General features: G+C 38.1%; 3 protein-coding genes and 1 long non-coding RNA gene across 5 annotated transcripts; 1 reads left to right on the forward strand and 3 right to left on the reverse strand.

The window, feature by feature from the left end:
* The first annotated feature begins 7,507 nt into the window (after positions 1 to 7,507).
* Positions 7,508 to 14,228, forward strand: LOC127092843 (uncharacterized). The gene is made up of 12 exons (XM_051031734.1): positions 7,508 to 7,737; positions 8,973 to 9,291; positions 9,384 to 9,458; positions 9,543 to 9,601; positions 9,735 to 9,870; positions 10,315 to 10,411; positions 10,527 to 10,593; positions 12,231 to 12,329; positions 12,576 to 12,665; positions 12,886 to 13,040; positions 13,394 to 13,495; positions 13,727 to 14,228. The coding sequence occupies exons 2-12, from the start codon at positions 9,039 to 9,041 to the stop codon at positions 13,872 to 13,874; spliced, it is 1,281 nt and encodes a 426-aa protein (XP_050887691.1). The 5' UTR covers positions 7,508 to 7,737; positions 8,973 to 9,038; the 3' UTR covers positions 13,875 to 14,228.
* A 5,132-nt stretch (positions 14,229 to 19,360) lies between these two features.
* LOC127092953 (uncharacterized) lies at positions 19,361 to 21,503 on the reverse strand. Of its 2 annotated transcripts, none has more exons than XM_051031848.1 (4): positions 21,202 to 21,503; positions 20,963 to 21,101; positions 20,604 to 20,718; positions 19,361 to 19,750 (listed from the first exon to the last, which is right to left on the reverse strand). In XM_051031848.1, the coding sequence occupies exons 1-4, from the start codon at positions 21,381 to 21,383 to the stop codon at positions 19,689 to 19,691; spliced, it is 498 nt and encodes a 165-aa protein (XP_050887805.1). In that variant the 5' UTR covers positions 21,384 to 21,503; the 3' UTR covers positions 19,361 to 19,688. The 2 variants fall into 2 exon arrangements, with proteins under 2 accessions (XP_050887805.1, XP_050887804.1); XM_051031847.1 differs by having other exon boundaries at positions 20,963 to 21,104; positions 21,202 to 21,499.
* An 11,106-nt stretch (positions 21,504 to 32,609) lies between these two features.
* LOC127094042 (uncharacterized) lies at positions 32,610 to 33,344 on the reverse strand. Its single transcript, XM_051032913.1, has 3 exons — positions 33,249 to 33,344; positions 32,814 to 33,139; positions 32,610 to 32,664 (listed from the first exon to the last, which is right to left on the reverse strand). Exons 1-3 carry the CDS (start codon positions 33,342 to 33,344, stop codon positions 32,610 to 32,612), a joined length of 477 nt encoding a protein of 158 aa, XP_050888870.1.
* Positions 33,345 to 34,942: 1,598 nt separating this feature from the next.
* On the reverse strand, positions 34,943 to 36,011 carry LOC127097076 (uncharacterized). The gene is made up of 3 exons (XR_007792910.1): positions 35,877 to 36,011; positions 35,737 to 35,788; positions 34,943 to 35,645 (listed from the first exon to the last, which is right to left on the reverse strand). It is a non-coding gene; the product is annotated as an uncharacterized LOC127097076 (long non-coding RNA).
* Positions 36,012 to 72,089: the final 36,078 nt, after the last annotated feature.

Raw genomic sequence — 72,089 nt, forward strand, 5'->3', positions numbered from 1 at the left:
TAGAGGCACGATAGTAGTTTCAATGGTTCAAGCGCCCACATTGGAAGGAGGTGGAGGAGGAGTCAAAGCCTTTTCTTTGCCTTCAATGTTAAATGCATGGTCTCTTTGGGGAGACTGACAAAAAAAAGTTTTGGGGGGGCAGAATAAGCAAGGGGTTACGTCATAATGAGAAATGGAAATGAAAGTCAAGTTTCGAACCAAAGCATTGTCATCAGAAGATTCGGGGCCGGTATTGTCTGAAGCCCTCATGCACGGTGTCTGCCCAGAAGTAGAGGAATCAATTACCTTCCTTCCTTACACCAGTACTCTCAGGTTAGAAGGGTCTGGGATAAGAGGAATTTACACCGAAAGGTTAAAAACCCTACCTTTGCAACTCGTGAAATGATGGCCCCGGGAGAGCCGCTAGGTAAGGTTTTTGGATCTTTGGGAACAACTGAAAAGAAAAGTAGCATGTGTTAGCTGAAAGAAAAAAAAGAGGGAAACGTTTGAGTATTCTCGATGAACGTACCTTTGTGACTTAGGAATGAGAATGCATCAACTAAACATTATACCTTTATGGTTTGGTCAGGCACAAGGGACCAATGTTGGGCCCACCAGGCTTCAAACTTCTAAGTACATTGATAAGAAAGAGTGTATTCGAAGGCATGCAGGGAAACTTCCTTCTTTTTGTAAAATGCATGACTACTTTTGAGCCACCTATCAATAGAAGTATCGAGCATACAGAAGAAGGTTTTTGCACTGGAAATGAGACACTTAAGGAGCAGTTGGCTCAACCCAAACTGCCTAGCCACCAAGTTAGGTTGGTAAGGAGCGGCCTTCAAGCCAACTGTTGCAATGGTCAGCTTCGTCCGTAAAAGGGTGGGATTGAAACACGCAAACATAAATTTCTCGATCCCACCTTGCTCTCGTCGAGATTGGTTAGGGTAAGGTTTCCTGAACCAGTCAGGATCGCATTAACGATTGGAAAAAGGGGCCATTGACTCGTGAAGTTTTTGCACCGATAAAACATCCGGAAGTAGCCTTCGAGGATTTCGAAAGAGGCAGCCTTCCCGTCATCTGGGGTAAGCTTAGCTAGGCGAAGACCTTCGATCCTACTCTAGAATGAAGAAGAACTATGTGCTTCAAGGAAGATTCAAAAGTGGCATTTAGCCACAGCTGCAGAAGTCACATAGGTTCACTGATCTGTAGACTGTCAGGATTTTTTGGCCTCAGCATATCAGCAACAACCAAGGCCAGAGACTTGTAAAGTCCCATGAGAATTAGTTGGCTCATGCATATCCTCATACCTTCATAAAGCTAGGTTGTAAGGGGAACGCATTTTTTGGCTACCTGAATGGATCGAGTGCATAATACATATATACATAACCAATAGGTAAGAAATGTGATGTGTTCATGTGTAGAAACATCGTGGGTGACCTGTCGATGACCCTCTATGGAGGAGTTATAGGCTGGCTTGGAAAAGGAGAAGGGGGATCAGTTCTGGTAACCATTTCGGGATCGAAGTCCATTCCCGTTGGACGAAGGCCCGCTATAGAAGATATGTCAAGGGAAATGGGAGTTATCATCCCACATGGCAGTTGAAAAGTGTTTGTGGAAGTATCCCATAAACATATGGAAGCAATTAGCATATGGGGATTGTAAGGGAGACTTACCCTGGATAGCTGGATCAAGTCATAAATCCCCAAATCTTTCCAATAGTGTGAATTCCTTTGTTCAACTATATCCAGACACTTAATATAGTCAACATCCTCAGGTGGAGGAGAAGAACGAAAGACACGGTTCTTGAAGAAGTTGAATTTCAGAGGTTCATCAAGAAACACCAATGGTTCATACCTATGATATATAGGAAACTAATCTTGTAAAAGTTGGGGTTTCTTAATGCACATTGGCAAGGGGCCCATGAATGCATGCATTTTACCAGCAAGCACGTAGAGGATGAAAGTAGAGCGATACCAGATTTTTCTATGTTCCGTATCCAAATGAGTCTCTGGCACATAAGCACGGTCATCCACAATAGTAGGAAGCTCAATCTCAGTTGCAAATCCTTCATGGCATTGTACAGGGAACGCCATTGAAGAATACGATTTTTCCTCTTTTTGTTAAGCAAGAACGTAAGAAAGATGAAAGACTAGGGTTTGTAGTAAGCTGCAGAAATGAAAAGGTAGAAACTGTTTTGACAAAGATGTCTAAATAGCGGATGGAGAAACTGTTCAATTTTGTTTGAAAAAAAACCGGCCACGTGGAAATTGATTCGACAAGTGTCAGAAGAAGCCATGGGGAAAGCAAAATGGAAGATGGAGCAATATCGTTTCACTGAGTCTTCCAGGGAATAAAAAGTAATTATAGTGATCATGCACACACAACAATGACGTGTACATTGACAGAAAGTTAGTCATAATGACTGGTAACGAGCATGATTGAAGTGACGTGGCACAAAATGTGACCAATGATGAAGTAGTTACAAATAATGTGGCTTTTTCTCCCTTCAGATATAGGTCGACAATGATATTTTTTGGGGGGAATCTGTTACACTGATACTTTAAGCTATTAGAAAGTCAACAAATAATGTAAATGAAAAAACATTTATTGAACAAACATTAATGAAGTGTCTTTAAGGTAAGCATTAATGAGAAGTCGTCGACAAACCAACAAAGGAGGCTCGACCGAGCCATCAACAAAGCGAGATATGGTTTGGAAGACTCTCAGGGGAAAAACCCATAAAATTCCAGATTCCTGGCAAATATGTCCAGAATCTCGAGAGGGATAATTGACAGGAGCCCTTATTGCCCCAAAGGGACTGGTCGATCAAACACCATGGTATAAAATACTTGGTAAGTTTATAAGTCTCGAAGCTTTGATGGGCATCTTCGACAGCATGTTGAGGCGATTATTATCGATGGGACGTGAAGATGTGGAAGAAGTGGAAAAGCAGTTACCACTCAACGTGGGTTACAAGAAGATAGCATATTGGAAGACACGTAAGGCACTAGTGAGAACCTGAAGAACTGGACGTGGAGCAAACGCAACGAGCCCCTAGTGGTTATAATCGTCGTCGATGATTATCTTGTAAATATAATAAATAACAGACTCGTACACTGGACCAAGGATCGTAAATTTTATACATACTCTCCATACTATTGGAGTACCCGAGTCATACAGCGAAACTGTTGAGCGAGAAACATGTGTGCGTCTGCGTCCACCATTTTTTAATCTTTTTTATCTCCTTAAACGAAACATGTATTTTTTTCTTTGCTTTATTTAATATTATTTATTATATTTTCACTTTATCATTTATTACAACTTGAGTTAATTTAAATTCTTTTTATCACACTACATTCAGTGCTTCACAAGCACGTGCATTCGCGCAAGTTATTTGCACAAATAATTTAAGAAATTTTTTGAGTTAATCTCTTAGATTTTTAAAATTGTAATTGTTTAAAAAAACACCGGGAAACAATTACAAAATTTAATGTATTTATGAATGTGAGAATTATGTATTCTAATATACATACGAAGATTATAGTTTTTAAATTAATTGCTTAATAAGATCAAATTAACTTACACTTAAGGCGTTATCTTTCTTAAGTAAGATATTAACAAAAAATTTAACACTTGAAGTACCTAAAATATCATAAAGGAAACTACCTTTTCCAAGCTGGTATAATTAAAATTTTAATAAGAATGTGACATATTTTATAAATAGCATTCACCCATAAATATTGAGATAAGTTAACTTCACTTATCATTGTTCTTACCGTCTCGTCTAAAATTCTATGTTTCATTTCCATAACACCATTTTATGTTTGGAGTTCTAGAAACTAAAATGTTGTGAATTATTCCACTTTTAATGCACAAATTATTAAAGAGGTGATTTTTAAATTTACCTTTATGGTTACTTTTTTATTGAGACAATTTTAAAATCCTTTTAATTTTAGACAATATTAACGATTTTTACAAAAACTGAAAATATTTCATCTTTACTGGGTAAGAAGAATGATCAAGTGTGTCTAGAATAATTAGAATAATTATTTATTATTATAAAACCGTTATAATTGTCTCTTAAACTTTTTATTTTAAAAGTATCAAATAAGTATAAATGGAGAAGTTTCAAAAATCTCGTAGTAGTTATAAAGTTTTTAGATTCAAAGCAAGATTTTTATTTGTTTTTTCTTTTGACATGTATCACAAAACCATTCTTTAGATAACTTAGCTTTGAAAGCTTTGGTATTAGATCTTTGGCATTAACCTTATTTATTAAATCATTAAGCGTTTATGTCAATATCATGAGTTCTCACTTAAGGTGGCAAGACACGTAGTCCTTGATGAAACATTATCTAGATCTATGATATAACATTCGACACACATATACCTTTAAACATTTATTTCTTTTTTAACACATCATCACCAATGACTTCCAATCATTGTCGATCACCAACAACCATTTTCAAAGCATTGGTCATACCATCACCTACCACCATCGACCATCACATTAGTCATTGCCGATCACCATTCCATCCACCACACAGTGACCATTAATGACTATGACTCTAAACACCATTTCAACAATCTGCAACAATCAATCTGACCATTGACAACCACCATTCCCAACACAACTGACCACCACACCAGCCATAAGGGACCACCACTTTATTCATGTATGATCACCGATCTAACCACCATCGACTATGACAATGACTACCAGTCCAATCACTACTAATTACCATTACAACCACATATAATCATCAATCTGACCACCACTAACTACCATTATAACCACTACTCCAACCACTGTCCAACAACAATGTGGCCACCATAGACCATCACTCTAGCCAATATTGACCACCATGTTCATTGTTGTTTATTATCACTCAATCCACCTTCGATCACCAATAAACCTCAACTCCAACCACCATTTCAATTATTATTGATCGCTACTTCATCTACCTTTGATCGGCAATCTAACCACTATGTAACTATCAATATGACTACCACAAACCACCATTTTGACTATTGTCAATCATTACATTTACATTTGATCATCAATCTAACAACCATTGAATATTACTTTAACCACCACTCTTGCCACCAACAAAGACCTTTCAGACCACCGTTAGTCATCATCTCATCCTCATCATCCGACCACTATCAACTAACACTTCAAAAACTATTGCGACTACCATCAACCATCATTGTTGGGACTATTTGGGAGGTCAACACGAGGGAGTATTTTTTATTTTGGGGGATTTTTCTTTTTGAGTAACACACCTTTGTGAGAGACACATCACATACTCACACAAAACCTTAAGATGATAGGTGTGTGGGTTCTCCCACTTATAAATGATCAGATCTTCACATTTCTAACTAACGTGTGACTTCCTCACATTACTCTCACTTGTTATTCTCAACACTTTCTCCTCCCCTCAAGTGTGAATCTATCCACAATGCTCTCCCTCAAATGGAAAACACTCATATCCAGTAGGAAATTTTGATACAAGTGATTCAGTCCTTTCACTCGAACCAAAGGCTCATGATACCACTGTTGAGGTTATTCAGGGGGTTAACAAATGGAAACGTTTTTCATTTGGGGATTTTTCTTTTGAGCAACACACATTTGAGAGAGAAACACCACAAACTCACAAAAACCTTAAGGTGATAGGTATATGGATTCTATCACTTATAAATATTTAAGTCTTCACATTTCTAACCAATGTAAGACTTTCCACATTAGTCACATTTGTTATTCTCAACATAAACTACCACACCAAAAATTATCTCCCCAAAACCACCGCTTCCAATCTCTTTTAATAAATTAAATAATTATTATCCAAATCACTATAAATAAATACATTTCTTATTTGTAATATTTATTTTTATTTTTATCTTTAAAATTGATTTTGGATAGTTTTGGTTTTAAAACTTTTCAAAACACAAAGTTGATATTAATTTTAATTTAAAAAAAGTTCAAAACATATAAAAAAAAATCACTCCCTGCAGACCTGAGAAAACTAAAACTAATAGTTTTATAATAGAAATAACGACTTCCAAAATTTTCAAAATAATTAAATACTTTTTCTTAAACCATTTCAATATTGATTTGCTTAGCTTGTCTTAACAACATTTCTTACATTTTCATTTATTTTATTATCTTACTTTATTAAATATAAACAAAAATAAAGAAACGTGCAGCTATTGAGAACAGATTATGATGAGCTATTGGTTTTATAACTTCAAAAAAACCAATATTCCATTTGAAGTTTCTGCAGACATAATCATATTTTGTCCCAACATGTATTATTGGTGAATTATTAATTAGTAGTAGTATTTATTTATTTATTTATTTATTTATTTATAACATATTTGGAGGGGAAAAAAAAGAATGAGACCTGGACGGCAAGCAATCTAACTATCCATGGTCTGTAGTAGACAATATATTTTTTTTTGTGGGTGAAATAATATTTATATATTTAGAGAGTATATGTTTTAAAGAAAATATTACTTTAGAGATTAAATTAATAATTTGTTTATTTATTAGTATTTAAAGAAAATAATACTTTTATGAGTGGCTTTTTATAAATTTATTTATTTTTAAAAAAATTTGTCTTAGCAAATCCATTTTATAAATATTAAATAATTATTCTTATTTTAAAAAAAAAAACCATGCTCAAATTAACCAAACCATGAACCATCCACAAATTAATTGTTTTTCTAGAATAAACTTTCATGTTTTATTATAAAGATATTCCTTGTTTACTCTAATTTTTTTTTTATGAAGACTAAATCACAAATTTTAAAGCTAAATAATTTTACTTCTAATATCATACTTATTTCCATGCTATTTTTAATTTTATTTCAAGTATAAAAGATATCAATTTTATAAATAAATAAAAACAATTTCTTTACTTTATTTTCAATTTTATTTAAAAAAAGTTTTGGTAGCAATCCATTGTAATTATATATTTAGACTTTTATATTAGACTTTTAGTAATTAATAATATAACTTTTGATTCTTTAACAAAATAATGTATATTCTTTTGAAATTAAATTATTTTAATAAGTTTTATATTTTAGCTATAGAATTAATTTAAATTTTAAATTGAAGTTTGCATTACTTTCTAACATACAAATTTAGAAAAAAATCAAAAGATGATTTGAGGATACAAAGTTAGGTTTTGAAATGAAAACCATGTGATCACAAATAAAATATTGAATTAATGGTAAGAGTTTATTTATGATTTTAAAAGCAAAAGTTTATTCTAAAATAATTATAAAGATACATACAAAATATTATTTGTATCTCATTTAATTAATAATTTTCCTCTTTTTCGTCTTCAAATAAAAAAAAAGATAATACAATTTCTTAGCATCTAGATGAATATAAAAAGATACATATAAAATATAAATATCTTAGACAAAAAATATATAGATACAGTACATAAATAAAGACAAAAAAAATAACTAATGTTCCACAATATAAATTAAAATAATAATAATTAAAAAAAAACATTGTTGTTAAATAAGACTCTATGTCCCTGTCTCTGTTCTTCTTCTTTGAAGAAATTGGTTAGAAACATTCTTTTCATTTTACTCTTTCACTTCTACCATCTTCACCTTCAAATTTCAAAACCACTCTTCTTTATATCCACATCTCAACTTGTTAACTATTTTTAGGGTTCCTTTGATTCTCAATTGGATTAAAATTGGCTACTCAATTGTTGCTGAAAACTCTATCTATTCAGGGTAAGACTCATTATCATATGAATTCTGAATTGGTTTCTGAATTGGATTATTGGGATGAGTTTTATTCTTTGAAATTGTTATGAATTCATTAGTAGAAAATTGAAATTGTTTTTCATCTAATTGAATAAATGTTTTTTTTCTGTGTTAGGTACTGCTTTTGATTTTTTTTTTTTTACCTTATTTGAAAATTAGCTTAACCTAGTTCATCTTATGGAGAAAAAAAGGGTTTTTCTTTGGGGATGGGATGCTGATTAATCCCAGCTTTGAAATTCAAGGTTCTGATTCTGATTGATTTTTCTCCAATGGAGCATTTTTCTCACTACTTCCAGAAAGTTTTGAACTTCAAGCTTGAGTTATCCAATGGAGTACAAAACAATTTGTTTCATCAATTGGTTCATTTTTCAAGAAATAGATTAAAAAAAAGTTTTTTTTTTTTTTTTGGATTTTCTGCAATTGTTGCTTTTTTGGACTTGTTTGGAAATTCTTTACTCACAAGTCAATAATTCTCTTTCTTGTTCAGTTTTTTTATTTACAACCTTTTGCTTGAAGCTACTTTGATTTGTTTGTTACCTGTGTTGTTGTTGATGAAATGGGGAGCACGAGAGGAAGTTACCTTTTAGTTTTATATCATCACCATGCATATTGTAATCTTGTGATTGAGTTTTTTTATGTCAATATCATTCTCAACCTAAAGTCTCTATTGCCTGTGAATTTATGGCAAAGAAAATAGCTGCATAACTTTTGACTTTACCAGTAAACTGCCAGAGCAAAGGACAAGATTAGTTAGGTAAATTTTAGGTTCATATTATTAATTATATGACTTTAGATTATGAAATAGGGACCTTACAAATAAACAAAGTAGGAATCAATAATGCTGCTGTAAAAGGGCCGAATGAAAAAAGTAAGAAAAATCAATTCTGCTGAATAAAATATTGTGTTGATTTTATATATAATAACATGGATGGAATATGGATAGTTCTAGTATAGCTTTTGGTTATTCTGCTCGTGAGTAACCTACCACAACTTTATTGGTTGGCATTTAATTAGTGATGTCTTGATGGCTTTTTTTACCATTAACTTTATTGTAAGTTGTAAGAATTTTCTAAACTCTCTTTGAGCTTGATTGATTATCTTTGTCACTGGAATACATTTGTGAAACTGTTATTCCATATTGTTTTGTTCTTAAATTTGTGAAGCTTCATGTCTGATACAGTTCAATCTCGTTGTTTTCGCAGAAACATAAGATTCTTGGAGGTGATTCACTGTGATTTCTTTGTAGCAGAAGGTAAAGTACGCAGGACATGGGCTGCATTCTGTCGTCGCCAAATGATTCCGGTGGAAATCGAAGGAAGCCGGGGAGTATTGGAGATGTTTCTGTCTATGTTCCCGGTCTAAGAATTCCTAAACCTGTTGATTTTGCACAGTCACTTGGTGATTATTTGTCGAAGAGCACAGTGGAACGCTTATCTGCTCTTAGAACTCGTATAGTTGTAATGGCTGGTCAAGAAGGTCCTACAGTTACAAGAACAAAAAGAAAAAGTGCAACACAACATGGTTAGTGTTAACAAGGACATAACAGTTTCTTTTTCATAATAAATAAATATTTTACTGGTATTTGTTGATGCATAACTCAACTTCATCCTTAGGAGGTTCAACGTTGGCTGATCTTCTACAGGCTCTGGAAGACTACTTACCGGTACTTTTGGGATTAGTCGATGATGGTAATGCAGGTTTTCGTCTATTTGTACCTGATGCAAATTCTCTCCACAGAATGTCTTGATTAAATGCTTATCTTTATTGTGCAGGAAGCAATTTACAATACAAAGTACAATTTATATGGGTGAATCAAGAGGATGAAGCAGAGGTAGTTTAGTTTCTGAACTGTTTTTCTTCCTTGTTGGTTTGGCTTTGATTTGAAAACTTAATTCTATATGCTGGATCAATTTTTTCTCACTTTCTACTTTTCTTTCCTCTTTTGGTGTGATCGACACTTGCAGGAAACAGCCATGTCTAATGCTTGGTATGAAGTGTTGTCAGTTTTGCACTTGATGGCGACACTATTGTTATCACAGGCTAATTTATTACTTCTTCCAAGAACATCCAACGATGGTTCTCAGCCAAAAGTATCGGAAGGTGAGTAATTTTGAAAAAAATATTGCATATTGCTTATTACCCCGAATGACCAACATACACTTTATTGGAGAATAGTTTAGGCCTTCAATTGAAACTCTATGTTCTTGTTCATGGGTGTCGGTTCGGTAGCAAAAGTTTAATTTTGTAATCTCAAATTAATAATAATGTTATTCAAGTTGAGTTGAGGTAGCTATTATTTGGATCGGAAATAGTGTCTTGTTATTTTTTGAAAGAATAATACGAATGCGTGAAGTTTGCAGTAACTTTTTTCAACTCTTGATCATATATTGCAGTAGCCGATAAACTGGAAAACATATATTTTGTTGTCTTGTATGGTAGTATGTTATAGAACTGTGTTTTGAACTAAGTGTCTTAATTGAATCCCTTATGTACACCTTTTCTGCTACGGAGTTTTAACTTTTGGTAATTACTCATTACTAACAGAAAATAGACGAGCCTCTGTCGATATCTTCTTAAAGTCAGCTGGATATCTTGATTGTGCTGTCAGACATGTTCTTCCACAGTTGCCTGCTGAGATCAGGTTAATACATATATAATGCAACAAATTGAATGTCACACCGTTGTATAATCTAAACAACCATTTGCGTTTTTTTCTCTCTTCCAATTACTCTTCTCACTGCTGGTTCTGATTTTAGGAGAAATTTACCAGTAGACCTTGCAGAAGGAGTTCTTCGAGCACTCTGTCTACAGACATTGGGACAGGTATTAATGTCTTACTTTGTATGAACCTACCAACTCATTCGCCTTACATCTTGAAGTTCGTTATGCATGTTTAAATTTGGAATGCACATAGAATATGATTAAGAAATGGAAATAACATTTAATGACTAAAATACTAACATGACTTGTTACTATTGGTGGTGGCAAAGCTCTTGTTCACTATTCTTATCATAGAGTATGCTAAATAATCAAGTAATTGACTACACAAAATTACTTTGGTAGGGTTTGTATTAAGTTTTTACTATGGGCCTACATCATCCTTACAAGATCGGCATGTAAGGTGAGAACTGCCCCAACTTGTATTCTCATGTTCAGGACTTATCTCATCAAATGCAGGACTCTTAATACACTCCTCATGCCCATATCTGGACATTTGGGGCGTGACTAGAGTGTCCGATAGCGATGACCTGATAAGGTGACCAAACGGGTCTTAAATAGACTCTGATATCATATTAGAATTTGGGTTAAGACTAACTCAAACCTTACATAACCGATTTGTAAGGTGAAAATGCATCTATTTATAAACTCATTTCACACTTTTTTCTCTATTTCATGTGGGACTTGGGCTTTACCTAATAATCCCCCTTACTCACTGCACTATTGAGCTTGGTGTGTGGATATAAGGGGTAGGTGGGCCCTATAGATAGACTTTGATATCATATTAAATTTTTATAATGAGCCTACATCATCCTTACAAAACAGGCTTGTAAGATGAAGATTGCCCCATCTTATATACTCATGCCTAGGCCTTATCTAATCAATGCTTAACAGTTTATTTATGTATTTTCTCTTAGAATTGATATTGAACTAGGCCTAACATAACTCCAAATTTTAGCTCAAGAGTTAAGGAATGTCCAAATAATTATAGGGGGTTCTAAGCCCATTTTCCCAAAAAAGTGTGATCTTAACCCATGACCCTCATGCTTAGGAATGGAAATCCGGAGCATGAAGTTTGCACGAGTGGAAATCTGTGGGTGGCCTAACATTATATCTAGGATAGCCTATGGTACCATACCATATTTTCATAACCCATCTTTCCTAAAATCTTAAGTTGGTAGATAGATGTACATAATTAGTTAATACATGTGAGTCTTAACATCTTGTTTTGACACATTTCAAATGACACATAATTCCAAGAGTAGTTTAGTTGTCAATGACTGAACGTGGATATAGGAATCAATTTTAAAGAAGGAACAGCTTGATGATTGGGGAAGTGGGCAATTTAGAAAAAAGTTATTGCAAATTGAATAATATAATGGAAACTAGCATGTTTAAGTATCTTTCTTTGTTTCCCTAATTAAGAAAGAAAGGAGGATATAACCTTACTTACACTAAAATTCAAGTCAAACTCTTATATTGGTTCTATATAAAATATAAACTATTTGTACTGCGGGGTGATAAATAATGCTATGAAAGGATTTCAAGAGGGGTATTTTCTCATGGTTGAATTCATTTTAATTTAATTAATCATGTGTAAATTCCTATTGTATATGTCTGATGGCACACTTTCTATTTATGAATTCATATGATTCTATACCATCAAACTTGTGCATATTTTACTGTCCTGGTGAATCTCATGTAAAATGGTACCGATGTTGTATATTCAATTGTTTTGATAGGGTGTAGATATCCAACTTGGAATGGCAATTGATAGCACCAAAGCCACTCTTGCGGTGAAGCGTAGACTTGCATGTGAGATGGTGAAATATTGGCAACAGGTATAAATGCAAAGTTTTTAATCATTATAGTTCCGAACAAATATCGATTGGCATATCTAATGGGATCATGGAACTGTTATTTTACTATTGTTGCATTCTTCTGTTTGTTTATAAAACTGCTAAATTTATTTTATTCATATTTTCAAATTTAATATATGTAGAAGGGGTTAGTAGCGCAGCTTGTTGCCCGCTCGCTTACCATTCATTCAACAGACAATATTAATCTTTAGACTCTTTTTCTTTCAGGCTCAAGATAATATTACGAACCTTCCGCTAGCAAATGGTTGGGGTGAAAAACACCGTCTTTATGTCAAATGGAAGTATATTGAATCAAAGGTTTGTGTTTTTGTGCCCTCGATTATTTTCCTTTTGCTAGTTTGTTATCATGTCTTATTATTTAGAAATATGAGTTGAACATAAAAGGAAATGTGAGTCGAGTACTTCGTAAGAAATTGACACACCAAAAGTGTCACGAGAAATCGATATTCCTAACAAATGAGTTAGTTCCCTCCTGATAGCTGGATATTATAATATGTTTATTGTAACGATTTATCAGGCTGCGGCATATTATTATCATGGCTTGATTCTTGACGAGGGAAATACAGAAAAATCTCATGGAATGGCTGTAGCTGCTCTGCAAGCAGCAGATGAGTATTTCAAAGAAAGTAAGAAGCTCTGTGAGGCATTCAACGCAGCAGCTCCATTGTCAAGGTCATCATTACTTTTCCTTGTTCTCACTGTCATGCTGTTAAATCCTCCCTCAGATAAGAGGTTTTACTTACAATTTTCAAAAGCTCCTTGAGCAAATAATTATTAGAGCCGTTCCATGCGCCGTCTATATGATGTGATGGCATCTTTAGTAATTTTCAAAAGCTCCTCGAGTAAATTCTTTTCAACTCTTTGACATGAACCACGACCTTAGATATATTCTAAGAGCATTTTTGTAGGCACTATTCTAGTGTTGCACTATTTATGAAATTCTCTTCAACAAATATAGTACTTTTGGTGGCATCTTTCTTGTTTACCGTCCACCGTCCACCTAACTTACAGTCGTCATGATGCAGAAATCCACCACTTTGGGGGACCATGAAATACCTCTCTGAGAAAATTCCCAAGGATACTTCAAGCAAGGTTCGAATAAACCGCGACCTGTACACTTACGAGAGGTAAATAAACTTTACTCGATAATTTTTTTTCGCTTAGTAAAATGTAAAAAGGTACAAGAAGCCTAATAAATTTCCGAGATGTTAGTTCAGTGATAAGAGTTTTTTGACCTTGTTGTAGCATCAACAAAAGAAGTTCATATCTCTTTTGAGACAGTTGTAAAATGACCATTAATATCACTAATTAATAATAATTCTCCTTTTCCTAATGTTGTAAATATTTACCGATTACAGAATCATGGAAACGGCACCGACATTGCCCGATTTTGCATTGGCCTTGAAACCAGACGATTATCAGCTTCCACAAGTGAGTCCTTCATGGAGAACAGAAAATGTGAAAGGAGGACAAACTGGGTCCCCCAACAACAATCTGAAGGGATGAGATGATGAAAACTGTACAAAAGTGAGCAATGTCAACTTAGCTTGAAGAAGAAGCAAAGGTGATTTTTCAATGCTTGTCAATGTCAGCATGAGTACCAAATTCATTATTTCTGACTTTTCTTTCTTCATGAATCATCTTCTTCCCATTCTCTACAACATTTGAGGAAACCAAAAAGTGTCTATTGGAAAAAGTCTCAAGTTGTATTCAATGTACCTCAGATCCTCCTCCATTTGTTAAACCAATTTGTATAAGTTGGTGTGTAAAATTGACTTGTGCTTTGCATGGAAAGAATGATTTCCTTTTAAGTGTTAAAATTTTTAAGAGTTTGATATGCAAAGGAATCTATTTATGATATTTCAACAATGTGTTTACCATACAATAATAGTGTCTTTTTGACAATCAAATGCTTTTGTAAATACTATATGTTCTTCTCATTTAAATTATTTGAAATTTTTTAAAACCATATTGCTCACTTTGATTGGTATGCTATGTAAAATTGATGTTATGATAATTTTTTTTACATTTTCTTAAATTAATCAAATTTACAATTGGAATATATGTCTAATTTATTTCTCGAACTTAAATTCAAAAATTATAAAAATAATTTTGAAATTATAAAAATAATTTTGAAATTACAAAATGGAGGAGTGACGAATTAAATACTCTGTAATAAATAATAAATTGTATTAAAGAAGGACTGCCCTGCGTTTGGTACAATTCACAAGAAAAGAAATCAAACCAAATCCAATTGAAAATCATAGGGAAACATCACTCAAATTGAACCGCTTTTAATATACTTAGTACATTAGAATTAAAATTGTTTGCTTGACATTGAGGTTGTAATTCCAAACTAATACTTCCCACCAACAAAAATTGACATAATTGAAATGAGAGAATAATAAATATTTAAGAATATAATAGAAAAAATAAATTTATTAATATTATAAAATAATGATTAGAATATTTTTTCAAAACGACTTATAATAAAAAATAGAGACTCTATCGAACAAATTTTCTTAAATTAAATTATTTGTTAAAGAATCAAACTCTAATAAAATATTCTAATAAAATAATTTAACTTATTTTTTAATGTTTTTAATTTATAATTTTGATTCTGTATTATAACTTTTTGGTTCAAGTTCGCAAGACAAATCTGAGAATTTTTTATTATGGAGCATTGAATATCGTGACTGCTCTATAGCAGTCGTCGAGGCCGCGCAACACATGATCAGTCATGTCTTCAATAGAGATAGGAGATCCAAGGGATGCAAGTAGATCGGCTGTTTGCTTTAGCGAATGCATATAGGTGGTGATGGATTGAGTACCTTTGGAAGCCGTGCGGAGACACTCCTTTAGTTGCTTCAGATGACTGCGGGATGCTTTTGCATAGGTGTTCTTGAGGAGGGTCCAGAGATCATGCGAGGTCTCTGTCTGAGATACTAAGGAGGCCACCTCGTTGGAGAGCGTAGTGAGAAGAGCACCATAGATGAGGCGGTCCTGTCGGCGCCATGTCTGATAGGCAGGATTTGGGGTTGTCACTGGAGGCGTGTCTGTGGTGGTGATCGATTTCGTCGGCGCGGGAAAAGATCCATCCGAATATTTGAGGAGATCATAGCCATCAAGGAGAGCTTCAACTTGGAGTTTCCAATTAAGATAATTGGTAGGGAGAAGCTTGGTGACACTGATAAGAGTGATACTAGCAAAGGGTTTGGATGGCTCATAGGGGTTGGAGAAGAAGGAGTTGTTTTCACTGGCCATGGGAGGCAAGGGTGGGAGCTAGGGTGAGGAACGACGTCCTGAATTAGAGGGAGGACGTTAGATCGTTTCCGGCTGATACCATAAACTTGCACCCAAGTCTGCTATGTGTGTTTTTGTAGGTTACTCGGCTGATCAACATGCCTATCTATGTCTTGATCCCGCAACAGGAAGGATTTACACCTCTCGCCACGTCAAATTTGTCGAATATGACTTTCCATTCAGCTCCCTAGTAACTCAATCCAGTCCAAGTGCAACACAACAAACAGGCCCACTTCAACTCTCCATTTTACAACCTCTAAGCCAACCCATGGTGAGTCCCACTCCAAACTCACCAGAAACTTTATCTATTGCCCCTTCCTCTCCAACTGTCACCTCCTCCCTGGATCTGGCCCAATCTCCAACCTCCACCGAACCCACCAACACCATTCACTCACCCCCTCCAACCTCACCACCATGCCCACAACCTTCTGCCCCGCAACCCCAACCGACTATCATCCCAACCCTGAGACAGCAATCCAATGCCGGTGGGATTGTCACCCGGTCTCAAAACAACATCGTCAAACCCCTCAAAAAGCTTAACCTTCATGTCCGTTCCTCCTTCATCATCGAACCCAGTACCATAACCCAAGCTTTCCGTGACCCTGATTGGCGCTCGGCAATGCAAGCCGAATTTGATGCTTTACACCGCAACCATACTTGGGATCTTGTTAGTCGTTCCTCTGCTCAAAATTTGGTTGGTTGTAAATGGGTTTTTCGAATCAAACGACATCCAGATGGATCGATTGATCGTTACAAGGCTCGATTAGTCGCCAAAGGGTTTCACCAACGCCCTGGATGGGACTACACGGAAACATTCAGCCCAGTAGTCAAACCGGTAACTATTCGTATTGTCCTCACATTGGCAATTCGCCACGGATGGTCCATACGACAACTTGATGTTAACAATGCGTTCCTTCAAGGGACGCTCAAAGAGGAGGTCTTCATGATACAACCACCTGGTTTTGTCGACAAGAACTTTCCTGATCACGTTTGTCGCCTCAAAAAGGCACTTTATGGGCTCAAACAAGCGCCCCGTGCCTGGTATACGGAGCTTAGAGTATTTTTGATCTCCCTTGGCTTTGTCAATTCAACTACAGATGCATCTCTATTCATATACCAACAACCAGGTGTTACACTATATTTATTAGTCTATGTTGATGATATAATTGTCACCGGAAGTTCCTGTACCGAGCTGTCGAAGCTCATCATCACACTTGCTGCTCGCTTTTCGGTGAAAGACCTCGGATGTCTCAGCTATTTCTTGGGTGTCGAAGTAATTCCTTCCGCTGCCGGTATGTTTCTTTCACAACGGAAATATATCACTGATCTGCTACATAAATCAGGCATGGCAGATGCGAAACCAGCATCCACTCCACTGTCTGCGAGTGTTCCATTGCTCAAGGACTCGGGTGATCTTCTTCCTTCTCCAACTGAGTACCGAGCACTCGTTGGAAGTCTCCAATACTTGAGTCTTACACGCCCTGACATCGCCTTCAGCACCAACAAACTTGCTCAATTCATGCAGAACCTACGAACGGCGCATTGGTCTGCACTCAAAAGAGTGCTCCGATATTTGGCGGGCTCTTGTAACAAAGGAATCTTCATCTCGGCGAATTCCCCACTAACCTTTCATGCCTTCTCGGATGCGGATTGGGCGGGTGACAAGGATGATTATGTCTCAACAACTGGTTACTTGTTGTACCTTGGCAGCACTCCCATCTCATGGAGCTCACGCAAACAACGTTCTGTTGCTCGATCATCAACTGAGGCAGAGTACAAAGCCTTGGCTGACACAGCTAGTGAGCTATTATGGGTCTTTTCCTTGTTCACAGAACTTGGTCACACGCCCACAACCAATCCGGTTATATATTGTGATAATCTCGGTGCCACAAATCTAAGTGCTAATCCTGTCTTCCATTCTCGGATGAAACATATAGCCTTAGCCTATCATTTTGTTCGAGAAAATGTACAACGGGGCAGGTTTCGAGTGTCTTTTGTGTCTACTAATGATCAACTTGCTGATATTCTAACCAAGCCTCTACTTCGTCCTCGGTTCGAGTCCCTACTGTCCAAGTTGCATCTCTCTTCCAGATTATCCAACTTGCGGGAGGATATCAACAATATTAATTAGGTTAATTCCTATTCTTTAGGTAAAAGTTTAGAACTGGATTAGAGGAGAATTAGTAGGAGATTTGTTAGCTTGATTCTCTCCTAAATTAGGTCTAACAGCTTGTATATTTATACTGATAGAAACTAATAACAAATTATCAATTCCACAAACAAGTATCATATCTCTATACGAGATAAGTGACGGAGGACTCTCATTATAAATATTCAAGTCTTCATATTTTTAACCAATATGAAATTATTATCCATACTACTCACACTTAATCCATTCTCAATACTACTGTTATCGTAAAAAAAATCTTAAACGATTATTATTTTCATATATTTTTTATTTTTTTAATTTCAATCATTAACAGTGATTTTAAACCGTCATAAATTTCGCTAAAAAATTAAAATTAAAATAAATAAATTTTGCATCGATTAAAAACCACCGCGAAATTGTCAAAAAAAAAATAAATAATATTTAACCGAGGTTTTAAATCGTTGCTTAATGGTTGAAATTGAAAGAAAAAAAAATACCTAAAACGCTACTTTCTTACTTGATACACCTGTTAGGGTCTCTCAGTATACACCCACAAACATACTTAATATATTAGTTTGACTATTGTAACTTTGGGAATTGTTTCACTCTTCTTAAGTGGTGATGAAGTACTCTAATAATGCGTTTGAATGAAATATTTTATTAAGATAAATTAATTTTTAAAGAATTTAAAATGAATTATCAAAATTTATTGTTTGAATAAAAAATATATAAAATTGTAAAATTATATAAATTTGTAAAGTATTTTATTTTTAAAGGATTTAAAATAATTTAAAATTAAAAAAAAATTAATCATTCACTCTATATAATATACGAATTTTAAAATATTTATTATTAATTTTATAATCCTCATATTTTATAAAAAATTCAAATTCATCACTAAAATTTTCAAATATTACAATTAAATCTTTAATAATTTTTCAAATTTTATAAATTAATCTATTTGAATTTTCAAAAATTACAAATTGATTCCTATTTTTCATATTTTAAATTTGGTCAAAAAATTCTAAAATTTATGAAAATTGTCTTAAAATTAAATAATAACTTCTAAAGAATTTGAAAATAATACTCCATTTAAACAAAAGAATTTGAAAATAAATGAATTTCAATTAAAAATTATTGAAATTTCCTTAAAAATTCTCAATTATCTAATCCATAAGAAATTGTCTCCGAGAATGGTGTGGCTCACTTAAGCATTTGATGTAGCTAAAGTGCATCCAAAAAATACATTTTTCAATAAGTTGTAATATATTCAGTCCTATTTCTCGTTTAAGGATTCTAGTTTCCCCGGAGGATTCTAGTTTCCCCGGAGGCTAACTAACCCGTAACTTAAAGCTTTTTAGTTGACTTATCAATCCCTTGGATTGTCTATATTCAAACTACTAGGAATTGATATATAAACCACGAAGTTTTACTTAATCGTTGATTTTTTTTACGTATCCTTTTTATCATCAAAATAAAAGACCACAATTGATTTGCTCAAATAAATAATCATCAAAAGATTGACTAAAGTGCCAGGAGATTTATGCTAACCCATTAATTAAGCAAGTATATGGTTCTTAGTCCAAGCACTTTGCCAAACTTACAAAACAAACAAGTAAAATCTTTACATATTAGATACTTGAAACTTTAACAATGTTATACATGATAAAATTTCAATACCGGCTTTAGGAATGCCACAAGGTTTGACCTCTAAAACAGTTCTTCCACATCCATGCTTGGCCAATAAAAGTGAAGTGAATGATGCAACATTCACTCAACATTCGCTGAGAATTTGCAAAAGAGCATATGTATCTGATTCTAATTCAAAATACTGCAACAATATATCTTTACTGCTGCAGCATCATAGCCTAATCTTTGACGTCATTTATATAATCTCCTTCGGCCAGCTGATTTTGCTTCTCTTGTTCCACTGATGAAAAATCACCAATCCATTGTTATGTCTCCACAGTCCACATTCATGTGACGCAAGATTTTCAAACAAATTCTAAGTCAAACTATTAGGATACTGACAAGAAAAAACTACGAAGAGAATTTGTCTTCTTACCCTACTAGCAAGAATTTATAGAAAAAGGAATCTTCATAGACATGACTATAGCCAGGGGAAATAAAAAAAACATGTGAGATTTGAAATTGCCAACAATACTATTTCATTCGCCAGAATCTGAAAGTCGCTAATGACAGAAATACTGATTAAATATAATTGGTTTCAGGCAAAAATGCACTTTATTTAGTCCAAACTCTCAACTTCTGACTACGATTTTGATCACTCAGCATTTTATAAAAAAACGTCATAAATAACCATGACACCAATTTTTTACTAACTCTGTTTCAAGGACCATCATAAATAGTATAAATAACAAGATAAAAATGGAATGACAGTGACTAGGACTCAAAAGACTAAATGAGTATTCAGAAATCTATTGGATAATATACATTTAAAATTTCTCCGACAGATTTTGAAACACACAAGAACACTGGCGAAACACAGGCATTTAGTAATCAATATTTTAAGCATTCACTGAAATCAGAGAATCTGAAAGGGTGGATCAAATTTAGACTTAAGTAAATCAGATTCAAGCAAAATAGACAGCTACCATATTGCTACCCTTCCTACTTTCTTTTTTCCACCAATTAAAAATAGCCGTTACCCAACCCACCACTATTTATAGCAAATGAATCAAACAATGAAGGGTAAATAGCAAAAAATCAGAAAAGTTATCTTAAATGCAGGAATACGAGAGTGATAACATTCATAGACTTACGCATGAGTTGATAGAGAGCCTTCTGAGTTCGCTTGTCAAGCTTATCAAGCTTCTTCTGGACGTCTCTGCGCAGGTCCCAGTTGGGCTTTTTGGGAGCAATATTGAGAAACGGATCCTAATAAAAAGAAGTTAAGAGGTTAAAGGAAATTCAAAGCAAGGACTGTTTGGATTAACCTATTTGAACTTATCTACTAGCATAAGCACTTGTGAAGTTGTAAGATTGTTTGGAAGAGCTTATACAAACCACCTTTGACATAACCCTAAGCAATTTTAAGCATATCTAGATAAGATCTTCAGAATAAATAACTTACGAAAACAGCTTATAGCTTATACAAAAAGAATATCAAACCCTAACTAACCTCAGTGGGTTGAGGCTCGGGCTCAGGAACAGAAACAGGATCTTCAAACTTTGGAAGCACTGCAGGTGCAAGCTTCCCTTCCTGAAGATCTTTATCGTGAGGAACATAATTACGAAACTTCATGCTCAGTTTTTCCTCTCTGCTACAACAATAATTCAATTCAATTCAATTCAAAAAACAATTAACCATTTATATATATCACATTACTCTAAATCCGAAGAAAAAACGAAAATACATACTCTTGTTCTTGTTCTTCATCGTCTTCAGAAACAGTAGGCGGTGATTGTGGATCTTCGTCTTGATTAGTATCGCTAGCTTCACGATTGGAAGAAAGTAACAATTCTTTGGCGGTTCTGAGAGCTAGAAGCCTTTCCCGACGGGAAGTAACAGCTTGCTCGATTGAATCGTCTCCGCCACTCATCTTTGCTTCCCAAATTTAACTCTCTCTTGTTCTTTCTGTCTGTAATTTGTAATTGTCTACACACAGAAGAAAAACCCTAATTCCTCTTTCCTTCAAACTCAACCCCCTAATAACCCAAATTTAATATTTTTTTATTAACTTGTTACTATAGTAGTATATTTTTGATTTTTTTTAAAAAATAATCAATATTTTTAATTTAAATATCAAAATAATCATTATTTCAAAAAAATTATCAAACTAACCATCTTTTAGAGAATGAACAAAAGGAGTAGCCACCTTGGATGGCGCATGCATTAGTTTTTTTAAATATAAGTGTCATTATGATTGACGCATGCTTGTATATGATGTCATTGCAAGTGACGCATATATATATATATATATATATATATATATATATATATATATATATATATATATATATATATATATATATTATATATATATATATATATATATATATATCCAATAGAAGCATGCGCCACAGGTAATGGCTACTACTTTGTTTGTGAATTCTATAAATATTGTATCTCCTCTCATCATTTTTTACACATCTTCTAACTATTTCCTTCTATTTTTCTTCAAAATATCTTTATATATGTGTTATTATATTCATAAGAGAAATGTTGATTTAATTTATTCAACAGTAAAGCCTCCGATGAAGATTTGACTCTAGAATACAGAGACGTCCAAGCATCTTAATAGGAGTTTGATCCATTGGTTAGATGGAGACATTGCAGAGGATGAAAAGATCAGAAGAATTCAAAGGTTTGTTACCGTGTTCAACGACAAAGGAGAAAGTCGTTTCTTATGTTAAAACTGACAAAGATGTTCGCATTATGATGCACAGTTCTAAGGAAATTGTACTGATGGTTGGAATCGCGTAATAATGTTTTTTAGTCCTTATATTTATTTTTCTTGTTGTTTAATTGTTGTTTAAATTATTGTTTAGTTCTTATTTAAATTGTTGTAACCGAATGTTATGATATTTATGAAATGAACGTTGTTTTCAATATAAAGTAAAATGATTACATATAAACTTATGTTGTTGTGCCCTGGTCCATTCGATAGTATCCCATAGGTCTCCCTTCATTGTGATTTATTTCCTCGTCTACATTGAACCATCCTTTATGACGGTCAAACACTGTGACCACATTTGTGTTAGCTTTGGCAGCTTCCTCTTTAATGAATTTCACTGAAGCATCACTGAACATTTGCCCCGACTGTAACACTGAACTCCATTTTGAACGTCTGATCTCAAACAGTGACCCTAACCTAAAATAGGTTGCTCTCACCAAAGTGGTCTATAGGTTTCTGATGCCTTTGAAGACAAAGTTCATTGATTCCGCAAGATTTGTTGTCATGTGGCCCCATCGTTGACCATTGTCGTATGCCCTGGTCCACTTCTCCAATGGAATATTGTCGATCCACCTTATTGCATTTGCATTTGTCAATATGATGTCTTCGCGGTAGTGTTTGAAGAAAGGTTTTGTTAATGCATACCTTGTGTTCACAACCTTCTTCCCCAGAGCCTTGTCTTTGATCTCCCGCATGAAATTTTGAGTGATGTTTCTAATGCAATAGATATGTGTTAAAGGAGGATTCTTCCACCTGTTATCAATGTTCTTATAGACACTCTCAATTGATAGATGTTTGTCTGAAATTAAGCATAAGTTAGGGCGACGAGCAACGTGTAATCAGAGATTTTTTAGGAAAAAAATTTCCACCAATAGTCTCCCCTTCAACCAGAGTGAAGGCGATTGGAAAAATATTGTTGTTTCAATCTTGTGCCACTTCCATGAGTAGCGTTCCTATATATTTCTTGTACAACCATGTTTCATCAATTTGTATAATAGGTTTACAAAAAGCAAAATCTTTGATACATGGTTCATACACCCAGAAGAGTCGGTGGAATATGTCATTTCCACTAACACAAGTCCTGTTTGGGGTATATGCCAACAAGATCTCCAAAATGACAACAGTCCCTGGAGCATAATGCTTAAGTGCCACCAAGTTTTTTGAAAGTTCTTTGTACAACTCCTCCCAATTTTCAAACACTCTTTCAACCACCTTAGTCCTAGATATTCATGCCTTCCTATACGAGGGAGCATAATTGCATCGTGTAACGAAATGCGAGACTATTATACTCACCTTCAATGATGGATTGTCGCTAATGAAAGACAAAATTTCATTACATATTAACTGAGAGATGAGTTTGTGATGATCCTGCATCGGATTGGTGATTATGCAAATGTGAGATGAACCTATAGAACCCATCTCTTAAGAATCACTCCTCTTCTAGTAAGATGTTGTCAACCAGAATAGGCAGAGCTCATTACGACACAAGATCTTATACCTCGTCACATTAGTTTGATCGACCCTATAATCAGCTGATATTTCCATATGATACTTTTTAATAGCTCGGACACAATCTTCTTTTGTGCGAAATTTCTCTCTCTCTCTCTCTCTCTCTCTCTCTCTCTCTCTCTTAATGATCCTTCTGTTTGCATATTAAAGCTACGCGAATTATACCCAAGTGCATCGCACACTCAAAGATACAACATAGTCACCATCTAACTTTATTTATTCCCAAAGGAAAGGGAAAACATCGATAAAACCCGGGGGAAAGAGAAATGGGTAAGGAAGTCGGTTATGCAAGGGGAAGGTATTAGCACCCCTAACATCCATGGTACTCCATGGGAACCGTTTTGAATGTTCTTTGCAAGAATAGGTGTTATTATCTTAAGGTTACTTGCGAAAAGGTGGAAACGGGGGTTAATAGATAAGCGTGAAAAAGGTGAGAAATAGATACTTGTGAGAAAATGAAAGGAATAGATAATTGTGCTCGCCAAGGATTTGGGTCTTCGTGCCTACGTATCCTCATTCGTGCAATGAGGAAATCAGAGCTCCGTAGTTCGTGGAACTAGGACGGATGCGTTAGTTGTTTTTAGTGGACAGTATTAACATTCGCGTTCTACTGTCGACTGGCTTGTATGCTCGAGCATGGGAGCTTTAAACGTCTGTCTGTTTGCGGTAGAATGGATGAACTCATATCGCACTCTAGAAGTTAAACATTGCTTGCTCACACATGGAGGCTTAAGCTTCGTTCACGGTAGAACGGAAGTAACACGTCCTTTCTGAAAAGGTTTTGAATTGAAAATGAAGCCCCAAGGCAAAACTGGGTTTGATGAGGTGAGTTTTCTTTTATTTTGAAATGAGAGTCATGATTCAAATCGTACTAAAGTCTATGAATGGAGGTGAATACAGTGAGCAACTGGGTCATTCGTCCCGCACCCAAAGATATTCAGAATGGGGATAGGAACTCTCCAGTCCCATTCCTTCTCCATTTCTTAAGGCTCGTGTCGTACGATCCTAATCATAGGGTTAATTGTTTTTGAGTTTATTTACAAAATGATTTTAGTTTTACTAGGAGAACAAAAGGATAGAAAGAAACCCTAAAAGGTGGAAGTTTGATCTTCAATTCTGATCTTCAATTTGTGCTTTAATCTATGTAGAAAGACTTATCAATTATTTGATTTAAATTGCATTAAAGTCTATGAATAGAGGTGAATACAATGAGCACTGGGTCATTCGTCCCCTACCCAAAAATATTCAGAATGGGGGTTGGAATTCTCCAGTCCCATTCCTTCTCTATTACTTAAGGCTCATGACGTGCAATTTACGTCACAACCGATGAGTGTTGAAGTGGAATTTTCTTGCAGCTTCCCATGATGAAGGGTTGCTTTTGGAGAATGAAGAGGCTTGTTAATCAACTTGAATCAAATTATGCTAAAGCCTATGAATAGAGGTGAATATAGTGAGCAACTGGGTCATTCTTCCTGCACCCAAAGATATTCAGAATGGGGGTAGGAATTCTCCAGTCTCATTCATTCTCTATTACTTAAGACTTATGGCACACAACTTGGCTCATGAATAACAAGTGTTGAGTTTTGACCTTTGTAGTGCTTAAATGGTAGTCATGTCTCGTACTGATTTGCATAGCTTGAACTCTTGATCTTGATCTTGATCTTTGAATCTTGATTAAACTTGGAAATCCAGTATCCAACATCTTGATCATAAGGACTTGCTTTGTCAAGTGGTTAAGGGTCTTTCGGCCACTTAACTAAGCTTGGGGAATTAAGCATATTCAAAGGATTTAGTAAATCAAAGCGTACTTTGATCAACTTAATCGGTGGGGAGAAATTAGCTGAATTGAGTATAACTACCTAAAGGGTTAATGTTTATTGGAATTATTTTCTAAGTCCTAAAATTAGGGGAACATGCAAAAATTGGACAATTTCTACTCCTAAGGGCAAAACAGTCATTTGATAATTTATGGTCATTGAATTAAAATTCTAATTATGAAATTTCTAATCAAAACTCAATTAAATTCTAAACTACTCTATTGCTAAAGATGCTATTAGGTGCTAAAATCTTCCAACTTCTAAAAATGTTAATATTTCTAAAAAGTTCTATTTAAATCTAATTCCAAATCTAAAACAAGAATTAAAAAACCTGGCAAAATTCCTATTATTTTTGGAGATCCTAATTAACTCCTAATTGATCTAATTAATCTAAATTCTAACAATCAAAATTATCTACTTAACAAAACTAAATAACAAACAAAAAGCAAAGAAAAGAGAATGGGCATTTGCATAACAGGGGGTGCAGGCCCCGTTAGGGTGTGTGCTGGAAAAAGAGGGCAAGACAGGGTCCAAATGCATGAGTTTCAGTTGTCAAAGGCCAATTCTGAACATGTTCTTTTCAGCTAGGGCGTGTAGCAAAGTAATTGGAGTGAGATAGTAATTTCACTTTGGGCTTGGATGAACCAAGACCAAATTAGGATTAAGCCCAAAGATTGGGATATGACTTGAAAAAATCAGCAGAACATGAACATGTTCGCGCGCCTTCTTCATGGCACCACTGCCGCCGGAGCTCCACAATGGACCACCGAGCCGGAAGTCGCTTCCGGCGGCGGTGGCCGCCAGAAATGGACAGCGGAACCACCTCCATCTTCGTCTCTCTCTCCTGAATAAGAATCTAACATCCAACTTCTCTAATTCTTGGTCCAAATCCATAACTGAAACCAAATCCTCAAGAAATCCTAAAAAATCATATCTAAAATACACCTCCATGAACCAGATTCGAGGTTTCTCATGATAGGGGTTTGCAACAACATGGTGCAAGGTTCAGCATAGCAACCAAAATGCAATGAAATGATGTAAGTGGACCTACCTCTGAAGCTGAGACTTGCTCCAACGAGTGTTGATCGGAGAAGATGAAGATGAAAAATCACTTGTACAAACAAGTACGGTATTGCCTTTACTTCCTTCTGATTCGCTTGTTTTCCAATTCTTCTTCAAAAAATTTGTAGTATGATGAGGTTGAGCTCACTCTTCTTGAAGCTTCAATGAGAAGCTTCAATGGAGTTTTAGAAATTGAGCTTTGAGTGTAAGAGGGAGAGGATTCAGAGAGAATGATTGTAGAGGATTGAAGGTGATGATTGCGAAAAAAAGAGGGTCCAAAAAATGATGGTGGAGATGTGGCTTTATAGTGGTTAGGCTTGGGATTAATGTGGCTTGGAATTCAGGTTTGGAGTTAGTTAGGTGAGGTCTGGAGTTAGTTGGTTTGAACTCAGTGAGTTACTCACTGAGTTAGTTTGTTATGACCTTGAAAGTGGTTATGACAGTTGGTTGGTTAATTTAGTGGAATGTATTCAAGTGATTATGTTTCTAACTGGCCATTGCAGGTTAAAACTTGAATGATGACCTGTGGTTTAAATGGCTTAGGTATGGGTGACTTGCAGTTGTAGGTAAATAATTTTGTGGTTATGTTGTGCCAACTGTAATTTTGGTTATGTTTGTGCAGGGTTAAGCATGTCTTGCAGTTGTGAATCATTGTGATTGTTCTGGCATGACAGGAATTTGTATTTTGTAGTATCTCAGCAGCTTGTAGCATTGTAATTCTGCAGTGGGCCTTATGACTGTTATGCTCATGGTTTCCTGGTGTTCATGCAGGCACGCGTTTGATCCGTACGATTGACTTGCAAGCCTTGGCTACCTTCAATGATGGCGATTCATGTTTTGCTCTAGAGGTTCAGTTCTCACAGTCGTGCAAAAATTCCTATAAATCAAGCTATGAGTCGACTCAAACAGGGAATGAGTCGACTCAAACAGAGTTTATTCCAGGGTTGAGTTGACCTACGACTCGACCTGTTCGGACCCGCGGCGAAATGGTTCAAAGGAAAATGGGAAATTAGTCGACGTAAAGAGTGGGTAAGTCGACTCAAACATAATTTCTCAGAATTTAGTCAACCTGTTCGGACCCGAAGGGACAAGGTTCAAGAAACAAAGGGGGATGAGTCGACATAAGGAGTGGGTGAGTCGACTCACTCAAGTTTCTCAGAATTGAGTCGACCTGTGAATCGACCTGTTCGGACCCAAAGGTTTTGCTCCGAGTCATGACTCGACTCACAAAGCTGAAACTTCCAAAAAATGAGTTTTTGCAATGTGATATGATATTTTCTTGCATTTCTTGTATGTAATGAATATCTTATGAATGGAATTGATCAATTGAATGAAAATGAAATGACTTAATACATGAATATGTCACTTGAAACGGATTGAATTTTGGGCTTCTATGATCATGATGAATGGAAATTATGAGACCAAGGACTTGGGTTATAACTAATAGACTCAAGCACCATTGATGGAGACACAGTCACCGAGACAAAATGAATGGACCAAGCACGGGAGGATGAGTGAAACACACACTGAGTGAAAGATCACAATGAGATTAGGGTTTTATGAATCATAACCTTCAATCCAGGTCTTTAAATCAATCAAGATACTTTTCAAACACCACCAAAGCTTCATGGTCCCCATCCTTAGGATATTAGGGTTTTAAGCCAATTACAAAACTCCACAAATAATTCCTCTGACCATGGGTCCACAACTAGTGTTCATAAGCCCAGTTCATGCACGGAGGCCAAGCCACAAGATCCCTCAAGACCAAGAATTAGGGTTGCAACCCACACGACGAGCAATACCAAAATCTTCACTCCAAACCAGCTTTGTTAACCAAAAAACCTTGAATCTATGATGTTTGTTAATCAATGTTAATCGAGAATGAATGATGAACATGAATGAGACATGAATGAGGTTCGAATCGCGGGTTAGGTGAAAAGCAAAAATGGGAGGGCAAATTTGGGGGTATGACACATATACAGATTATAAAATATATTTGACGATGGTTCATCTGCACCCAAGTTCAAGTTTGTGTGTGTATGTGCATCCGTGCGTGCGTGTGTATATGTGTGTGTTGTTGTTGTTGTTGTGTGTGTATGTGTGTGCGCGTGTGTGCATGTATGTGTGTGTGAGAGAGTTGCCTTAGTAAATCTAGAATTACTCTTATAGCTTTACATTCAACTAATCATATAGACTTAGAATCATGCGAGCTTTTACACTTCCTCTAAAGCTTCAAAATGACTTGCTTGATTCATCATTGATTTAACACTTCATCTAGGACTTGAATCTTCTAATGATGAGGTTAGATATAGATTCTTTGGTAGATGCCATTATCAAGGATTACTGGACAGGAGAGCATCAAAAACTTCATGAATGTCGTTTGACCTTAAGAGTTGTCCTTATTAAACTTGGCTTGATATCTTGATCTCATAAGAAACACTTAGTTCATTGCTTTTTCTTGGAAGATTAATGTTGGTGTAAGCCCTAGAGGCCAATACATTTGGTACTTGTATCGAATTATAAAAGGCTTTTTCTTTATTACGTTTGTTTAATAAAGTCCCTAGAATAGCTAGTCCGTTTAATGTATCAAGTATGACTTGATCATGAGATCACATTAAACATAAGGGCATTATTCTTAAAGTATCTATAGTCGAGCTTTATTGTGAAATGGGATAACACTAAAGCATTAAGACTATTATGTATATAGACTGATGATCACATCTCATGAATCATGGATAAGGAGTTATCAAGTCTTAAACATAGGTATGAATATTAAGAGTAATATTTATACCGGATTGACCCGCTATGAGAATACTATATAGAATGTTATGCAAAGTGTCATAAGTTATTCTCATGGTGATAATGGTGTATACCACTCTTCGACCTGAAACCACTATGGACCCTGGATGTAGAGTCGAGTGCTTTATTGCTGATCAAACGTTGTCCGTAACTGGATAACCATAAAGACAGTTCACTACTAGAAAAACTGTTATTAGCGTCGGCCATTTACAGACGCTAACGGTGAAAAAACAGACACTAATATGTGGTTAGCGTCGGTTTAGCGTCGGTGTCGGGCCTTGAATAAAAGTTGCGAAGCTACTGTGTAACGTCGGATAAAGATACACCGAGGCTACGTAGCCTCGGGGAGACGGAGGCTAAAGCGGACACTAATTGAACCGACGCTATGTTGTTTCAAAACCATGAAAAGTCAATATTATGTTTAGCGTTGGCCGGTCCGACTCTAAAGTCAACAAAAAAAGTCAACAGATAGCGTCCGTGTCACCGACCCTAAAGTCAACATAGAAAAGTCTATAATAATATTTAGCCTTGCATACACCGACTCTAAAGTCAACAAAAAAGGACAATAACGGGTTGCAACATGACAACCTCACTCGAACAAATTTTTTCAATCCACAATATCATATTTATGGTAAAACATTTGGAAACAATTTTAAACATTCGTGAAAGTAACTACAAAAGTTCTACCCACATTAACTTTCAAAAAACATACACAAAAAGTAATCACATCCGAGATTAATTCGTTCTACTAAAAGTACAAGATCAATCTTCATCTAATGATTGATCATCCAAATCGTCATCATAATGATGAGAATGTGATACAAAAGTTGAAGTGTCAAATTTCTTCATCATAAATTCCTTCCAAGCATTCATCTCCCTCTCCATCCTTTGTGCAGTCTCGGTAGCAGCTTTTGCAGCCTCGGTAGCAGCTCGCATTGCTTCGTTAGCCTCTTGTAATTGGGTCGTTGCAGCCTCGGCAATTTGTTCAGCTCTAATTCTAGCTGCTCTTTCAGCTTCTAATGACATCCCAAACATAGAGTGTTGAGGAGTTTGAGATTGTTGGGTAAAACTTTTTGATCCACGTTTTAGATTAATAGCTAAATCTGCAGCGCCATAAACCCGACCACGGTTACGGCCCCCAGCAGCCTCTGTCCATAGCTGATTTACACGCTCTCCATCTAACACTTGAACAACCTCTCCATTCCCTTCTTCAGTTGGCTGAAGTTCTGCATCAAACTTCTCTTTAAAAGTCTTCTGCATAACACAACATTATAATGCTAAGTTAGTGCTCTGTTAAGAATTTAGAGATGATATGTTGGTTAGAAGTTAGTGCTCTGTTAAGAATTGTTAGAATTTGTTAAATGTTGTTAAAAGGTTGAATCAGTTAACTATTTATAATGCTAAGTTTGTTTGAGTTACATAGTTAGTAATAGTTAGTTTCCTAATTGATTTTTCAACCTGCGTTTCAATTTCATAAAAAACTGCAGCAACAACAACTTAACCAAATTTGTTCAATCACATTCATTTCCTAATTGATTCAATAACTTCGTAATTCAATAAAATGCCAACAGTAATAACCATCCTATTTAATATTCAAATAAGTGTGACAATAATGCATAATCAATTAACAGTAGGTTTTCATAAATCATGAATCAAATCAATTTGCACCACAAGATTGCTAGCATTTTCATGTGACTGAACCAATTAAGCTAGTTTCCATTTGATCAAAATCGACTTAGTAAACTCATGCATCTAGAAGGTAATATATGTGACAGAATTTCATTTTCAATGGAATCGATTCCCTAGCAGAATTCAACTTGTCCAAACATCTAACAAATTAACTCTAACCGAATTAACATTCCAACTGTCATCTAACAGAAGTTATAATTAATTGCATTTTAACAACTCTTTCCTAACTTCACTCACAGTGTAACAACCAAACAAAAAAACTAATAAAAAATATTACTAACTATGCTCCTTGTTGATTAATAGAACGAATTATCACAAAAGTTAGAGTTAGTTTACATGGATAGAGTTAGCAGTTTTGAAACTCTATTAGAATTATATACCAACCTTAATTGGACTGCAAGTAAAAAAAATAGTTCGAATTAGTGGTTAGCATGGTTAATTGAATGTTTGATTTCTGTTAGTGTTAGGAGTCGGATTAGTGAGTAATGTTGAGTTGTTAGCACGTCACTGTCAGTAGGTTGAAAAAGTAAGGAATATTTAACAGCAAGATAACACAAGCAGGAATTTCAAACTGATTGCAGGAATTTCAAACCGATATCAAACAGCACAGCAAATATTGATGCAGGAATTTCAAACAAATATCAAACAGCACAGCAAACTGATTGCAGGAATTTCAAACTGATAGTTAAACATAGGACTTGTGCTATTATATCTAACTTACATTAGACTATAAAAATGGATAACTAGATCCTTTTTGGAGAGTTTAATTTGAATAAGTCTGCTTCTGAAAGCATGGATGCAAATATTGATGCAGTAAAATTTACGAGAACTTACATAAGTAGATGCAGCACGACTGTCAACCCATTCACCATTTTTCCTCTTGTGTGTTTTTAAAAATAACTCATCGGGACGCAGATCCCTTTGAAGTTCACGTGACTACAAAAATCAAATAATCCAATAATCAATACAGAATACGAGTAAAACTGTCAAGATATAAAGAATCTTCATAATAATAATAATTTGTTAGGATTTTATTACTTACAAGTTGAAGTGCAACATCAATATGAGCCTTACGGCCTGTGGTGTGGACTGCTCCGCCTCTTGCGGAAGCTCGATTGGTCTTGTTTTGAGAAGACACAGCCAAAAACTCGGTCTTTTTCCAATAAGTTTGAAGTTCAACCCAAGCATCATCACCAATCCATGAAGGTCGAGTCCCTTTTCTCCTCGCCTTCCCCAACATGTCGTTTAATCGTTTTCTTCCTTTTTTTTCAAATGCGCTATAGACAAATGCATGATCGAAAGGATCCCACGAAACCTTCTCCTAAAAATAATTAAAATCACATAATTAATATTAATAACCAATTAGTTACTTTTTTAAATATAATTTGATCAACTTAAGTGACAAAAGTCAATAAATACTTACTCCAAACAACTTAAACCAATCAGCTTTCGTATCAGGATCGAGTGCAGACCAATGATGTATAGGTTTATAAAATTATTTGCGTATCGCATAATTAATGGCACCAGCAACTTCTTTGGCAGGAACTAGCCTACAAAATACAATAATAAAACTACTAAATTATTAAGAATCATATGGATAGTAATATTCTCAACTTTCTTAACAGGTTATATATATTTTAGACAAAATACAATAATAAAACTACTAAATTATTAAATTATGAGAATATATATGACTTACCCAGTACCAGATGGTTTTATAATAACTTTCCCATTCTCATCTATTGTTGGCACAAGAGGGGTAATAGTTTCTTGACCCACCGCCTCATCCTCATCAGCATCCACATCTTCCTCCTCTGCCAAATTTGAAGGGCTAGCCATTGTTTGAAGGTTTATACTTTGAGGGCCAGCCATTGTTTGATGGCTTAAAGTTGGAGTAGGCATAAAACTGAATTTCTCAGAGGTAGTGGCATGAACAGGTACTACAGTTGGAGCTGGTGTTGGCATCGACGATGCAGCCTGCACAGACGATGCTGCCTGAGCTGGTGTTGGCATCGACGATGCAGCCTACACTCTTAACATTATCATAACATTATCAAATGCAGTTTCTGATAAAATTAAAAGTAAAAGAAAAGAAACAATGTTGTTTCTGATAATTCAAATGCAGTTGCCAAACATTATCATAACACGCAAAAACCCCTCCAAACATCAACAACAGCAAAAACCTCTCCATACTGTGGCGAGTCCGAAAACTGCCACGTATACCTACCATAGCGCCGCAGTTACGGATATTTGATAACACAACACTGCTCTACAGGAAACAATTTGAGCAATTTACAGTACAGATTCTTAATGGAGAATCCAAAATGCCCCCTAGTTTCAACAAAGAAGATGTGGATTTTTTATTAGATGTGGATTTTTCATTTAAGTCATAACAACTCAACATTAACATTAACAGAAGCAAACTATTAGACTTTCAACAATAGTTCACAGCTGACATTACTAATAAGTAATAACACATTCAACTAATTAATTTCCTAACACTTAATTAGCTAAGAAGTTCATAACAGAAACTGTGCAGCAATTTTGTTTCTGTTAGAGGTTATTAGTTAGTTAGGATCTGTTATGAGAAGTTACAAAATCTGTTAGAGGTGGATTTGGTGAGTGAAATGTTTAACTCAAATTCTGTTTTGAAATTAAATTCCATTGTAAATTCAGTTAGTTTAGAAATTCAAAAGTTAGTTGAATCGAAATTGAGATTTAAGTGGAATGTAACTGAAATGCAAATTGTAAAATTTTCCCTCCTTGTTTTATGTGAATGTAGTTATGCAGGTTAATTTCAGTTAGTAAAAAAAGACTGTGAGGATGTTAATTTGTTAAAATTCCTGTTAGGACACTAAGAAACAGTTAAGTGGAAATTTGGAACTGTTATTGAAATGATTGGGTTAGTGACTTCCTGTTATTAAAAAATTATTAGTAATTATTCTCCCTGTTAGTCTATGTTAGTTTTTTTATTTGTTAATTTGCTTATGTGAAATGCTTGAAATTCCGGTTATATTGTCGTTAAAAGCTTGTCAATGTATGATGCGGCATGTTAATTAGCAAGTCAGTTAGAATACACTTGGATTTCTTGTACATTTCCGTTAAAACCACTGTAATTGAATTTTGGTATTAGTAATATTAATTCAGTTAGTTCCTATTGGTTTCTCCACAGGTTTGTAAACCACACTGACTTATTGTTATTTTCGTATGAATGTCAATGAGACGCACGGTTTTGAAAGCATCCCACTTTCACTAATAACTAACTTTGTTAATAGAAACTGAACCTCACTAACCAACTTCTAACTTCCAGGTTTCTTCAACAACCGCTCCGAAAATAACAAACTTCAAAACTCCTCTTCCCAACCTATAACAGAACTGAACCTTCACTCTTCACAACTAATGGAACCAACTAACAGAACCATCATTCTCTCATGACCAAAATCAACTAACCGAATTTCACAACAAATTCTAAACCGTTACCTAACAACTTTTCCCAACAAACTTCTCAAGCAAATCACCTGCAAACAGAATTGAAAAATGACTATAACCTCACTCTCTCATAACTTTGCGGCTTCTTCGAACGTTCTAACATAAATCACCATTCTAACCTCTTCGAACCCTATATCGCGAATTCGTGGAATGCACAACAGGACAACAACACAAGACAGAACAAAGGAACACTTCTCAATTGCAGTCACTAGAAGCAAGCAAAACACTAACTAAGACACATCAACAACAGTTAGAAAACAAGCACTAATAATCAGGTCACAAATATATAGCAGACACACAGATTGTTACAAATGGCTGATACTGGCACTGCAACTCACATCAGAAATCAGTTATGGAATGCAGGCACAGCAGATAATTCAAGAAGCACAACAGCCAAATCAGGTGGCACAATGAAAACATCACCTTCAGCCTGAAGCAAGGAAGGCTCAACAACAAATATCTCATCAAGAACAGGACAATCTAGAGCATTAGAGGACATACATCAAGCAACAAAAGGGAAACTAAACTACAGATATGAGTTCATCTATAAAGCACTCAAGCAGCCGCATCATCAATACACAATGCAACAACTGGAAATTACTCGGAGGCAACATCATCAAGAGAACCACATGAAGGACATTCAAGATAAGAGGAAGGATGAAAACATGCATCAATATCATCAACATACCAGAAACCTTGGTTCCACAAAAACAAATCTAAACCAGCACAAACTTTTTCAGCTCTTTTAGTTTGACCCCATAAGAAATAATTAAGCAGAACTTAGGAAATTCCATAGCCTCCTCATAACCACAAAATCAATTCATAAATAATTCTCAACCTTGAGAAATACTAACTGATGCAAACACTAACTATTGCAAACACTAACAGTTCAGTCTGGTTCCAAATTAACATAGGGATGACTAACCTTGAGAAAGAGTTGTCTTTGCAAAATCCCGGATGATATAGTGCTTCGGTTCCAAATTAACTTGCATTCAACAACTGCTTACTGCCTCCACTAAGTAAGATGAGCATTCTTGAAAACCTACATTCAGAAAACCAATTAGCAAATAATTTGATTTTTGTAGTTTCAGACTTAAAGGAGACTTTAAACATATTTGGAAACAATACTAAACTTGCAAAGAAAAGTTGATTCCAGCATCCACAAAGCCGATAGTTCTGGAAAACCTACATTCAGAAAACATAAAACATATGACTATCTCATACTCATTAAACCAAAACTCCATGGAAATCACTTGAGATGAATATGCATTACCTTTGATGATTCAGAAACCCTTTAACGAGGGATTTTGAATTAGGGATTCTTCAATGGATTCACGGATTAGGGATTCACGAATCGGTTCACGAAATTGGGAAAAAACGGATTCACGATTTAGCATGGAATTAGGGTTTTCGTTTTGTGAAATGAAATGGAGGGAGAGTGAAAAATGACGAGGGAAAAGGAAAGAGGGAAATAAGCTGTCGCGCAATTTTTGGTCAGAAATAGAAAATTCCATAGAGTCCGCCAAGCGGACTCTAATTAATAAATAAAATACTTAAACCTTAAATATATATATATATTATAGATAAATAAATGGAAAATGTATATGTTATAAGAATAGCGTCGGCTAAGCGGACTCTAAGTAAATAAATACTAATTAAAAAATAATGCTACTAGATAGAGTCGGTCTAACCGACTCTAAATAAATTAATCAAACATTCTTCAAAGGTAACATAACAAGTAGTGTCGGTTTTGCCGACACTGATAAAAAAAATAACTTGTCTTAAAAGATGTACGTAGATAGAGTCCGTTAGTGTAGGCTTAGCCGACACTAATAGTGTCCGTGTCGGTGGCCGACTCTAAACTAGGAGGCTAAAATGACTTATTCTAGTAGTGGTTGATGGGTACTCCACGAAGCATGTTGAGGGACATGAGTGACCTAGATGGAATTTGCCCATCCTGCATAACAGGATAAATGTTTATGGGCCCAATATTGAACTGCACAAGGATGACATGGTCTATGCCTTGTGTTCAATATAGACATAAGGGCAAAAGGGTAATTATGCACATAATTATTATCACAGAAGGATTTGTCAGATCACATGACATTTTCGTGTCTTGGGTGTCGCATCCGCGAAAAACAACCGGCGGGCTAAAACAAAAACAACACAGAGCCGCCACTGCGCGTTATTTATCCCAAGATAGGGAAAGGAAACGCTCAGAGAAACCTGGAAAAAGCATGGTCTCGCGACCAAAGAGAAAGGGTAAGGGAGTCGGTTACGCAAGGGGAAGGTATTAGCACCCCTCACGTCCGTCGTACTCGACGGGATCCACGCTCTAAGAAAAGAAAAGGTTGCTAAAAACATCACACACACAAGGAACGCAGGTGGGGTTAAGAGGAAGAGAGGGCTCGCTAGGACATCGCATCCTATGCCTACGTATCTCGTCTGGAACGAGAATCAGAGCTGCCGTAGTTCGGCTCACGCACGCCAAACAAGCAAACACAAACACAGGCAAACATGGAGCCTGAATGCCAATCACTGGACTTACATCAGCATCCGAACCAAAACACACACAAAAGGGCAAACGTGGAGCCCGATCGCCAATCACTGGACTTACGTCGGCATCCGAACCGAAACACACGCACACTGGAACCTGAGTGTCACTCGATGGACTTACATCAGCTTCCAAGCACACAACAACCAACAAGTTAATAGGGAGTCGGGAACTCGAGCCTATAACTGTCAAGCACACACACAAAAAGAAAGAAAAGTGCCCGGAGAGACCTCGCACGGTCTCCTGCCTACATACCTCGTCTGGAACGAGGATCAGGGCGATGTAGTTCCCCTGAAAGGGAAAGAAAGAACATGCAAACTAGTAGGGAGTTGGGAACTCGAGCCTACAAGTCATCAAGCAAGCCAGAAGAGACGCTGAGACGTCAGAAGAAACGGCACACACAGACTAACAGGGAGTCGGGAACTCGAGCCTGATAGCTGCCAAACAAAACACACGCAAAAAAGAAAAGGGTGCCCGGAGAGACCTCGCGCGGTCTCCTGCCTACATACCTCGTCTGGAACGAGGATCAGGGCGATGTAGTTCCCCTGAAAGGGAAAGAAATTCTAGCCAGAAACCAAGGGGAGACACACTACCAGGGAGCTGTACTCGAGCCTAGTGTTATCATGCATCATTGCCCTATGTTATGGTTTCTACCTACTTGCACAACAGCAAGCTAATCCTATCCAGGAAGAAAGCAAGCAGGCAAGCATCAACAAATCAAAACAAGCATTTCAAGCAAGTATTCACATAGCACACACTATATCCAGTCAAGTGGGCTCAAACAATGGGTTTGACTGCCTAGGCAAGTCATCTGTACAGGGGTAGTATTCGCTCTTAACCTTGCCATTGAGGGGCTAAGGTGAAGCAGATGAAAGGTGAGTGAAGATTAGACTTCACAGCTCTTATCCCTGACCAGGGAGAGCTTCAGACAAAGGAGCGTGGGTCCAGAATGGAGGGACCCTTCTACGCTCAAGACTCTGACACAACTGTACAAAGTACAAGATCTTGGGTTTGTGTCCCAATGCGTCAACACAGTGGTGTGAGCAGAGGGACGACTCAACAGAATAGCGGGGGATAGATTGCATATCCCTTGGGTTCCGCCAATTGCCTCATAGAGGTCTTCACCTGCTTGGCACAAAAGTAAACAACCACAAACATCGCCTCTTAAGGAGGACTTCAGACAGTTGCCTGGCCAGGTAACAGGCCAGGTCTTCCAAACTACATGAAGTATAGAGATTCTACCTTAACTGGTTAAAAAACCAAGCAACAGCAAGCAAGTTCTTAAAGAACTGTAAGCGACTAAATGTACCTGAAATCAATCAAGTATCATCAGTACTCAGACAAACCAACAATAAACAGCAAAAGTCAATCTATACAGACAATACAAGTTAATGCACATAAGTGCAAGCCATGAGCTCAAGCTCAAGCATCAAACCCTACAACACAAAATCAATGTTAGTTTACAACATCAAACAAAACTCAATTTAATCAACTTGCACTTTTTCCCTTAAGCCTTTTGCATTTCAACCTGAAAATCCACACCAATTGTGAGAAACTAGACCACTAGGCCAAGCCTAGAGTCCAAAAGGGATAAAAAATTCTAAACAGCAAGTGCAATTAAACCAAAATCATATTCAAACAAATTAAAAGCAAATGCAATTGGTCCCATACTCATATCAATCACCATTATCATTTCATGCACAAAATAGCATCCAACATGTAATTTGCAACTCCAAATGACCAAACAGAACTATCTCACTCAAAAGCATACCAAAACAATTCAATTAATTTCACAAAAATTCACACCTAAACAGGACACATTCAATGTATAGCATGTCAATTTTCAGCTCAATTGGACAAAAGAAAGTAGGTCAATGAAAATCAAGAAGTCCAGACACATTTATACAAGCCAATTCAAGGCATCAACACAAGCATCAACTTCCAAAAATCATAAAACAGTGACAACATTTAAGAAATGAATGGGATCAAAACCATGATGTCCTAAAATGTGTCTAGAATGCTCATATCAAATTTCATCTTCATCCAATACAATATGAGAATTTCACAAGCAAAATGCCAACATGTGTCACACAATGTCACAAAATGAGCATACAGAGAAGAAAATTATCAATCAATTAGAAAACTCCATCAAAAATTCCAGAAAAAATCACATGTAATCTTGACATATCAATGATCATTCATGTAAAATTTCAACCCAATCAAACATTTCTAGGCCATGCAAATAAAAATCAGAAAGTTGACCTAGCTAGGTGTGACACAAATTGTCACACCTCTATTCAAAAAATCATATCTCCATCACCAAGTATCCAAAAATCATAAACTCTACATGAAAATCACCATCAACATGTCCAGAATAAACACAAAAATTTTCATCCATTTCTATAAAGGTATGAGCATTTCATGAAGGTTTTGGCAAAGCATACAAAAATGTACACATGAACAAAATCAATAGGCCAATTAAATTTCCACACGTGCAAAAATTCCACAAAAATCACCATAAAATTCTACACATTCTCATGAGCATGGCACAAAAAATTTCACAAAAATTGGATGAATTTTGAAGTCTCCATGAATTTTTAAAGTCATGTAATCAAAATTGGAAAACAAAAGGAAAAGAAATGAAATAAATATTTAATTAAATGAAGCAGTGGCAATGTTGTAAATTTTAAAGCATCGGCCAAAACGGCGTTGTTTCAAAAACAATACATGGCAAAGCGTGATTCGCTGGCGCTGGAGGGAAACACAATTTTCAAACGAAAAGCTAAGGCAATGGAATAAAGCGTGTTCATGTTCATGTTCTTCACCAATAATTTCCAGAAAATTGCAAATAATCAAGAACATCGAACCTTAACGAAAATCAACAAGTTCATAATCAATGGAACCGTCTCTCCACAAGGAACATGGATATGTAACTCATTCAACCTAATTCCTAACACAGCCACGGGATCGATCGATTAAAGATATGGACTCAAAACTTCGAAGCGCGATATCTCTCTCTACAGTTAACCAATCCAAAAACTACACATATCATGATGATCTACAATGCATGAACTACAAAACGCACATGACAAATCAAGAAATGGTGAGATTCGAATTTATGCACCTTGAATGAAGACAGCTGTGATTCTTGATGCTTCTGGACATAAAAACCTCAAACAGATGCGTGCCAAGGTTCCTGAAGTTGAATGGAGAAGTTGTCTTAGCTCAAACACGATCCAGATGTGAGAAATCTCAAATCACCATTGATATGCACACTTTGAACAGTCACGAATTTGAAGCTTTCTTGCACCAAATCACCAAAACAGTTGGAGAGGAAGATGTAAGGAAGATGAAGCAAAAAGAATTTCTCGATTTGGTTGAGAATTGAAGGAGTTTGGATCCAAAGAAGCTTGATGAAGATTCTTGAGTTTTTGTGAATTTGGAGGGAAAATCAGTTACAAGCCTTGAGAATTGTGATTGTGATTTGCAATTCAGTTACAATTAGAGCTTTATACTCATGCCTTAATCATCCTTTTAATCCAAATTAGCCAAAATGAGTTAATTAGTGTAATGCCATTTTCTTAATGCAAGGGCAAAAGTGACATTTCACATTAGGCTAGGTGACAGCAAGGTGACAGCTCAAACATATTCTAAATGTCATTTGGAGTGTGTTGGCTTTGGTCTCATGTCAATTGGCCTTGTATTTCTCATTTTCACTATGTCATGCCAAAAATGCACTTTAAGTGAAAGTTCAAAAATAGCCTAGCCAAATATTGATCCTTGACAGCTCATGACAGTGGGAACAAGTCACATTTGGCATTTGTGATGTGTTGCAAAAACTCCCATTCCAAAATTCCAAGTATTTCTCAAGTTGGACCATTTTGCCCTTGGATTTTAATTAGTGCACTTGAAAATTGACCTTTTGCATTGACCATTTTTGAAGAATTTTGATTATGCACCATGAAAGTACATGTGAAATGGAGTTTGCTCATAAAAAGATCACTCATTTTGGACATTCCATGTGGAAGTTATGCCACTTTGATTATAGGCATTTTTGGAAAATGAATGGACCATAACTTGTCAACCATACATGAGAATTTCAAGTTCTTGGACTTTTTGGAAAGGTAAGACCAAGATCTACAACTTTCATGTTGAACAAATTTTCATTTGAAGCTTCTTTGGACATGTAATTTTGTGGTGAAAAACTTTCCATTTTTGGAAACTTCCATTACAAGTCACTTTCTATTTTTGGCAATTTTTGTCCTGACTTTATTTTCTTCATTCTTGAGCTTTGACATGTCAAATGAAACTTGTTTCAACATGAGTGAAGTATATCCAACTCTCTCCCACCTCCAAATCCATAAAATCAAGCACAGTTGACCACAGTTGACTTTTTCAACTAATAGATGAATCTGGCAATGCACTGATCAATCTGAGCCCCAATCTTCTGATGAAATGGCTCAATGATGAAACCCTATCCTCAATAAGCTCAATACAATCATGAAATGATCCCCATATCCATCATAGACCCCATCTCCTTGCTATGCCCTGATTGGCCCAATGCAATTGATTAGGGTTGACTAGTGGTCAAAACCCTAATCCCAAGGTATCTGATCAATCTTCTTGAATCTTCTGGATAATACAAGACCATGATGATGATGATGTATCACTGCAACCAAGATGTAGACCAATCTCCTTGAGAACCACAAAACCCTAATTTGGACCACCCTCAGACAGTCAGTGATCCAGTCCAATGAAACCCTAGCTTGCACATAACCTCTTCATCTCCTGATCAAGACTTGGGAGGATAACTTGCACAATGTAACCACATGATATGCAATATGCAATGCCTAATGACCTAAAAATGATATGCAATATGTTATGCTAGTCCCAAGAGAGGAGGGCAAATTTTGAGGTATTACAGCTGCCCCTATTCAATCCACTGTGAACCTGTCGATATGAATAGCCTCGGCTTTCAGATGATCAGGATGAAGAGTGATTGAATACCAAGAACAGACGAACAATTTGCACTCTGATGGAAAATAATTAACAACGCCTGTCAGAATCGGCGAAGAATCACAATCTTGAAGAAGAACCCGTCTGGAACGGAGAAAGTCGGTCGGATCACCGAAACAGCAACGTCGACCTGGATACCAAAATAAATGGTAACGCAGGGATAACCACGGCCTGAACACCACATATCCGCTAGGGATTATCATTCCTTTCTTTTTTATGCTTTTCTTGAACCCCGAAATTTCTGATGATCGCTCTTTTTTCATTTTCTTGAACCCCGAAATTTTCTTTCGCGCCAATGATCCCCGATCACTGCATTTGAACCCCGTTCTCCTATTTGCCAAAATAATGAACCCCTATCTCCAGAAAACACCTCGTGTCTCCTTTTCTCCATTTGAACCCCAGTCGCCTGACGATAACTTGCGATCGCCATTGTGAACCCCATCTCCAGAAAACACCCCGTGTCTCCTTTTCTCCATTTGAACCCCAATCTCCAGAAAATGCCTCAACACTTCCTTTTCTCCATTTGAACCCCGCTCTCCCATCTCTCGTGATAATTCCGCTGGCAACGACGGAAATAACACCAAACCACTCTGAGGGCGACATATCAGAGGGTACACCTTCAACCAGACACTTACTGATGACTGGGAGGAAACTCGACGTTTACTGGACATCGAATCAATGATGTTGACAGACACCAAACAATGATGTTGACAGGCATCAAACAATGATGTTGACAGGCATCAAACAATGATGTTGACAGGACATCGAACAATGATGTTGACAGGACATCGAACAATGATGTTGACAGGACATCGAACAATGATGTTGACAGGACATCAAACAATGATCGACCAAACATTAAACAATGACTGGGAAATAACTCGACGTTTACTGGACATCGAATGATGATGTTTACTGACACCAAAGAAAGCTCGACCAGACACTTACTGATGACTGGGAAATACTGTTGCTCCAATCTCACAATGCTGAACTCCTCGGAGTATCGTCTTCACTGTCCGGCAAAACCAAATCTCAAGTGGTAACCACGGCTCGAGTCGCGCTGATCGCGTAACATTTCTATCTCTGTCCGACGGAAAAGTTTCCTCCAGCATCGCACTACTGGGGAATATTGCTGATCTGACATCATGATGCTAAACCCATCAGAGTAACATCTTCCAACTTCTGTCGAAACCACCTCTCAAACAATAACCACAGCTTGAGACTAGCCTATGCTTGCAATGATGCATGACTTTTTCTGCGTAATGCTCCATAATTATGGAAATGCTACGCGATTTATTATGCAATATGCTATGCTTATTCTACATGATGAATGCATAAAAAAGGCATCCCCCTCAAGGGATTCTGCTGGGGATCACGAGACACTCCGTTGAGGAACTTGTCAATACTCCGATCTCCACCCCGCTGGGGAATAACATTGCTGCTGGGAAAAGGTAACCCTTGCTGGGGAAGAACCTCCTTTGCACCCAATCCGCTCGGGAAACTGCTGGGGATAAGAACCACCAACACTCTGTGGGGATACAACGGTCTTCGACTTGCTGGGGATATCAATCCCGACTCTGCTTGGAGAACCCTCACAGATACCTGTCGACTTCACCGGGGAAATGCTCACAGATAGCTCCACTGAAGAAACAGCAACCTCCAGGCCTGGTAACTGGGGAAGCATCAGTCTGACACCTGCTGGGGATAACCATCCTGACCCTGCTAGGGAAGCAAATGCCACTCCGCTGAGGACAACCCATGCAATCCATAGGTAGAATCAACTCAGCTGGGGATGCAGATATCAGTCTGCTACGGAAACTCATCCAATCCACTGGTAGGATGAACATTGCTGGAGATATATTTCATTGAAACCCGCTCCACTCGGGGAATAACAACCTTCAGGCCTGGATGCTGAGGAACTACCGTTTTAAACCTGCCGGGGATAACCATCCTGACTCAGCTAGGGGATCCACAGACCTTGGATCTGCTGGGGAGTTAGCCCTCACAACTCTGCTTGGGGACCTCGCTGGGGAAATGAGAAAAGTTGGTACAGAACACCCGTCGACTCGTCGAACCACGGTATCCGCCTCCCAATCTCGTATCAGCTTTCCACTTTTGCGAACTCCCAGACTCGTCTGGACCTTTTCTACTCCATCATCTTGTATTCCCAATCACTCCGCGCTCAACGGAGAGCGAACTCCTGGGACTATACAGACTTTTCAATTTTCCGACTTTGAAGAGTCTTCTTGATTAATTCCAAGGGTCGTTGTACGTCTCAACGTCTCTCATTGCTTCTCTACCCATCGCTTGCCCCTGATTGGACTCTGCGGGAACCTCTACAGACTTTCCAATCTCCCGATTTTGAAGAGTCTTCTTGATTAGTCATCAAGGATCGTCGTACGTCCCAACGTCTCTTCGTCATTCCTTCATATTCTTTCGTCCCTGATTGGCCTCCATGGAGATTTGTTTTGTCAACAGCTTCCACATCACAACCTGCAAGTGAGTGAAAATACCTAACAGTTCCTGCGAAACAGATCGTTAGATAGAACCGTGCCCCAGGCGTGTCAAGATTTCAACACTTGGGTCACTCAACCTTCCGAATAAGATTTCAAGCTTTCAATCTTATAAACATGCATTGGAAGGGACCTGTATGTCTTAAAATGCAAAATTCTTTATCACAAACAACTGGATGTTTTTGCAATCAAAGCGGTAATGAAAAACAAAAACAAAATTATTTGACTGAATATGCATTTTATTGACTGAAAATTGTGTGGCTCAAATTGAGCAATACAAAGGAAGCAATTCCTGAAAAGAGGTAATTGCACAAAAGGAAAAATCTATCCTAATGGCAATGTGAAACCCGTGATCTCATCGAGTTCCAACTCGGTTACACCCCATATGTCCTCAGACTCTCCGTACTTTCTGCCTTCTGAACAAGACGATTCCGACTGATCCCTACCGGGTATTATCCATGATGCTTTAACCAAAGCGCAAACGATCATGCTAGACGCAGTTGTTCGTTTCAATCCCTCTTTTGCCTGGACCGCCCTTCCGGGTTTTCAGTCCACCGGGATACCCCTTTTTGCCCAAGTCGCCTTTTCAGGTTCTCGACTTGCCGGGTGTACATTTTTCTTTTTATCCCTAATTTTTGCCCGAACCTTTTCTTTTCTTTTTTTTTTTGGTTCGCCGGGATGCCCATTTTTGCCTGGACTATTTTATTCTTTTCGTCCAGCGGGTCTCTTTATACGAAGTATTTTTTAACTGTGTCCGCATTCACAGGGGATGGAAAATCTTCGCCATCCATGGTCGTTAACAAAAAGGCTCCGCCAGAGAAAACCTTCTTGACCACGAATGGACCTTCATAATTCGGCGTCCATTTTCCCCTTCGATCGTTTTGAGGAGGAAGGATCCTTTTCAGCACCATATCACCTACGTGATACACCCGAGGTCGCACCTTTTTGTCAAAAGCAGGCTTCATCCTTTGCTGGTACAACTGCCCATGACAGATGGCTGCTAGCCTCTTTTCCTCCATCAGGCTCAACTCTTCGTATCGGGTCCTTACCCATTCTGCCTCTTGCAATTTCACGTCCATCAGGACTCTCAAAGAGGGAATCTGAACCTCAACCGGTAACACGGCTTCCATTCCATATACCAATGAGAAAGGCGTTGCCCCAGTAGGTGCACCGAGGTTCGATACCCGGTATACAAGCTTCGTACTTGCCACATTGTCAGCGCATTCAAATGCTATCCGGGAAACGAAGGGAACATGGGATCCCTTTGGCGTAACCAAAGCACTAACTCGTCCACATTAACCCCATCAGACATCAGAATCCGTTCGGATTCGGGGTCCGGCCCCTCCTCCGGGATCGGTTACTCTCAATCTTTCGATTAGAGTACCTCGAGATGTCCTCATCAGGGAACTCAAACTTCATCGGTTGATGACCCCCAATGGGTTGCGGAGCGATGTAATCAGACAATACACCCCTTGATTGCTTTCTGAGAGTATCCCAAATCAGTCAACATTCTTTTGCTCTTTCGCAACCCGTCCGGTTAATGCTGGCTTCTCAGATATGTACTTGATCAGATCCATATTGAAATCCACAAAGTGATATGAACCAGCACATACTGTCTCAGTCGGCGAGCAGCCTATGCCAAAGTACATCAAGTTTTCTCGAACAGTGAATGTATTGTTTCACAGTCGGTAAACTTTTTGCTAAGGTAAATTGCATGCTCTTTTCGACAAGACTCGTCATGCTGCCCCAGTACGCACCTCATAGACCCCTCGAAGGCCGTCAAGTACAGATTAACAATTGCTCCTTCCATAGGAGGTATCAGAATCAGAGGTTCCTGCAACTTTTCTTTTATCTTTTCGATGCCCCTTGGCAATCATTATTTCGCCTGACCGTTTGATCTCTTTTTTCTTGAATGGGTTCCTACGTGGCTGTTAGGTGAGATGTGAACCATGACATGTAGTTCAACTACCTAGGAAACCACGAACCTCTTTTTCTGTTCTCGATTCAGGCATTTCTCCTATTTTCTTTTCTTTTTTTTTCTTTTTTTTTCTTTTTTTTTAAGCAGGATCAACCTCGGATTCCTCTCTGACAATAAACCCCAACAGCTTACCGGATCGCACTCTGATAGTGCACTCACTTGAATTCAACCTCAGTTTGAATTGTCTCAACCGGTCAACCGACTTGCCCCGGTCTGCCAGATGCCCCTCTTCTGTTTGGGACTTTGCTATCATGTCATCAACATAGCATTTGATTCCATGATGAATCATATCATGAAACAAAGTCACCATGGCTCTCCGATAAGTAGCACCGGCGTTCTGCTTCTCTAGAGGACAATCTTCTCTCCATGGTAGCCTGTTCACAACGGCATCGGTATCTGACTCTGGCATATCCTGACACGACCAGGTGAAGGTATCCACATGCTCTGCCAACAGGGCTACCATTCTGCTTTCGACTTGCCTCCGAAGCGGCTCCAACTTTCATTTCCTTTCTGACCCCGGCAGTATACGGGTTAACAAGCTCAACTTGCCCTTCATGCGGCTGAATCACCTTCTCCTCTTGTTTAAACAACCTGGCTAATTCCAGCAGATCACAATCTTCTTCGCCTTCTTCTTCGGCATGATAGATCGGTTTGTCGAAGTCATATGAGGTGTAACCAAATTGTTATCAACGAGATCCGGAGAATTATTTTTGAATTCGGAACGAGACAAATCAAAAGAAGAGAAAAATGAAAATAAACATTGCCATTTTTATTTGTTTTTAAACTGCAAAAATAAATGAAAAACAGGGAACACCGCTTTTTTGACTGAAAAACATCCATTTATTAATGATGCAGAAATGTTGCAAAATGAAACATGAGGTGGCCCTTACAATGAACCATTACGTGTCGGGCAACACGTATGACTTTCATGCAAATAAAACTGAAAACAAGAAACATTACTCCTCAAGTAGAGCGACAGTGGTGATCTTTTTTAGACCTTCCAGTTCTGGACTTCCATCCCTGGTACGCACGGCTTTATCCAACCATCAAACTTGCAGTTACCATCAGTCTCTTCACCCATCCCACAGGCGTGATCCGAATCTTCAGCAATTGCACTCACCATTGCCTGACCATGTGCCGGCATGGGATTAGCATTAGCATTCGGTGGTGGCGCAAAATTGATAGCCTTGGAGTCTACCAGATCCTGGACAACATTCGTGAACGCTCTACAGCCCTCAATGTTATGCCCCGGTGTTCCAGAATGAAATTCACACTGGGCGTTCTCATCATAGTTAGGAGGCCTCTGATCTGATCTCATCGGAACCATCGCCCTCGGCTGCACCAACCCAAGATCCATCAGCTTTTTGAACAGAACAGCGTATGTCACAGGCGGCTTGTCAAAATGGCGATCAACCCCTTTTCCTCTCACCTGGTACCCAGCTCTCTGTTGAGGTGGCTGACGTTGCTGTCGTACTGACTGATTACCAGCAGGAGTGGTTACAGCAGCAGTGTGCTGGTAGTAACGATCCCTACCGTGTCCTCTCTGGGCATACACAACACTTGATTCACCCTCATTCTTGCGCTGACCATTCCCGAATGGCTTCTTCAATGCTGATGACGAAGCATTACCTTGTATCTTCCCCATTTTCAGCCAACTTTCAATTCTCTCCCCTGCCACCACAATGTCTGCAAAGTTGGTGACGGGACAACCCACCATTCTTTCAGCAAAAACCCCCTGCAGGGTACCCATGAAGAGATCAGACATCTCTCTGTCCACCAGTGGAGGTTGCACTCTGGCAGCCAACTCCCTCCACCTCTGAGCATATTCTTTAAACCCCTCGTTATTCTTCTGAGACATACCCTGCAGCTGGGTACGACTCGGAGCCATATCAGCGTTGAACTGATACTGTTTAAAGAAGGCATCGCCAAGATCTTGCCAGCTCTTGATATCAGAAGATTTCAGCTTGGTGTACCACTCCAAGGATCCTCCAGACAGACTGTCTTGGAAGAAGTACATCCAAAGCTTTTGATCTGTAGTGTATGCAGAGATCTTGCGGACAAAGGCTTGAAGGTGAGTTTCCGGGCAAGAACTCCCCTTATATTTGTCAAATGAGGGCGCCTTAAATTTCTGTGGGATCACAATCCCCTCTACGAGCCCCATGTTCGACATATTTACGACCCCGGGAGTAGCATGGCTTTCCAGAGCCCTGATCTTTTCTGCCAGCACCTGAATTTCTTTGTTCTGCGGAGGGGCACCATACTGACCGAATGGCTCATTCAGCATAGAGAACTGATCAGCCTCTCTGTCCTCCTCTCTGTCATCATCGACCCCAAAGAAAGGCGGGAACAGACTATCCTTCAGATTATGCCCCAGACCGGGCCCACCACCAGTAGCAGCACCAAATCCACCAGCATTATTATTTACCATACCCACAGTTGCTCTTTTTCCACCGTCTCTGGATCCACCAAGCCCCTGGTTGGAGACACCATCCAGGTTTACACCACTATTAGCCGCTGAAGCCCGCTCGAGCTTCTCAACTTTGTCAGCCAAAGCTTTCTGACCAACTGCAAAACCCTGCATGATGTTGATCAGCTCAGTCATCTTATCTTTCAGCTCGAGAACGTCTGTATTTGGGAGATCCATCAGTCTTGGAGTATTGCGTCTGGTGAAGTATCTGTGAGGACGGGTTGAGTGCAAAGGTACAGCTCTACGAGCACGAGCAATGATTCCTGCAAAACAGCAAACAGGTTAATATGCATGAATGCAACGTCTATCCATACGAGGAAGATTCTGTCCTTTGATTCTGGTTTCATCGAGACAGATAATATTTCACCAATAACATTTTGACATCCAGATGTCTCTCAACCAGATTCTCAATCCATAATGCTCCCCATATGGCTAAACGTAGTTTAGGCGCAGATGAATGCAAAATGATGCAGATGAATGAATGCAATGCATTGTGCCATCCTCCCAAGTCAGCTGAACATCTGTTGCCCTGAATCACAACCCTGACTCTGAACTGATCACAACCATCTGAGGGAAAACGTAACCACAAATCCACCTCAAGGGTTCCGAAATAAACGGAAGACAAATACATCATTATCATCATCTGACAATCTCTGAACAGACACCCACAATCATCTGAATCGGCCCGGGGAATCCTGAAATAAACGGATTCCCACTGATAAATAACTCGGACAGCACTTCGGCGTCTCAGCAATAAATGGCCATAAATCCGACTTATAAATACGACTCTGATCAACGGAACCAATAGTCACCATCTGAGTCACCATCTGAACATGCATCTGAAAGAATCACCCTCCCCTCATAGGTAAATTCTAATCAGGTCATCCTAAGACGGATAATAGTCTCGACAATCGGGCAGAAATACTCAATGGGTTTGCCCTTTCGGGTGTGCCATTGTAGCTCCCTTAAGATCGTCTAAACCAAAGATCCGGGAAATGATCGGTCACCAGAGTCAATAGTTCAGATGAAGTAACTCAACCAAAGTGGAGTACCCCACAGAGGAAAGCACTATCAAATGAACCTCGTCTGGCTTGTGGTATGTCACGTTGCAACAATATGCTGATAAAGCAAATGAGGAACGCGAGACCACACTAATCCTAGGTGTACACTCGGGCCTGGGTTTTAGCCCCACTCATAACACCCACCCCAAAACAGAGGAACCACCTGCACAGAGGACGACAACAACATGATAGTATGATGCATGCAAATATTTATGCAAATATATACACAGTCAGAATAATAAATGCAATAAATAAAGCAACACAAGCAACCTAAACTAATCCTAGCACGCTAGGAAAGACTCGCTTAGGGAAGATGGACCAGCACAGGTCAACATCTGTGTTTCCCCAGTAGAGTCGCCAGCTGTCGCATCCGCGAAAAACAACCGGCGGGCTAAAACAAAAACAACACAGAGCCGCCACTCGCGTTATTTATCCCAAGATAGGGAAAGGAAACGCTCAGAGAAACCTGGAAAAAGCATGGTCTCGCGACCAAAGAGAAAGGGTAAGGGAGTCGGTTACGCAAGGGGAAGGTATTAGCACCCCTCACGTCCGTCGTACTCGACGGGATCCACGCTCTAAGAAAAGAAAAGGTTGCTAAAAACATCACACACACACAAGGAACGCAGGTGGGGTTAAGAGGAAGAGAGGGCTCGCTAGGACATCGCATCCTATGCCTACGTATCTCGTCTGGAACGAGAATCAGAGCTGCCGTAGTTCGGCTCACGCACGCCAAACAAGCAAACACAAACACAGGCAAACATGGAGCCTGAATGCCAATCACTGGACTTACATCAGCATCCGAACCAAAACACACACAAAAGGGCAAACATGGAGCCCGACCGCCAATCACTGGACTTACGTCGGCATCCGAACCGAAACACACGCACACTGGAACCTGAGTGCCACTCGATGGACTTACATCAGCTTCCAAGCACACAACAACCAACAAGTTAATAGGGAGTCGGGAACTCGAGCCTATAACTGTCAGGCACACACACAAAAAGAAAGAAAAGTGTCCGGAGAGACCTCGCACGGTCTCCTGCCTACATACCTCGTCTGGAACGAGGATCAGGGCGATGTAGTTCCCCTGAAAGGGAAAGAAAGAACATGCAAACTAGTAGGGAGTTGGGAACTCGAGCCTACAAGTCATCAAGCAAGCCAGAAGAGACGCTGAGACGTCAGAAGAAACGGCACACACAGACTAACAGGGAGTTGGGAACTCGAGCCTGATAGCTGCCAAACAAAACACACGCAAAAAAGAAAAGGGTGCCCGGAGAGACCTCGCGCGGTCTCCTGCCTACATACCTCGTCTGGAACGAGGATCAGGGCGATGTAGTTCCCTTGAAAGGGAAAGAAATTCTAGCCAGAAACCAAGGGGAGACACACTACCAGGGAGCTGTACTCGAGCCTAGTGTTATCATGCATCATTGCCCTATGTTATGGTTTCTACCTACTTGCACAACAACAAGCTAATCCTATCCAGGAAGAAAGCAAGCATGCAAGCATCAACAAATCAAAACAAGCATTTCAAGCAAGTATTCACATAGCACACACTATATCCAGTCAAGTGGGCTCAAACAATGGGTTTGACTGCCTAGGCAAGTCATCTGTACATGGGTAGTATTCGCTCTTAACCTTGCCATTGAGGGGCTAAGGTGAAGCAGATGAAAGGTGAGTGAAGATTAGACTTCACAGCTCTTATCCCTGACCAGGGAGAGCTTCATACAAAGGAGCGTGGGTCCAGAATGGAGGGACCCTTCTACGCTCAAGACTCTGACACAACTGTACAAAGTACAAGATCTTGGGTTTGTGTCCCAATGCGTCAACACAGTGGTGTGAGCAGAGGGACGACTCAACAGAATAGCGGGGGATAGATTGCATATCCCTTGGGTTCCGCCAATTGCCTCATAGAGGTCTTCACCTGCTTGGCACAAAAGTAAACAACCACAAACATCGCCTCTTAAGGAGGACTTCAGACAGTTGCCTCAGACAGTTGCCTGGCCAGGTAACAGGCCAGGTCTTCCAGACTACATGAAGTATAGAGATTCTACCTCAACTGGTTAAAAAACCAAGCAACAGCAAGCAAGTTCTTAAAGAACTGTAAGCGACTAAATGTACCTGAAATCAATCAAGTATCATCAGTACTCAGACAAACCAACAATAAACAGCAAAAGTCAATCTATACAGACAATACAAGTTAATGCACATAAGTGCAAGCCATGAGCTCAAGCTCAAGCATCAAACCCTACAACACAAAATCAATGTTAGTTTACAACATCAAACAAAACTCAATTTAATCAACTTGCACTTTTTCCCTTAAGCCTTTTGCATTTCAACCTGAAAATCCACACCAACTGTGAGAAACTAGACCACTAGGCCAAGCCTAGGGTCCAAAAGGGATAAAAAATTCTAAACAGCAAGTGCAATTAAACCAAAATCATATTCAAACAAATTAACAGCAAATGCAATTGGTCCCATGCTCATATCAATCACCATTATCATTTCATGCACAAAATAGCATCCAACATGTAATTTGCAACTCCAAATGACCAAACAGAACTATCTCACTCAAAAGCATACCAAAACAATTCAATTAATTTCACAAAAATTCACACCTAAACAGGACACATTCAATGTATAGCATATCAATTTTCAGCTCAATTGGACAAAAGAAAGTAGGTCAATGAAAATCAAGAAGTCCAGACACATTTATACAAGCCAATTCAAGGCATCAACACAAGCATCAACTTCCAAAAATCATAAAACAGTGACAACATTTAAGAAATGAATGGGATCAAAACCATGATGTCCTACAATGTGTCTAGAATTCTCATATCAAATTTCATCTTCATCCAATACAATATGAGAATTTCACAAGCAAAATGCCAACATGTGTCACACAATGTCACAAAATGAGCATACAGAGAAGAAAATTATCAATCAATTAGAAAACTCCATCAAAAATTCCAGAAAAAATCACATGTAATCTTGACATATCAATGATCATTCATGCAAAATTTCAACCCAATCAAGCATTTCTAGGCCATGCAAATAAAAATCAGAAAGTTGACCTAGCTAGGTGTGACACAAATTGTAACACCTCTATTCAAAAAATCATATCTCCATCACCAAGTATCCAAAAATCATAAACTCTACATGAAAATCACCATCAACATGTCCAGAATAAGCACAAAAATTTTCATCCATTTCTATAAAGGTATGAGCATTTCATGAAGGTTTTGGCAAAGCATACAAAAATGTACACATGAACAAAATCAATAGGCCAATTAAATTTCCACACGTGCAAAAATTCCACAAAAATCACCATAAAATTCTACACATTCTCATGAGCATGGCACAAAAAATTTCACAAAAATTGGATGAATTTTGAAGTCTCCATGAATTTTTAAAGTCATGTAATCAAAATTGGAAAACAAAAGGAAAAGAAATGAAATAAATATTTAATTAAATGAAGCAGTGGCAATGTTGTAAATTTTAAAGCATCGGCCAAAACGGCGTTGTTTCAAAAACAATACATGGCAAAGCGTGATTCGCTGGCGCTGGAGGGAAACACAATTTTCAAACGAAAAGCTAAGGCAATGGATCAAAGCGTGTTCATGTTCATGTTCTTCACCAATAATTTCCAGAAAATTGCAAATAATCAAGAACATCGAACCTTAACGAAAATCAACAAGTTCATAATCAATGGAACCGTCTCTCCACAAGGAACATGGATACGTAACTCATTCAACCTAATTCCTAACACAGCCACGGGATCGATCGATTAAAGATATGGACTCAAAACTTCGAAGCGCGATATCTCTCTCTACAGTTAACCAATCCAAAAACTACACATATCATGATGATCTACAATGCATGAACTACAAAACGCACATGACAAATCAAGAAATGGTGATATTCGAATTTATGCACCTTGAATGAAGACAGCTGTGATTCTTGATGCTTCTGGACATAAAAACCTCAAACAGATGCGTGCCAAGGTTCCTGAAGTTGAATGGAGAAGTTGTCTTAGCTCAAACACGATCCAGATGTGAGAAATCTCAAATCACCATTGATATGCACACTTTGAACAGTCACGAATTTGAAGCTTTCTTGCACCAAATCACCAAAACAGTTGGAGAGGAAGATGTAAGGAAGATGAAGCAAAAAGAATTTCTCGATTTGGTTGAGAATTGAAGGAGTTTGGATCCAAAGAAGCTTGATGAAGATTCTTGAGTTTTTGTGAATTTGGAGGGAAAATCAGTTACAAGCCTTGAGAATTGTGATTGTGATTTGCAATTCAGTTACAATTAGAGCTTTATACTCATGCCTTAATCATCCTTTTAATCCAAATTAGCCAAAATGAGTTAATTAGTGTAATGCCATTTTCTTAATGCAAGGGCAAAAGTGACATTTCACATTAGGCTAGGTGACAGCTCAAACATATTCTAAATGTCATTTGGAGTGTGTTGGCTTTGGTCTCATGTCAATTGGCCTTGTATTTCTCATTTTCACTATGTCATGCCAAAAATGCACTTTAAGTGAAAGTTCAAAAATAGCCTAGCCAAATATTGATCCTTGACAGCTCATGACAGTGGGAACAAGTCACATTTGGCATTTGTGATGTGTTGCAAAAACTCCCATTCCAAAATTCCAAGTATTTCTCAAGTTGGACCATTTTGCCCTTGGATTTTAATTAGTGCACTTGAAAATTGACCTTTTGCATTGACCATTTTTGAAGAATTTTGATTATGCACCATGAAAGTACATGTGAAATGGAGTTTGCTCATAAAAAGATCACTCATTTTGGACATTCCATGTGGAAGTTATGCCACTTTGATTATAGGCATTTTTGGAAAATGAATGGACCATAACTTGTCAACCATACATGAGAATTTCAAGTTCTTGGACTTTTTGGAAAGGTAAGACCAAGATCTACAACTTTCATGTTGAACAAATTTTCATTTGAAGCTTCTTTGGACATGTAATTTTGTGGTGAAAAACTTTCCATTTTTGGAAACTTCCATTACAAGTCACTTTCTATTTTTGGCAATTTTTGTCCTGACTTTATTTTCTTCATTCTTGAGCTTTGACATGTCAAATGAAACTTGTTTCAACATGAGTGAAGTATATCCAACTCTCTCCCACCTCCAAATCCATAAAATCAAGCACAGTTGACCACAGTTGACTTTTTCAACTAATAGATGAATCTGGCAATGCACTGATCAATCTGAGCCCCAATCTTCTGATGAAATGGCTCAATGATGAAACCCTATCCTCAATAAGCTCAATACAATCATGAAATGATCCCCATATCCATCATAGACCTCATCTCCTTGCTATGCTCTGATTGGCCCAATGCAACTGATTAGGGTTGACCAGTGGTCAAAACCCTAATCCCAAGGTATCTGATCAATCTTCTTGAATCTTCTGGATAATACAAGACCATGATGATGATGATGTATCACTGCAACCAAGATGTAGACCAATCTCCTTGAGAACCACAAAACCCTAATTTGGACCACCCTCAGACAGTCAGTGATCCAGTCCAATGAAACCCTAGCTTGCACATAACCTCTTCATCTCCTGATCAAGACTTGGGAGGATAACTTGCACAATGTAACCATATGATATGCAATATGCAATGCCTAATGACCTAAAAATGATATGCAATATATTATGCTAGTCCCAAGAGAGGAGGGCAAATTTTGAGGTGTTACATTGGGTAGCAGTGATGTGTTGCTAGATACCGCTCACTGTTTATTATGTTAAATACGTGATTTAATATAATTGTCAATGTCGCGAAAACCTATAGGGTCACACACAAAGGACAGATTGATGAGAGATAGATTAATTAAGGAATACCGTAATGTACGGTGCCCTTAAGTGAATTATAGAACATCGTAAGGTACAGTGTACTTAAGTAGAATACGAAATATGATAAGGTACCATGCACTTAAGTGATTTTGGCATATTATAAGATATGGGCCATATACACTTGAGTGGGCTTTTTAGCTTGCAGCCCACACAAGTGGTTCTATAAATAGAACCCTTGTGTAGAAGTATTATAACACTTGCAATTTCGTTTTTCTCTCTCTCTCTCTCTCTCTCTCTCTGTCTCTCTCTCTCACTCAAAGCCTTCATTCGTAGCAGTTAGCACTAAGATTGAAGGAATCCGTTCGTGTGGACTGAGTAGAGGCGTTGTCATCGTTCAACGTTCGTGATCGCCACAAGAGGTAACGATTCTATCACTGATCATGCCCATTCGTAAGGATCATTAAAGGAGAAATTTTAAATTCCGCTGCATTTTGGATCGCAATTCTCCTTCAATTAAGACTTTACATAATTCTGTCTGACGTATCATGTTGTCATCATCAAAACATCATGATTGTCTAACGATTGTAGAGATGTGTACTAGCTAACACATATATCCACAAATTTAACGCCTAAAATTAAAAAAATGCATATTATCTTTACTTGAATTTGTTGGTGTTACTTATACAAAGATGACATATTCAATTGTATTCGCTTTTACGGACTATGGAAATGAGGATTTTGTCACATAGGCTCTAGAGATGTGTCACTTCCTCACGAACCCCCCAAATTTCCACCCTTACTAGAAGGATACATCTAGAATATTTTTTGTTCTTGATGGATCTTTCTGGTATACATGTATGTGTAAGATCGGATTTTTCAATTCTTAATTAACACTCTTTTTCAAACTTTCTCAAAATCCTCTCAAAAACCAAACCATTTTTCTCGAAATTTTAGGTTTAGTACACATTTAGACTCTCTATCTACACCATAAACATCATTAACGTCCCAAAGCATATGTAACGTAAATTTATATATCTTACCATTATTATCTTTTGTCTATTCTACACATAATATTGGTCTATAAAATGGGGTTTTCTAACCTATGCAACATTGCATAGGATAAAGGGGCAATTAATACACCATTTTCTTAAATTACCATATTAATTATTTTTTTCTTGAAAACGTTTTTTTTTCTCTCTCCCATCCAATTAATAAACCATCTGTAGCACCTCAAATTTGCCCCTCTCATTCATACATTCATTTTTAGGTCATTTAACATTTCATATTGCATTTCCTCATGTCAATCAGAATTAGCTCCAAGAAGCTTGAATATCATCCAAGACACTTTGTGGGTTCTATCTGGGTGATCAGTCAACACAAGGAAATGACTTGAGTTACTTCCAACATGTTCAAATGGGGTCTATTCATCATTCAAAATGCTAATCTTGAAGGAGCAAAAGTATGTTCCTGAGCTGTCATGCTCACTAGGCGAGCATAACGGTTCGCCCAGCGAGTCCGAAGAAAGCCACCAGAGTCACCTGTGTTCAGAAGGAATTTCCTGAACTGTCATGCTCGCTAGGCGAGCAAATTCTTCGCTAGGCAAAGCGCACGCGTTTTAAAAATAAAAAAAATATATAACAGGAAAATCTGGGACTTTGACCTCTCTCATTTAAGCCCACCAAGCCACGAAAATCAGGTTATAAATTCTAAAAATTCAGTGGAAAAACCCTAGAAGAGCTAACAGAATTCAGAGCAGCCTCCATAGACACTGAAGAAAAAACTCCTTTGCACAGGATCACCTCTACCAATTCCATCTCATATAAACCCTAAGATTGCTTTGCAAACCCAATCGGGCAATTCAACTTCATTCGATCTCTCCAATCAGGTTTGCCCTATTTCCATTACTTTATGCTTTCAATTTGAAATTTCTGAATGTATGAGGCATCATGGGTGAATTTGGAAGAGTGGGTATCGTTAGGTTTCACATGTGGGTTTAGACATGCATGAATGTGTAGAGCAATGCCTTGAATGTTTGATCACTTAATTTCTGAAATGGGTACCATAGGATTTGGGGTCTCTGAAATCGGACTGTTATCAAGGAAGAACCCAGAACCCGCAAGCATTCGCTAGCACCTCGCTAAGCGAACCTGCAGCGAAGCATCGCTAAGCGAAGCAGTAGCGATCATGACAGTAGTTGATTTTTCTGTTCGCTCTCTAATCTGTTTCGTGTTTGTTATGACATGTTTTCTATTACATCCGTGCATTGTTTACCTGACACTGTTGTTGCTATGATTCTTCTGTTTGGTGCAACTCTTGATTACACCCCATCTTGTCATTCTAACGTGTTTGTTGAGTTTTTTTGTGAGGGCTCACATGACTCTTGAAGAGATAGCTTGCTTGGTATTCCACTTTATTTGTGGGATACCATTTGGAGATTTATTCTGATTGCTTTGCTGACTTGTTTTCTTTGATGGTGCTAGCCTGAGAGATCTCCGGGTTTCTTATTTCTTTAGTTGCTGTTACTTCGGATCTTTATCCAGGTGGTAGATCTCTTGATCCCTTTTACATCTTTCCCGCATTTTACCGCTTTCTTAGCTGGAAGACCTCGATAGGAGGCAATGTTTTCGTGTGTTTACTTTTGTGCCCAAAGACCTCCAAGAAGAGGCACCAGTGCTAAAGACCTCCATGAAGAGGCAATTGACGGATAAAAGGGATTAGTAGTCAATCCCCCGTTATTCAGTGTGTCGTTCTTTATGCTCGCACTACGTGTCGATGCTTCAGAACAAAAGTCTAAGATCTTTCGTCCGGTCAGTCAGTGGAGAGGGTTCCATCTTTCAGAATCCCCACGCTTTGTCATGAGCTCACCCTGTCCAGGGTTAAGAGCTATGAGGTCTTATCCTCATTACCCTTTTGATATGCTCACCCTGACGTTCAATGTCAGTGGTTAAGAGCCCATTTGATTACCTTTCCATGGCTTGTTTGTCGAGGTTGATATGACCCCTCTTGACTAAAGCCTTACCCATGTATGTTTGAGCCCCCTTGTCGGTGTGTTTACTTTATGCTATATGTTTTTGTGTGGTGTGATCGTCCCCCCCATAGGATTGCTAGGCTTCGTATAGTCTCTCGTTTGCATGTCAATTAAGGTAGCACGGTTCCTTCGTCTACGACTTCCTTTTTGCATGAGCATTCCTAAAACACAAACAAACTCATTGATTTTTCTTCTCCTAAGAACACGTTAACTCCTTCTACTTCAAGCGAGTAAGTCTCCAAAGGTCGAGCATCCGGTAGATTGCGTAGTAACGTCGTTCATCTAAAAGATATAAAACAAACAAATAGGTCAGCCGAGCTACGAAGACTCTGATTCTCATATTCAGATGAGATACGTATGCAGTGGATGCGACATCCGTGCGAGTCATTTTCTTTTGACCCCTCTTTTAGTAAATAGTACATTAGATAAACCCACACCCTTTAGACAAGAACAACAAGAGTGAATCCCGTAGAGTACTACGAATGCGTAGGGGTGCTAATACCTTCCCTTCGCATAATCGACTCCCGAACCCAAGATTTGGTTGCGAGACCTTGTCTTTTCCTTTCCTTTTTCCAGGTTTACTTCGAGCATTTCCTTTCCCTCCTTTGGGATAAATAACGCACGGTGGCGACTCTTCTGACATTTCTTCTTTCTTTTTTTTGCCGGTTGTTTCGTTTCGCATTTAGGTTGCGACACCATCCTAATGAAATTTTTATTTTCCTCTCTCCCCCTATTAACATTGTACATGTTGAAGAAAGTGTTGTATTAATTACCCCTTATCCTATGCAATGTTGCATATGTTAGAAAAACCCTTATAAAATTTCTTAAAGGATAACTAAAGAACCATTAAAAGCACGGTTGGAAGGATCCTTTTAGTAGTATTAAATTATGGTTTTTAATATTTTGTTTATAATATGTGTAACAATTACAAACATGGTGTCATTGGATCTTGTCAACCCATTCATTAAGAAAGCTAATGTTGGTTAACAAATTCTCGGGAACTTGATGTTGGTGAACCGGATGTTGCCAAACCTAATGTTGCTAAATTAGGCTTTAATGAAGTGGATGTTAGTAAACATTTCATCAGTGAACATAAGTTTACCTTGTGAGATGATATGATAAAATGTGTTTGACGTAAAACTATTAAGTTAGGGTTTGTCATATTTATTGAGGTATTATTCATGTTCTAATAGAAGAAAATATTTTATTTTGTTAGGGTTGTGAAAGAGGTGGGTCATATACAAAAACAATTAGAAAGTTGAAATGCAACGACATAAAATAAGAAATTGTGGATGTCAATTTCAATTATGTGCGTATTATCAAACTTTTAATATTTTAAAATGGCATATGGTTTGCGGTGTACACAACCATGATTTGAATCACAAGTTAAAAGGTCATCCTTTAGTTGGTCATTTAATTGATGAAGAGGATAAACTTATTGCTCATATGACAATGAGCATGGTTCTTTCCAAACACGTTATAATGAATTTAAAAAGAAAGTAGCATGGCATGTGATTAATATTAAACATGTTTATAATGTTTGGACATAAAACAACAAAGTTATAAAGGGTTTGAGAACTGAAATGCAACATTTAGTGAAATTGTTGGACTGACACAAACGTGTATCTACATCTAGTATGTTTTGTGATTCAAAAAATGTTTGAGATATTGGGCCAGTTTGTTTTAGCTTTAAAAAAATGGATTTTTTCTTTATATTTTTGAAAATGGATTTTACAAAAATGTTTTTCAAAATATTACAAGTTTTTCTAAATTTATTTTTTATAAATTAAAAGATTGAATTGTTCATTGTATAACATAAATATACATTATTGAAGATCAAAACATAGTCAAAATCACAATTTAAAAAAAATCCTGACAGTTGTTCAGTGGTTTTCTCTTCAGACAGTGCAACCTGACAATTGTTCAAGCAGATACAACAATCCTGATTCCCATGTCACTGCATGGCATCACATCATTTTGCATTCATTTTGCATTGCATCACATCACTTTGAGGCAGTTCAAGTCAAGGATGCAGGTCTGGTGAAAGAAGTTAAAGCGGGTGCCTCTATCTCGTCCTTCAAGCAGGCACATGCCTTGGTAGATTCGGGCGTTGCCCCCGGTTGGGGACGTCTGTTGGAGTTACCAATGAAAGAAGACAAGTTCGGGATTGGGTATCAGCCAGCTCTGACTTCTATAACTTCAACACTTCAGACTCGTCAGGGGCCGATTACTTTCTCCAGCGTTGGCGTCATCCAATATGGCCAGGTCTTTGCGGTCAACGATGAAGAGGGGGATAGTGATTGCGACATCGATAACTGGGTGTGTCCGAGGATCCCGGGTGAAGTCATCAACAATTGGTCTTCTAAGGAGATTGTCCAAGTCACTTTTCTGGAGGAGTAATTTTTCTTGTTTATTCATGCATATCCAAGTCTTACGTTCCGCCTAGGGTGTAATGACTCATTGTAGGGCTCATCTATGTGAAAACCTGCATTTTTATCATAAATAAAGGACGTCTTTTTGCATTCAAAATTTTGTTCACTGCTTTTCTATTTTTGTAGTTTTCAAAAAAAACAAAAATAAAAAAATATCTTGCAATGTTTTGTTTAGTTTTTACTTTTTTCACACTCATAAGCACATACCATCACTCATGCAGATGCACATCACCGGATCCTATTGATAACGGTTCTGCTATGGCTCGCTTCGACTTTGAAAATCCGATCTTTCAAACTGAAGAAGAGGGTGATGAGGACTGTGAACTCCCTGAAGAACTTGCCAAGCTATTAAAGCAAGAGGAAAGGGTCATTCAACCGCATCAAGAGTCTATTGAAGTGATTAATCTCGGCACTGAGGACGTCAAGAGAGAAATCAAGATAGGGGCTGCTTTGGAAGATAATATGAAGAAGGGGCTGATTGAATTGCTGCAAGAGTATGTTGACATCTTCGTTTGGTCTTATCAGGACATGCCAGGGCTTGACATAGACATTGTGGTACACCGTTTGCCTCTCAAAGAAGGTTGTCCCCCGGTCAAGCAGAAGCTCAGAAGAACAAGACCAGAGATGGTTGTCAAGATAAAGGAAGAAGTGCAAAAACAGCTGAATGCAGGGTTTCTAGCAGTCACCAATTATCCTCCATGGGTTGCAAACATCGTTCCAGTACCTAAGAAGGATGGAAAGGTACGGATGTGTGTCGAACAGAGCTAGCCCTAAGGATGATTTCCCATTACCTCACATTGACGTTTTGGTGGATAACACATCTCAGTTCTCGGTATTCTCCTTCATGGATGGCTTTTCTGGCTATAATCAAATCAAGATGGCACCAGAAGACATGGAGAAGACAACATTCATAACCCCATGGGGCACCTTCTGCTACAAGGTGATGCCGTTTGGTCTGAAAAATGTTGGGACAACATATCAACGAGCGATGGTGACTCTTTTCCATGATATGATTCATCATGAAATCGAGGTTTATGTTGACGATATGATTGCCAAATCTCAAATAGAAGAAGAACATTTGGTGAATCTGCAGAAACTGTTTGAGCGTTTGAGAAAATTCAAGTTGAGGCTTAATCCGAACAAGTGTACTTTCGGGGTGAGATCTGGAAAACTGCTGGGTTTCATTGTTAGCGGAAAAGGGATTGAGGTGGATCCTGACAAGGTGAAAGCAATACAAGAAATGCCTGAGCCAAGAACAGAAAAACAAGTATGTGGTTTCTCAGGGAGGTTGAACTACATTGCAAGGTTCATCTCTCACCTAACAGCCACGTGTGAGCCAATTTTCAAGTTGTTGAGAAAAGATCAGGCTATCAGGTGGAATGATGATTGTCAAAGGGCTTTCGAGAAGATAAAAGAGTATTTGCAGAATCCCCCTATCCTCATGCCTCCAGTCCCAGGGAGACCGCTAATTATGTATTTGATAGTACTTGATAATTCCATGGGTTGTGTTCTCGGTCAACACGACGAGACAGGTAGGAAAGAGCATGCCATCTACTACCTGAGTAAGAAATTCACAGACTGCGAGTCGAGATACTCAATGCTTGAAAAGACATGTTGTGCACTTGCATGGGCTGCTAAGCGTTTGAGACAATACATGCTGACTCACACAACCTTATTGATCTCCAAGATGGATCCAGTCAAGTATATATTCGAGAAGCCAACTCTCACCGGAAGGGTTGCTCGTTGGCAAATGGTACTGACAGAGTATGATATCCAGTATACATCCTAGAAAGCCATCAAGGGGAGTATTTTGTCAGACTATCTTGCTCAACAACCGGTGGAAGATTATGAGCCGATGAAGTTTGATTTTCCATATGAAGACATCATGTTCCTCAAGATGAAAGACTGCGAAGAGCCAGTTGTTGAGGAGGGACCTGATCCAGACGAAAAGTGGACTTTGTTGTTTGATGGGGCTGTCAATGCCAGAGGAAGTGGAATTGGTGCTGTCATTACCACCCCGAAAGGTGCCCACATGCCTTTCACCGCTCGTCTGACTTTTGAGTGCACCAATAATGAAGCTGAGTATGAGGCTTGTATCTTGGGTATTGAGCAAGCCATTAATTTGAGAATCAAGACCCTGGACATTTTCGGAGATTCAGCTCTAGTGATCAATCAAGTGAATGGTGATTGGAATACTCTCCAGCCTAATCTGGTCCCTTACAAAGATTACACGAGAAGACTGTTGACTTTCTTCACAACAGTAAAGCTGTATCATATACCTCGCGATGAGAATCAGACGGCAGATGCTCTTGCCACTCTATCCTCCATGATCAACGTGATTCGGTGGAACCACGCTCTCAGAATTGATGTTATGCGCCTCGATAGGGCCGCGTATGTGTTTGCTGCTGAACTGGTAGTTGATGACAAGCCCTGGTATCACGACATCAAATTCTTTCTGAAGAATCAAGAGTACCCTGCAGGGGCATCCAACAATGATAGAAAGACTTTGAGAAGATTGGCAGACAGTTTCTTCTTGAACAAAGACAATGTGTTGTATAAGAGGAACTTCGACATGGTTTTGCTCAGATGCATGGATAGACACGAAGCAGACATGTTAATGCAGCAAGTTCATGAAGGCTCCTTCAGTACTCATGCCGGGGGACATGCAATGACTAAGAAATTATTAAGAGCAGGTTATTACTGGATGACCATGGAATCTGATTGTTTCAAATATGTTCGGAAGTGCCATAAATGCCAGATTTATGCTGATAAGGTACATGTGCCGCCAAATCCTTTGAATGTGATGTCTTCGCCATGGCCTTTTGCTATGTGGGGCATTGATATGATTGGAAAGATTGAGCCGACCGCCTCCAATGGGCATCACTTCATCCTTGTTGCCATCGACTACTTCACCAAGTGGGTCGAAGCAGCGTCATTCGTGAATGCCACCAGACATGTGGTTGCCCGATTCATTAAGAAAGAAATCATTTGTCGTTATGGGGTTCCCGAAAGAATCATTACGGATAATGGTTCCAATCTCAATAACAAAATGATGAAGAAGTTGTGCCAGAACTTCAACATTCAGCATCACAATTCTTCCCCTTATCGTCCTAAGATGAACGGTGCTGTTGAGGCAGCAAATAAGAACATAAAGAAGATTGTGCAGAAGATGGTCGTTACATACAGAGATTGGCATGAGATGCTACCCTTCGCCTTGCATGGGTACCGTACTTCAGTACGTACATCGACTGGGGCAACCCCTTACTCCCTTGTGTATGGTATGGAAGCAGTCCTACCTGTTGAAGTGGAGATTCCTTCTCTAAGAGTCCTGTTGGATGTCAAGTTAGACGAAGCTGAATGGATTCAGACAAGGTTCAATGAGTTGAGTCTTATCGAAGAGAAGCGAATGGCAGCCATTTGTCATGGGCAGTTATATCAGAGTCGGATGAAGAAAGCCTTTGATCGGAGAGTGCGTCCTCGATGTTTCCAAGTTGGAGATTTGGTGTTGAAAAGGATCCTTCCTCCTCAAACAGAGCACAGGGCAAGTGGACTCCTAACTATGATGGACCATACATTATCACCAAGATTTTCGATGGTGGGGCCTTAATGCTTGCAACTATGGATGGTGAAGATTTCACTTCCCTTGTGAACTCAGACGCAGTTAAAAAATACTTCGCATAAAATAGACCCGCTGGACAATAAAAAGAATAGTCCAGGCAAAAAATGGGCATCCCGACGAACCAAGAAAATGAAAAGGTTCGGGCAAAAATTAGGGATTAAAAATGAAAAGATTGTACACCCGGTAAGTTGAAAACCTGAAAGGGCAACTTAGGCAAAAATGGGTATCCGGTGGATTGAAAACCCGAAAGGGCGATCCAGGCAAAAGTTAGGGATTAAGCGAATGACTGTGTTCTAAGTAGTTCTGAATCTCATCTCATGTCGATAACTAGAAACTTTCGAAAGGTAGGAAACATTCCAATCACTCTTTTCAGAAAGTCGATCACCTGGAGGATCTTAAAGACGAGCGAGTCATAGCAGAATTGGAACCCGATAGAAATCCATTTCACGTTGCCATTAGATTAATTTCTGTTTTTTTATCTTTTGTGTGATTACCTCTTTCCAGGGATTGCTTCCTGATGTAAATGCCTATTCAGAGGCCACTCAATCAATAAAATCATGTTATTCAGTACATCTCTGTGTTCATTTTCATTTTACTGTTTTGTGTGCAAAAATGACGTCCGAATTTTTGATAAATATTGCATCATGAAACATAAGAGCTTTGCAGGTACGTGCTTAATAAACATTGAAAATTGTTGTAAATTTTAAGTGTTTTGGATCGTCTATTCAGAACAGGTACACTCGGGGCATTTTCTTAAGGTCCCCATCAAATGATCGCGGATGTTTTTCCTCAACAGTTGGAATTTGGCATCTTATCCCTGCAGAGCTGGTCCGAGCGTTGGATTCTTCAATCCCCAGCAGACTCTCACTGTTGTACTTCCCCAAGCATTTGTTTCAGATTCACTACGGCAAATAAGGGAAAAGAGGGCGCTTATTTTGGCCTATAACAGCGCTTTTAAGCGCCCTCTAATCTGGCGCTGGCATAGGTAAAGACAGCGCTTTGATTTCCTGGAGAAAGCGCTGTCTAAAGTGGCCACATTATAGTGCGCTTTAAGAAAAAAGCGCCCTCTGGAGTGGTCCATAAAGGGACACCTTAGAGGGCGCTTTCAGGAAAAAGCGCCCTCTAAAGTTGTCAGTGTAAAGTGTTTAGAGGGCGCTTTCTGGAAAAAGCGCCCTCTAAAGTTGTCAATGTAAAGTGTTTAGAGGGCGCTTTCAGGAAGAAGCGCCCTCTAAAGTTGTCATTGTAAAGTGTTTAGAGGGCGCTTTCAGGAAAAATCGCCCTCTAAAGTTGTCAATGTAAAGTGTTTAGAGGGCGCTTTCAGGAAAAAGCGCCCTCTAAAGTTGTCAATGTAAAGTGTTTAGAGGGCGCTTTGTCCAGAAAGCGCCCTCTAAAGTGTTAGTTATTTTAAAAAAATTTGTTTGAAAAACAGTGGATATATATTTAATTGGTAACCTGTTCGCATGCTGCAAAAGTGTAAAATTCATATTGATTTCATCCTTTAATCCAATGTTATACACCATTAATCCATTGATATATACAACATGAATCCATTTATATACAACATTAATCCTCCATATATACAACATTAATATATGATTCTTTGATCAACAATATACAACAACATATTCTCAAAGTACTACAATTAAGAGAATAAAACATAGCAACCAACACCCAGTGACCACTGTATCCAAAAGCTGTCTAGTAGTTCTAACCAATACTAAACAAAAACGCCCATCCACCCATGGTGGAAAACATGTTCTGTATATCCAAAAGCTGTCTAGTAGTTCTATCGCACATCCATACAAAATAAGGCTCAACCAAAACAACAGATGGCAGCATAAGTAGTCCCCTGCAAAAAGAACACGTCCAAATGCAAATAACACAGAACTGTCAAAAGGCGATTGAGCAACAAATAGTAAACAATGGCATAAAGTTAAATGACATAGCTAATATTACCTGAATTCCTGCATGGCTGTTAAGGTAAAAATCAAATTCCCTAGGGTGACAAATGCTGGTGTCTACCACGGTTCCTTTGACAATTTAGAACAACAAAATCAGCAAAAAGTGATAAATTCAAATGATAATATATACCAGCTGCGTTGAGAAATATATTGAAAAAACCTGGCATAATATTTCCACTTCTATCGGTCTCTTTGGGGTTGACAGGAAAGAGACGGGTGTGATGTCTCTTTTGGACCACTACAAAAGTAACTTTAGATAGATACCCATCCTCTATTGAGACACAAGCCTGATGAAAAAAAATTAAAAATTAAACGCATAGAATTTAGTGGTGTATTTTATGAACGACAAAGTAACAAGAAATCAACTTTGAGAAGTCCTAAATTCTGCCTACAATACAGGGCTGCAAAGTTGATGCAACAAAAAACATATAACAATATATGGTAAGTACCTGTATCTCCGACCATATTTTTTCTTTGCCAACCTTCAAGTCCGGACTTCTCCAATTATTACATGTAATCGGAATATGTTGTCGAACAAGGAAACCAATGTAACTTGCCAACATTGAACCCTTATCTTTTGAAGATAGAATTGATATATGTTTAGATGGACATGTTCCATTGTCGTAGAGGGATACTTTCAAATATCCAGCATCATCATCTACGCGAATGAGGCTTGACGACAATAGAGCATCTCCATCTAAACAAATATCCAGCATCATCATTTTACCTGTAAAAAAGAAAACAATTAAAATCAGATGACAAATGTAAAAACAATTAAAATCATAAAAGTCATTTTACCTGTAATAAAGAAAACAATTAAAATCATTTGACCTGTACCTTTTTCACTAAGTTCTCTTTCTTTTCTTGGTTGGAATATGTTCTACATGTCTCTTAACAACACGGACGGTTGGATTGATCCAAATACCCTCATTATGATCATTTCTAATATATGAATCATTTGATATAATATTCTCATCTTGATCATTTATGGTAAACGATTCAATCTCAACATCAATATCACCTTGATCTCCAGTGTTTTCATCAATTACTTTGTTGGAAAAAAGAACTATAGACCATTTCGTACTTTTCGGATCATTGACATAGAACACTTGTCTAGCTTGAGAGGCTAGAATAAAAGACTCATCTTTGTATCCCACCCTATTAAGATCCACTTGCAAAAATCCTGACTTATCCATTCGAATGCCGTTATTATTTTCAACCCACTTGCAACCAAATATAGGAATCTGAAACTTCTCATAATCAAACACCCAAATGCGCTCGATAACACCAAAATACGACAGATTTGCAAATTTGGGGTTTAAGTCCTTCACACTTGATATGTGCATTGCTTCAGCTACCACGGTGACACCACTATTCTGCATAGTACTTTTATCATCTTGTTCTTTGGTATAAAATGTGTATCCATTAATCGCGTATGCGCTATAAGAAAAAACATGGAAACTTGGACCATATGCTAAGCATCTCAACCTTTCTGTTATTGAAGCGGGATCTGAATAATACTTTGAATAAATATGATCCTTAAACCAAGGTATAAAACATCGATTGTGCTCTCGTACTATCCAATTTTCATTTCTATTGGGATTTAAACCTCGGAGAACATCCTTGTGAATTTCAACATACGGCTCAACCTCATTCTCATTGTGCAGAACATACAAATGCACTTGATCCCGTTCGACCCTTGATACTGCCACGATTTTATTTCCAATTAGATTTTTTCCTTCTTTCTTTTCGACAAGCTGAGACTTGGGGAGTCCGATTGACTGAACATTAGACAAATATTCAGTACAAAACTCAATCGCTTCTTCAACAATGTATCTTTCAACCATACAACCTTCTGGTCGACTTCGGTTCTTCACGTACCCTTTTAATATTTTCATATAACGTTCAACAGGGTACATCCATCTCATATAAGCTGGTCCACACAATTGTGTCTCTTTCACAAGATGAACAACTAGATGTACCATTATGTCAAAAAATGATGGAGGAAAAAACATTTCAAGCTCACACAAAGTAATAACGATTTCTTTTTGCAACATTGGTAAGATCGCAGGATTGATCACCTTACTGCAAATTGACTTGAAGAAAGAACATAACTTAGTTATAGAGCTTCTTACTTTTTCTGGAAGAATAGAACGTATACCTATTGGGAGAAAATGTTCCATTATAACATGGCAATCATGGGTCTTTAAACTCTTTAACTTGAGGTCTTTCATAGACACAAGTCTTCTAATATCTGAAGAGTACCCTTCTGGAACTTTAACTTCACTTAGAAACTTACACAATGTTTTTTTCTCCTTTCTAGATAGAGTATAAGCAGCAGGCGATAGATATGTTCGTTTTCCTTTCTTCAAGGGTCCTAATTCAGTTCTTATTCCCATCGCTATCAAGTTCTTTCTTGCCTTAAGGCCATCCTTAGACTTTCCTTGTATATTGAGTAACGTGCCAATAACACTTTCAAATACATTTTTTTCAATATGCATAACATCAAGAAAATGTCTCACATACAAGGACTTCCAATACGGCAATTCAAAAAAAACTGACCTCTTCTTCCACCCACTTTTGACAAGTGTGTGGGCAAAAGGCTTGCCAAACTGAGTATCCAAATCTTTCACCTTTTCAAAAATTTGATCACCCGTCAATATAGGTGGAGCTCTGCCTTGTTCTGTCTCTCCATTGAACGCCTTTCTCCATCCACGGTAGTGATGATTTGAATTTAAGAATCTCCGATGACCGAGAAAGACATTCTTCTGACCAAACTCCAAGCGCTTCCAATCTGTTTTATCTTCACAAACAGGACACGCACATTGACCTTTTATGCTATACCCTGATAGATTTCCGTATGCTGGAAAATCATTAATTGTGCCAAACAACATCGCCCTCAAGTTGAAACTTTCTTTCCTATATCCATCATAAACCTCCACACCGGTCTCCCACAAAATCTTTAAATCTTCGATTAAGGGCTTCAAGTACACGTCTATGTCATTCCCTGGTTGTTTAGGTCCAGAAATCAACATAGACAACATCATGTACTTACGCTTCATACATAGCCATGGAGGTAGGTTATAAATCATAATAATCACAGGCCATGTACTGTGTGAGATACTCTGGATACCGTGTGGGTTCATTCCATCAGTAGATAATGCCAAGCGAAGGTTTCTTGATTCTTCTCCAAATTCAGGATAATCATTATCAATTTTCAACCACTGTGGTGAATCTGCCGGATGTCGATACTTTCCATCTATAATTCTTTCATCTGCATGCCAGGTCAAGTGTCTTGAATCGGTTTCACTACGAAACATGCGTCTAAATCTCGGAATAACAGGAAAATACCACAAGACCTTTGCTGGAGACAACTTGTTCTTATATCGCGAGACACCGCATTTAGGACACTCATTTAACGATGCATACTCATTTCGAAACAAAACGCAATCGTTTGGACATGCATGTATCTTATCATAGCTCATGCCAATAGAGCACAACATCTTTTTGGTCTCATATGTTCGATTGGGAAGAACATTATCCTCAGGAAGCATATCTTTCAAAAGGGCTAATAACTCTGTGAAACTTTTATCCGACCACCCATTGCCCGCCTTTAAGTTGTACAACTTTAATACCGCAGACAATCTTGTGAATTTAGTGCAACCATCATACAAAGGTTTCTCTGCATCACTTACCAACCTCTCAAACATTTCGGGACAATCCTTAAGATCTCCTTCAAGTGCTTCTGCAATCTCTTCAACTCGATCACAATCGTATGTATCTGCGCCACTATAGTTTGAGGCATAGGTCGTACTATCCCCCGGTTCAACATTCTCGTTACTTTTCTCACCATGCAAATTCCAACATGTATAACTTCGATCAATTCCATGCCTCATTAGATGCGATGTCAACTGAACTGCGTCAACCCGTTTCCCATAACAACAACCCAAGCAAGGACATATCATTCTACTGGGGTCTTCGGCGTGCGCAACGACAAACTTAACGAATTCTGATACCCCATTCTCGTACTCTCTCGACAACCGATTGGAAGACATCCATGTATTATCCATTACTAATTAGAATAAATAAAAAACAATTTCAGAAGAGTTCAAACACATTTGGACCTAAGTTTCTAAAAACCAACCGTCAATTTCCTAGTGCATCCGCTATCATGGTCGAAACAAACGTAGAAGGAGGAAACGCGCAGTAATAAGGTAAAACAGAAATTGGGCAAAGCTAAAACAAAGCAATAACATAAAACAGTAATTGGGAAAAGCGTGTACCTTTGATGGGTAGAAGGAGGAAACGCGCATGTAGATCTAACAGAGGTGGAAGGAAAACGCCTCAGAACCCTAACGTGAAAAAGAACGCTAATAACAGATAGTGAAATAACAAAACGCGCAGTATGTTATAATTTTAATGTTTACTAAAGGAGACATTAGAGGGCGCTTGTGGAAAAAAAGCGCCCTCTAAAGGGGGCCTAAAAGGGCGCTTATGAAAGCGCTCTCTAAGGCTTTCCAGAAGCGCTTTATAAACTGGAAATGTACATGGACTTAGAGAGCGCTTTTTCAAAAGCGCCCTCTAAGGGTAACCTTAGAGGGCGCTTTCACAAAAGCGCCCTCTATTGTTGTCCCTCCATTTTTTTTTTGGCTTCACTTTAGAGGGCGCTTTGTTACAAAAGCGCCCTCTAAAGGGGGCCTAAGAGGGCGCTTCTAAAAGCACTCTCTAAGGCTTTCCAAAAGCGCTTTATAAACTGGAAATGCACATGGACTTATAGAGCGCTTTTTTAAAAGCGCCCTCTAAGGGTAACCTTAGAGGGCGCTTTCTAAAAAGCGCCCTGTATTGTTGTCCCTCTATCTCCTCCTTATTTTTTCGCTTCACCTTAGAGGGCGCTTTATTACAAAAGCGCCCTCTAAAGTGCGCTGTCTATTCCAGTTGTTTGCTCCTTATTTTTTCTCTTCACTTTAGAGTGCGCTTTTGTAATAAAGCGCCCTCTAAGGGGCGCTGTCTATTCCAGTTTTTGGCGTAGTGATTATACAT

Source organism: Lathyrus oleraceus, chromosome 6 (genome assembly GCF_024323335.1).
Source record: "Lathyrus oleraceus cultivar Zhongwan6 chromosome 6, CAAS_Psat_ZW6_1.0, whole genome shotgun sequence".
Lineage (NCBI taxonomy): Eukaryota > Viridiplantae > Streptophyta > Magnoliopsida > Fabales > Fabaceae > Lathyrus > Lathyrus oleraceus.

Coding starts and splice junctions, on each gene's coding strand:
- LOC127092843 (XM_051031734.1), top strand. CDS start 9,039: ATGGGCTGCATTCTGTCGTCGCCAAATGATTCCGGTGGAAATCGAAGG. Junction 9,602..9,734: donor ATCAAGAGGATGAAGCAGAG/GTAGTTTAGTTT, acceptor CGACACTTGCAG/GAAACAGCCATGTCTAATGC. Junction 13,496..13,726: donor GACCTGTACACTTACGAGAG/GTAAATAAACTT, acceptor TACCGATTACAG/AATCATGGAAACGGCACCGA.
- LOC127094042 (XM_051032913.1), bottom strand. CDS start 33,344: ATGGTAGGTATACGTGGCAGTTTTCGGACTCGCCACAGTATGGAGAGG. Junction 33,140..33,248: donor TTTTTGCGTGTTATGATAAT/GTTTGGCAACTG, acceptor TTAAGAGTGTAG/GCTGCATCGTCGATGCCAAC. Junction 32,665..32,813: donor ATAAAACCATCTGGTACTGG/GTAAGTCATATA, acceptor TGTATTTTGTAG/GCTAGTTCCTGCCAAAGAAG.
- LOC127092953 (XM_051031847.1), bottom strand. CDS start 21,383: ATGAGTGGCGGAGACGATTCAATCGAGCAAGCTGTTACTTCCCGTCGG. Junction 21,105..21,201: donor GATGAAGAACAAGAACAAGA/GTATGTATTTTC, acceptor TTATTGTTGTAG/CAGAGAGGAAAAACTGAGCA. Junction 19,751..20,603: donor GGCTCTCTATCAACTCATGC/GTAAGTCTATGA, acceptor ATTTTTCATCAG/TGGAACAAGAGAAGCAAAAT.